Raw genomic sequence first — 72,089 nt, 5'->3', positions numbered from 1 at the left:
ATCTTCGTAAACAACAAACCTGTTTCTCGTTTATTATTTGCATGTATCATTAAACACTTGATATAGATAATTCAGTAAAACGCGGACTGTCACTTACATTGCTAATCACACGTCAAGCTTATAAAACGACAGACTCCTGCGTTGGCTTATGACAAAAGCTAAAACGTCATAATTGTCAGTAGAAATTACTCAACTAAACCGCACTAATGACGAGCAGGAAAAAACAAACAAAATCTCCGCGTCTCACGATGACCACACTGGACAGTTAATGGCGAAGGTCATGAAAAGCATTTGTTTCGAATCTCGTCACGAAAGGCTTTTTACGTCAACGTTAATTGATATGCTGTTGACGTGGATTTGCCGAGGCGTTCACTTAATATAAGATATGCTGCGGTTTTTCGTAAAGTCGTATTTGACCAACAAGTGAACTGTAGGGATATTTTGAGGATTAAACGTTTGTCGTATATGTTTGAATCTTATTGCATTCAATCGAAATGCAGAATTTCTTGAAATATCTGTGGGGAATACAGATATGTTTTCAGATATCAGGTATCGTAATTTATATTTTAAAAGTAATTTTGCTTACATATGAGTTGTTTAAATGTAAACTATCTAAGCTTCTTAGGTCTAGTTTAAAGATGTTAAACCATTATGACGTTTGCCGTTGTTTTTATATACTGTTTTTAAAACCAACGCCTTTTGTATATTTTTTTTTGCTGAAATAAATGATGTCGTTGTTTTTGTTGCAGCTGTTTGTGTTGATGCTGTCTGATAAGAACAACACATTAAAAGAAACAACCATAAGTGGACGGTTTATGTTTGATTATTGAAAGTCATGCCACTATGTTTTACGTGAATTTAAGCAGATGGAATATTATCTTTAAAAACAACATGCACATACGTTTCCGGGTTTGGCCAGGCTAACTGCTACTGCAGACTAAACGCAATTTTGATATAGATTTACATAGATATAATACTTTGGAGTATTATTATCAATCGATACATGACGTTTAAAAATTTTGTAATTACATGTATTATACGAGAACGTTAAACAAGCTTAATTATACAAAATAGAAAATGCCTGAAATATTTTGTAATAGCCTGGTAGTTTTATATTATTCGGTTGAATTTCGAAGCGTTCATTTGCTATTGTTTCCCAAATAATTTTCGGTAATTATAAACATTTAAGATAAAACAGCATTTTTTGTATTGTTAACATTTCTGGCGTACATGTTACTGTATTTCTTTTTTGTTTTAGTATGTGTTTACGCCGCAACGACTAAAAAACCAACTGAATCAGATGCAATGCCTGTTTTGCATTCAAAGTCTGTTGAATCAACCACCGCTTTTGATACTACAAATGGTACATCTCCTCTAAATGACGCAACGACGTCGTTGCAGATGTCTGCTTCATTTACAACAGCGGCTTCACCTGGAGAAACAATCTTCGTTTTAAATTCTCAATCTAATAACACATCGCAAGAATCCAAGAAAACTGCAGTAGTCTCATCAAACACTTCGATCGTAGATGCCACGTCAGTTGTGTCTTCTACCACCATCGAATCCTCTGGCGTAACCATAGCTTCAGAAATTACGTCAAAAACTCCTTCTTCTTTAGTTGCAACATTCTCAACATCAACTGAAGAGTTATCTTCTCCCAATTCTACGTCTGCTCCAGCTACATCGACACTAGCAGACATTCTCAGGGCCTCTTCTGAATCTTCGGTGCTAAAATTGACAACCACATCCTCTTCTGCAGCCATGTCTTCGACAGCAGCCCAAGCAGTAACAGAGACGACTAACGACACTAAAGCGGCTCAGCAAATATCTGCATCTTTGATACCGGCAGAGGCCACTTCAACCGTAAAAGATGCAGGGGTATTGATTTCGCAGGACACGACTTCAAAGAAGACAAAAGATGACAAGTCCAAGGTCAGTAAAAAAAGAAAACATGCTGCAACAGGTTCAACAAAAGACAAAAAGCGAGGAGAGGATATAAAAATGAAAGATACTGAAAAAGCTATTAAAAATTCATCAAATGTCCCCAAATGCAGCGATCTAGAAAAAGCTGGAGTTGATATTGTTAATAATCCAGTCCAGTGCGCAGTCGATATGGAGATGACAGGAACGGGTTCGGAATCTCAAAACAATATTACTACAACAACACAAGAAATAATAACATCATCATCTCAAGCGACAAACGTTGCTAATGGATCTGATATAACTATACTTCAAACAACAGAAATACCACAGCAGACCAGTACCCGAAGCGAGTCGACTAGAAGCCCAGCTGAGTCAACTAGTGCACAGAGCGAGGCGCCTAGAAGTCAAAGTGAGTCGAGCAACACCCAAAGCGAGTCCTCCACAAGCCCACGTGAGTCAACGAATACACAAAGCGAGTCGACCACAAGCTCAACAGAGTCAACAAGTAACCACACAGAGTCGACCACAAGCTCAACAGAGTCAACAACCACACAGTCAAGTAACCACACAGAGTCGACCACAAGCTCAACAGAGTCAACAAGTAACCAAACAGAGTCGACAACAAACCAAATTGAGTCACCAAGTACCCAAAGCGATTCGAACAAAATCCAAAATGAGTCGATGAGTACACACAGAGAGTCGATAAGGAGCCAAAATGAGTCACGAGATATTCAAAAAGAGTTGCCCGGAAGCCAAAATGAATTAATGAGCACCCAGCGACAGTCGATCGGAAGGCCAAGTGAGTCAACAACAACAACAACAACCCAAAGCGTGTCGACTCCAACTGAGACAACGATAAGTCCAATTAAATCGACGAATAACCAAACCGAGTCGCCTCAAGGAGACGAGACTAAGGCAGCTGCTCAGGACAGCCCAGCAACTGCCAGCTGCGGTACTGCTCAGTGTAGCAACGCGTGCGCACATGGACGAATAATGGACGCCAAAGGTTGCGAAACCTGTGAATGTGCCTGTAAGTTTTAGTATTTTTCCTTTCATGTTATCACACACAGTTGTAAGGGCTACACGGGAATAAGATAAGGTTGTCCTTTAGGTCGTCTGCCGTCAGACCGTCGTTTTTGTTGCCTGGTTTAATCTCTACGATTATAATAGGTATCGACATAAAGCTTTAAGTAAATAAATTTCATGGAAAGGATCTTCTGCAGAACAAGATCCAAAACTCTTAGTCTATTATTATTGCACAATAATGACCCTTTGTTTCAATTATAATTTGTTTAAACTTACCGAAAAATAAAAAAAAAATACCTTGAGACTGTATTGGTAAAAGCTCGCATCGACATGAACTGTTGTGCTTCATAACCATCACTCTTGCGTGTATCATTGCAAGGTTGTTGCCCTTAGTTAACTGTAACACATAACTTTGGTAAAGGATTTTATCCTTCTGACTCATACAATATATGGTTCGCACATGTCCACTTTTACTTAAGTTACTAAGACCAGTTCTTTGAAACTGAAGGTGGAAATAAATGTTTATTAATTTTCAAACCCCAGATTTGATAGTCCCTTCTATGATGATATATCGAGCAGTAGATTGTTCGGACGCCATAGAATACTAACGATATAAAATAAATGTAAGACGATTTTTGTCAAGTTAATTGAAGATCAGTACAAAGATTAACTGAAAATCATCAAATTTCACTATAAATTTACATAAAATAGGCAACTGTTATCGATAAACATTGCAATAAACTGCATTGTCTTTCACTTATACAATTTTCAATTTCTATTGACAGACGATTTTCCTGCTGAATGCTTACCGCGAGAAATCTCGGTCAAACCAAATCCTAACAAGCTATATTGTATGAAAAGGCATTTTGTGTCAGACGTCGCATATTTCTATTTTCTATCTATTGCACCAGTTTCGCCGAGCTGTCCCCCCGTTCTACCCATCTCCGTGCTTATCTGCGCCCTCAAGCGCCAGAATTTAAGCGCCTGTGCAACCGATTCCGACTGCAAGTGGAACCGGATATGCTGTCCCGGACATTGCGGCCCAATGTGTCGGCGTCCGCCCAAAACCCGGCAGGCCATGTTGCTGGCCATAGTTGATGAATCTTGAATGTGACGCATAGACGCTCGATTATGCTGCGATGTTTATACGGCTTAGACTTTTGATTATATGCCGTCAAACGACTTGGTCATTTACTCACGAAACACATTGTGACACTTTAATTTTTTTATTATATTGTATATCTTTTTTGTATGTATCTGTGCATATCTAAATTTTGATAAAATAATACATAATGCTTAGATCATAACAACAGTTTGTTCAATATAATGCAATGGTTTTGTCTGTTTCTTATTGCAAATTGTATGCAATCTTTACTTGTATGTTTTTAAAGTAATTGAGATGGCTGCCTTTGTTTGATACAAACTATAAAAAAAACGTAACACATGATTGGTTATATTAGAATAACATGCATTTCAGAATACGAAACTTTCACAACCTGTAATTATCTATTGTGTATTTAAAAATATAATGATGTGTTTTGTTGCAAGTTTGTCTTTGTAAATATATTTTGGTATATATATTCAGTCATGGCAGATTTGGTAGTGATGGCGTTTGATTTTTTAAACATATAAATAATTCTACACTTTCATGAAACAAAAAACGCTATCTTGTTCGAATTTGGATTAACGGACAAAAATATAACGCGTTAACCATTATTTATTTACTTGAATGCACCGAAAGAGCAAAGTGCACATCACACACAGCATGATTGACACATCCTGTCTTACGGAATCCGAATAGAGCCATCTATAATCACGCCCATCTTTCATCAAGGGCGTCACACGACACACAGAGCGATAAACGATATTTTGCGCGACACACGAAGCGAAACACGATATTTTGCGCGAAACACGAAGCGACGCGCAAGAGTGTAACACGAAATATCGCCCTTGTGAAGGTAGTCCAAAAGGCGATATATCGTGGTAAATATCGCGTGTCGCCTCGTGTATCGCGCAAAATATCGTGTATCGCTTTGTCTTGATTTGAAATGACCAATCAATTATTGTTTCATCATTTTCATATGTGTGTATATACAACAGTGATAAAATGCAAACACGAATCTAGGGCACGAGTCTTCTTTGCCCGATTGCGACAGCGCACCGTAATCTCGCAACCTCAAATTCTGTCCTTCGTATTATCACGGTACCTATACCACGTGACTTTTTCGGATCAGTGTTGGGAGAATAGAGCGCGACCCAGTTAACATTTTTAAGGATCTCTTTTTAAATGTTTCATCATTTTTAATGGGATATGGTGGAGAGCCCGCTCATTCGTAAGAGTTTTCTATAGGTATCATGACATTTTTAAACAAATAAGTATTTTTTTCAGTGCAAAAGCGCGTTTGAACGGTTAAAAAATGTCGGATCAGTGCGGTTGCACTTTACTGAAAAAATACTTATTTGTTCAAAACGAATGTGTACGCGTCCGTAACCAAACAATTCGTAGACTAAGTCATCAGACTATTTATAGAACTGGAATATTCATGAGTAAATTTGTGTGAGCCAAACTTAGTATTTTTAATCTTTATCTACGTCATTTTCGTGTAGAACATTTTGAAATGACTTAATCATCAGTGGAGGCCTTTTTATTTTCTGGACTTATTTATCTTATTTCTAAGTATATTTTTTATACTGAAGTCTAAGAAAGAGTAGATAAATACAGGCCCTGGTCGAATGTATAAATATTTGCCATATTATAACACCGTCTGAAATAACCCAGAGCTTAAGGGACGTTGTTTTCGAATCCCGGTTGGAGAAACTTTTTTATTTCTCGATTTGTTTATTTTATTAACTTAAATATTCTTTCATATTTTAATTGGCATGCTTAAATTTGCAAAGAAATGAACTGAACGGCTTTGTAACAACTATACCAAAATATATTAACAAGCCCCTTTAACCGAAATAAAATAGTGCAGGAAACAAATGATACGCAGATAATAACAGCATGTACATATTTACGGTTTAAACGCGACATGCCACGAGATATAAATAATGTTTTATTGCGAGCGTACCTATGGCAAGCGGTTCGACGCATAATCCCAAGAAACTAGGTTTCTCATGAGAACCTAGGTTCTCAGAATGAGAACCTAGGTTCTCATGAGAACCTAGGTTTTCAAATGAGAACCTAGGTTCTCATGAGAACCTAGGTTTTCAAATGAGAACCTAGGTTCTTTTGAAAACCTAGGATACCAAACGAGAACTTAAGTTCTCAGAATGAGAACCTAGGTTCTCATGAGAACCTAGGTTCTCATGAGAACCTAAGTTCTATGTGTCTATGAGAACCTAGGTTCTCATGAAAAACCTAGTTTCTCATGAGAACCTAGGTTCTCAAGCGTAAACCAAGGTTTTCAAATGAGAACCTAGGTTCTCATGAGAAACCTGGTTTCTTGGGATTTCATAAACCTTGGTTTATGGCAAGCGGTTCGACGCATAATCCCAAGAAACTAGGTTTCTCATGAGAACCTAGGTTCTCAGAATGAGAACCTAGGTTCTCAGAATGAGAACCTAGGTTCTCATGAGAACCTAGGTTTTCAAATGAGAACCTAGGTTCTTTTGAAAACCTAGGATACCAAACGAGAACTTAAGTTCTCATACTATGGCAAGCGGTTCGACGCATAATCCCAAGAAACTAGGTTTCTCATGAGAACCTAGGTTCTCAAAATGAGAACCTAGGTTCTCAGAATGAGAACCTAGGTTCTCGCTTGAAGATTGCACATGGCGTCAAGAACCCAAGTTTTCAAATGAGAACCTAGGTTTTCATGAGAACCTAGGTTCTTATTGGAAAACCTAGGTTCTCATGAGAACCTAGGTTCTCATTTGAAAACCTAGGTTTTCATGAGAACCTAGGTTCTCAGAATGAGAACCTAGGTTCTCATGAGAAACCTAGTTTCTTGGGATTATGCGTCGAACTGCTTGTCATATCCGTGGTTTTCATTTGGGAACCATAGGTTCTCTGAGAACCTAGGTTCTCTGAGAACCTAGGTTTTCAGAAAACCTAGGTTCTCATGAGAACCTAGGTTCTCATTATGAGAACCAAGGTTCTCATAGAACCCAGGTTCTCTTGAGAACCTAGGTTCTTTGAAAAACCTAGGTTCTCTGAGAACCTAGGTTCTCTGAAAAAATAGGTTCTCTGAAAACCTAGGTTCTCTGAGAACCTAGGTTCTTAGAGAACCTAGGTTTTCATAATTACGCGTCGGACGGTATGGCAAGCGGTTCGACGCATAATCCCAAGAAACTAGGCTTCTCATGAGAACCTAGGTTCTCAAAATGAGAACCTAGGTTCTCAGAATGAGAACCTAGGTTCTCGCTTGAAGATTGCACATGGCGTCAAGAACCCAAGTTTTCAAATGAGAACCTAGGTTCTCATTTGAAAACCTTGGTTTACGCTTGAGAACCTAGGTTCTCATGAGAAACTAGGTTTTTCATGAGAACCTAGGTTCTCATAGACACATAGAACTTAGGTTCTCATGAGAACCTAGGTTCTCATGAGAACCTAGGTTCTCATTCTGAGAACTTAAGTTCTCGTTTGGTATCCTAGGTTTTCAAAAGAACCTAGGTTCTCATTTGAAAACCTAGGTTCTCATTCAGAGAACCTAGGTTCTCTGAGAAACCTAGTTTCTTGGGATTATGCGTCGAACCGCGTGCCATAATTAACCTCCAGTTGTCTCCCATTGCTTGGTACACGCTGGCGGCATATGTGTAACATGAATAGAAATAGGCGTGAAACCGTGAATGTTTCTCCCCAAGAGCATTTTCTGAACAATGTTCAGACAATGCTCAGTAATATTCTACGAAACTTATCTGTTGAATATTTGTGACCACAGGCATTAGCCGTCAGTGACCGCATAATCCCAAGAAACTAGGTTTCTCAGAGAACCTAGGTTCTCTGAAAACCTAGGTTCTCTGAGAACCTAGGTTCTCAGAGAACCTAGGTTCTCATGAGAACCTAGGTTATTGAAATCCCAAGAAACCAGGTTTCTCACGAGAACTTAGGTTCTCATGAGAACCAAGGTTTATGAAATCCCAAGAAACCAGGTTTCTCATGAGAACCTAGGTTCTCATGAAAACCTAGGTTCTCATGAGAACCTAGGTTTCTCATGAGAACCTAGGTTCTCATTTGAAAACCTTGGTTTACGCTTGAGAACCTAGGTTCTCATGAGAAACTAGGTTTTTCATGAGAACCTAGGTTCTCATAGACACATAGAACTTAGGTTCTCATGAGAACCTAGGTTCTCATGAGAACCTAGGTTCTCATTCTGAGAACTTAAGTTCTCGTTTGGTATCCTAGGTTTTCAAAAGAACCTAGGTTCTCATTTGAAAACCTAGGTTCTCATGAGAACCTAGGTTCTCATTTGAAAACCTAGGTTCTCATGAGAACCTAGGTTCTCATTCTGAGAACCTAGGTTCTCATTCTGAGAACCTAGGTTCTCATGAGAAACCTAGTTTCTTGGGATTATGCGTCGAACCGCTTGCCATAGTAGAACCGCTTGCCATAAAATTGTATTGCTGTTTTCAATCCGCATGTAGTAATGCCTCTTTATATGCTACCACAATATAGATTCGCTTATAAAATGACTTGTAAGAAATACAATATAGATTCGTTTATAAAATGAATTGTTAGAAAGAAATACAATATAGATTCGTTTATAAAATTGAATTGTAAGAAAGAAATACTACAAATCGAAGTTTATTCATTTTCGAATGCATCTTAAAGGGGCCTTTTCACAGATTTTGGCATTTTTTTAACTTATTCATTAAATGCTTTATATTGATAAATGTAAACATTGGATCATAAAAGCTCCAATAAAAAATCAAGAAAAAAATTAAAAAAGGAAAAGAACATTGCCCGGAGCAGGTTTCGAACCAGTGACCCCTAGAGTCCTGCCAGAGTCCTGAAGTAAAAACGCTTTAGCCTACTGAGCTATTCCGCCGAGAACACATTCTTGACGTTTTTTATACGTTATATAAGCAATCTTCATAGTTACACAAAATTTAACGACAAAAACAGAACTCTCCAAATTATTCAATCGTTTCGCGTTGCAACGCTTAACTAGAAATGGCGCGGCAGAGGCCGACGCGTATCCCCACGCCGAATGTTTGACCTAGGTGTGCCCCAGGGTTGGTAATGGGGCCATGCATAGCTGAGATTGACCGTATTGTCATAAGAGAAGTTCATCATCAATTAGAAGTGAATTGGTGTAGAAATGAAGAAGTAATAGTAAAAGGCAATTTTGGGTGGGTGTGACATATGTGGGCAGGGCGCCCCAGGGTTGGTAATTGTGCCATGCATAGTTGAGATTGACCGTATTGTCATAAGAGAAGTTCAGTATCAATTTGAAGTGAATCGGTGTAGAAATGAAGAAATTATAGTAAAAGGCAATTTTGGGCGGGTGTGGTCTATGTGGGCGGGGCCCCAGGGTTGGTAATGGGGCAATGCATAGTTGAGATTGACCCTAATGTCATAAGAGACGTTCAGTATCAATTTGAAGTGAATCCGTGTAGAAATGAAAAAATTATAGTAAATGGAATTTTTGGGTGGGTGTGGCCTATGTGGGCGGGCGCCCCAGGGTTGGGATTGGGGCCTTGCATAGTTGAGATAGACCCTAATGTCATAACAAAAGTTCAGTATCAATTTGAAGTGAATCCGTGTAGAAATGAAAAAATTATAGTAAATGGAAATATTTGATGGGTGTGGCCTATGTGGGCGGGGCGCCCCAGGGTTGGGAATGGGGCCATGCATGGTTGAGATTGACCGTATTGTCATAAGAGAGGTCCAGTATCAATTTGAAGTGAATCGGTGTAGAAATAAAGAAGTCAATGTAAAATAACCTAAAAAAATGAGTGATAATTTCTGACGCGGCCCCACCCCAACCGCTATAACTTTTGACCCAGGGGTCAGATCAAAATTCCAAATAGTGCAGGGTCGCACATATGCTCATAGCTACCATGTGTGTAAGTTTCAAGGTTCTAGTGCTTTTAGTGTAGGAGGAGATAGTGGCCAGGACGGACGGACAGACAGACAGACAGACAGACAGACAGACAGACAGACGGACGGACGGACGGACGGACGGACGGCGGAGATAACCACAATATCCCCACCTTTTTTTCAAAAAGCGTGGGGATAATAATTTTTAGGTTTTAAAATCGTCAAAAGATGCATATAATGGCTATATTAGAGCATGGTTAATGTTCAGTATTACTGTTTCCTCACAAATATCATTACTAAAACGAAAACTTACGAATCTGAAACAACTTTTTTCAATTTTGTCAATTTACCAAAGCGTGAAAAGATCCCTTTAACAGTTCTTATTCTAGTTTAAAAAGAATACAATTATTTAGATGACAGAGACGAAGTTTACAAGTGCATCCGCTTGTATGCTGTATTTCTAGCTATTTAAATGATCCAACAGTGCTGAAATTAATAGGTCATGTAACCTCCGCTTTTCGATGTCAAGCTTTTAATTCGAAATGCGAACTACATACGTACACACGAACACACCTTTTAGAACACAGTGAACATGTAGATTGTATGTGTGTGTTTGGAGAAATCAACGTTAAGAGTTAACAAAAATGTTTTTAGCAAAACATATTCGAGTGCTTGTTTTGAGTTTCAAAAATAACGTATAAATATATTGTTGTTATCGTTTTTAACTGTTTCTTCCTATGTAACAATAAGTCTTATTCTACGAATCGATACAGCTAAAGACCAATCTGTACAGAACATACATATTTGACAAAATGTTGCTTGAAGATACCAACCAGGCTTTAATTGATAAGATAATTACCGTTTTGTAATTTTGGACATGGAATAACAATTACTGTCCCATAGTTTACATATTCAAGTATATGCAAACCATTGTCACAAAAACGCAGGCAAATAGACACTTTAATTACTTAATGACACACGTTACGCTTTTTTTTCTTACCTTAGACTGAGTCACACGTTTCATCACTAATTATTAGTAAATAACCCGTTGCATTACACATTTTATTTTATTATGTGTCGATGTGTAATGAAATTCAATTAAATAATGAAATTACAATGACAATCAATAAAATATAATACAAGTCTGCAGTGCCTTTCTTTCTTTAGGGTTAGCTAAAGCTGCTCATCTGGATTCGGCAAACTAAATTGTGTAACGTAGTTGTGTTAATTAAATGGAAAAGTTTTATGCGCAGACGTCAATTTTTTTTACATGCACGCGGTTATTACGCGCCTGAGAGTGCATTTCGCAAGCGTCTAGAATACCCATCCAAGTCACTGGAGAATCACGAATTTTGAACGAGAGCTGCAATTTCCCGACGTGATTTCTTCATAGAACGTATCATATGGTGTGTGTTATGGAAAGGCACCAAAGTATCGGAGGAAACGACATCTATTCGGCACGCTGATCATTACCTCACATAGACCAGGAGTAATAATGTTACGCCCAACATATAAGAAAGAAAAATTATGTTTAAAGCATATCTATATAAATAGAATTTTTGTTCAATAATCCAATTTGAAATCCTATGTTGAAATTTGATACGCGAGCTTTTTAGTCTGGTTTACTCTGTCATAAATATGATGCGACCCACAGTATCTTATTTGATCGGAGCCCGTCCGTCGGCCATTAGCCTGAATACATGATAATTGGATTATTGCATCAGATCGTCAATACTTTGAACAGAAATAAAGTCTTTTAAAAATCACCACACATTTTCAGGCAAAATTTATGCTCGCGTCTTGTTTGTGTCATGAATCAGTTTTGACACCGACCGGACATCACATGTTTGTTGTTATACAAGACAGTGGTATTATGTTACTGCACATCATCGGTTTCCCTAAGACGACATCCTTCTCGTTCAATATCAAGCGGTTTTCATAATGCAGTAACCACATATTATCTACATTTATAATTTTTTTCTGCAATCAACGTGTTTTGTCATGAGCTTTCGTTATGTTTTCCCGTGTGATACCCACTTTTTATAACGCGCTTTCTCTGTGTATTCAAATGTGGTCCGCACTCTTTGCCCTGCGATTTCGCTATGTTATGCCCTATGTCGCATTTGCCATGCGCTTTCTTTATTCATCCCTCCCCCTGTGATTCCCTCTTTTTGCCATGCGCTTCATTCTCCCTGTGATCCTCTTTTTGCCCTGCGCTTTCTTTATGCATCCCCCCCCCGCGAGTTCCTCTTTTTTGACATGCGCTTTCTGTATGCATTACCCCCTGTGATTCCCTCTTTTTGCCATGTGCTTTCTTTATGCACCCCCCCCCCACCCCACTGCGATTCCCTCTTTTTGACATTCGCTTTCTTTATGCATTCCCCCTATGGTTTACTCTTTTTGCCCTGCGTTTCCTTTATGCTTTCACCCCTGCGATTCCCTCTATTTGATATGCGCTTTCTTTATGCATTTCCCCCTGCGATTCCCTCTTTTTGCCCTGAGCTTTCTTTATACATCCCCCCTGCGATTCCCTCTATTTGATATGCGCTTTCTTTATGCATTTCCCACTGCGATTCCCTCTTTTTGCCCTGAGCTTTCTTTATACATTCCCCCCCCCCCTGCGAATCCCTCTTTTTGACATGCGCTTTCTTTATGCATCCATTCCCCCTGTGATTCCCTCTTTTTGCCATGCGCTTTCTTTATGAATCCCCCCTGCGATTCCCTCTTTTTGACATGCGCTTTCTTTATGCATTCCCCCCCCCCTGCGATTCCCTCTTTTAGCCATGCGCGTTCATTATGCATTTCCCCTGCGATTCCCTCTGTTTTGCCAAGCGCTTTCTTTATGGATCCCCCCCCCCCTGTGATTAATTATTTTTGACATGCGCTTTCTTTATACATTCCTCCCGCGATTCCCTCTTTTTGACATGCGCTTTCTTTATGCATTCCCCTGCCCTCCCCCCCTGCGATTCCCATTTTGGACATGTGCTTTAGCTAAGCTTAAAAAGATGGCAAATCTTGGCCCTGATTTCTCAAACATTCGCAGGCCAGATCTAAAATGATTTTTGTGTTGAATCTTATCATATTAATGTGTTTTGCACCGAAGTTCAAAGCCCAAAGAACTATTCTATTGAATGCAACAAAGATAACATAATCGTGAAGTGCGAGAATAAAGGAGTGCATTATCTGTCTGCTATTGTGATATATGTACTTCTACGCCTGAGTCAGCGTCATAAGAGGACACGTCAGCATTCCAAGCCTTCTAAAACACACAGTATGATGATTCAATCGATACTGCATAATTCTGTAATAAATCTCATAAATGATCATTTGTTTTTTTTCTCTAGCAAATCTGTTTCTTCCATTTTTTAATAGTACTTTTTAATATGTCCGATTCATAAAGGTGAAAAATCATTTAGTTCGTCGGATCTCTATTATAGCATTTGATTTCTCCAGCCGTTTTGTTTTAATATATCTTAAATATCTATTATAAATATTATGTGCTTAATTGTATTTGATGAACATATTTTTTCCGGCCGCTTAGAAAAAAGACATATCGATCAAGATGGGTGACCACCAAATCGCCCGTGTTACTAAGATTAAGTATGTCATAGATAATTTCCTCTCTTTTAATTAAGAAAAATAAATACAAAAAAATATTTGGTGATTTTTTTTTCCAACTATAAATAAGTGCAAGGAAACCTGCAGCAAAGATTGGAAAGCTTCAAGTATCGACTGGCGCTATAATCGATCACATTTATGATTTTAAAAATGAAAAGTGAACGATCTCGTGAGATGCCCGTACATTTCTGATCGTAAAAGTCACTTCATGCAACTGCAGACACGGAAGGAGTATTAACCCCGTAATAGCAACAGCATGTTAATCGGCACATGAAACGATATAAACGTCAACTACAGTAAATCTGACTTGTTACATTTTATAAATGAGATTCACACAGACCTAAATAGCACAAATAAATTGAAATAATCAAGATTTATCCACATATGTCTGTCGGCGCAGGGATTATCGTTATGATATGTGAAGCCTTCTTCAACTCCACAACTAGAATCATCATGCCATTTTCAAAACATTATTTTTGTTGTGTATTTTGCAATGATCAAATGAATTTTGAAACTGGAATATTGTTTCTCAAAAAAGAATAATAGTTTATGAAAAAATATATTTAAAAAAATCCATATACATGTATTTGTTCGTATAAACGAATTTAAACATCATGCATACGTTCGCTTAAACGCTTAATAAATTCACATAAACCTAATATGTTTCTACAAAGCGGTATCGGGTATATCATAATATGTTTTCTTATTTATAACTAGTTTTTACAAGTTTTACATTTATAAAGCTGATATCATTTCGTTAAAGTTCATTTTATCATGATGATTAAATATTTTTTTAAATACGAAATGCCATTGAAAATTTAAAAAGAAATCTAATAACAGTTTTTATGAAATGTTAATACGGTATTTTACGACATGGAACATATGCGTGTCATGTCTGTTTAGAGACATTTGTCTATGATACCACACATAAAAGTATTAATAAATTCAAAAACCGTGTTTTTCCCTTTAATCAAGAAGATAAACAAAGTAGGTGCGTACATTTTATTGAATGAACACTTAAAAAGTCTTTCTGAAAATTCACCTAGAACCGTACAACAAGTGGGTTTGGAACAAGAAGCGCAACTGGGTTCATAACGAGCATGCTGACTAATATACCGAGACTTAAGCAGATAGTATGAAAACAGCGCCAGAAATCTGTGTGAATGCTACAGCTCTTTGATTCCCTTTTATAATTTAATAGCAACATTGAATCTTCAGATTAAATTTTAAAATTGGCCTAGTATCGCGAAAACGCATGAGGATATATTCTGATTCAATTTGTATTTGTATTTCTAAACTGTTAAGATAACTTCGACTATAATGCTCAATTTGATGTTCAAAGATGTGTTTTTACGATTTGAGTCTTATTCGATCATTAGTTTGAGAAAGCACGCATGATTTGTGAATTTATGTAAGCTCACCGACATTCTAACTACTCAGCTGATTGGAAACTCAAGACTTAAGAATGTTCATGATCCTGGACCGTGTTGTACTAAACTTGTTTTTTTTAAAAATATTTGTAATAAAAGGAAAGAAGAACAATGTTTGCAGTGCATTATGCAGTAAGGAACATGCCGACATCATCCTAAACAGTAAGTGGTTGAATAATCTATTACAGGACAAAAACAAGCTCCAAATGAGTAATTGAACTAGACATTCACATCACTACATTTCATTCCGCCAGATGAAATTACTCATCACCCTTAGAGAGCTATTTGCACTCGGAAGTTAATGAGAATCTGTTGTAAAACGACCACCATTACAAACAGCGTGAATGATTTCTTTTCTACTTCACTGGTTCCTTTTTATGGAGGATTGGAAACATGTCGTGTACAATAAGCGAATGACATTTTTTTTTAATATTCATAACGTTTGAAAAGATAATGAACTAGAACGTCATTTTGTCTAATAAGTCACATATAATAAGTTTGTTAGAGACGAATAATACCATAAACACCCGTTCATTAGTCACTAAATAAGTGAGAACGAAAAATTAAAGATTAATTACCCAGCATAAATTGCAAGTAACTGACTTTTATTAAATAACGTAGAACTCACATTGGTCATTGCAGGTATGAGTGAAAATACACGAGGGACAATTAAAATTCCCCAACAAAAAGGATGAAACTTGCAAAAATATTTACTTTTGAAATTTTGAGGAACAGTTATACAATGCCGAATTCAAGTTATTCTGAAGATAACAGAAAAGTGTTAACTATGGATATAAAAAGAAACACAACCTTTTTTCAATTTTGAAACAGACTGCAATTTCTGAATCTGATTTTTTAATTGCTGAATTTATAATATATTTCAAACTCAAATGCTGTACGAATTATTTCAAAGACGAACCAAGCGGCGTCTCATCGGGTCTACGCTGTTTGCCAAGGCCTTTTTTCTAGACGCTAGGCATAAATGGGTAAATATATAATATTTTCAGTAAAAATGTATCAGATAACATTTATTAATGCGATATATCCGAGGTATACGGAACTGTTGCTAAGATAAAGAATGACAAAATGTCGCATACATATATGAAGATAAAACTTAATAGTTAACATATGTCAATACATCTCATATGACTCCGCTGAATGTGGATTTTTACTATGTTCCAATAGCAAACAACGTAATACGTTTTTGTCTCCGTCATTTGCGGACATGCATATGCTAGTAGTTTGTATGAAAGATGTTGATGGGCCATTCTGCAGAAGGTAGACATTACGTAGGTTGGCTACTTGATGGGCCATTCAGAAGGTAGACATTACGTAGGTTGGCTACTTGATGGGCCATTCAGAAGGTAGACATTACGTAGGTTGGCTACTTGATGGGCCATTCAGAAGGTAGACATTACGTAGGTTGGCTACTTGATGGGCCATTCAGAAGGTAGACATTACGTAGGTTGGCTACTTGATGGGCCATTCAGAAGGTAGACATTACGTAGGTTGGCTACTTGATGGGCCATTCAGAAGGTAGACATTACGTAGGTTGGCTACTTGATGGGCCATTCAGAAGGTAGACATTACGTAGGTTGGCTACTTGATGGGCCATTCAGAAGGTAGACATTACGTAGGTTGGCTACTTGATGGGCCATTCAGAAGGTAGACATTACGTAGGTTGGCTACTTGATGGGCCATTCAGAAGGTAGACATTACGTAGGTTGGCTATTGCAATCTTTACAATAAAACTTACGAATGATCTTTGGATCGGCCAAAGCCAATCAACATTGTTTAGTAAGATACGTTCTTTACATGTGCATGTCCACAAAATATCACTTAATGGCGTGAACAATCATTTCGTTTACAGCATGTATTTTAATGGTATTTTCATTAGTTTTTGTGTCTTAACACAAATCAAAACGTATCCACCATCTTAATAATATTATTTGCAAACTATTTGAAATCAATTCCATAAGATAAAACAAATTGAAAAGTAAATGTGAATCAAATGTTCATAGATCGGGAAAATCAAGTATGAAAACACGCCACAAAATGCATTCGAGTAAAATATTAGCATTCTTTCAAACTTCCACCAAGAGTATCGTATGCAGTAAATTATATAACAAAGCATCGGTCACAAGCCTCTGTGTCAGACGCAGACTCATGATTTTGTGTCAGACGCAGACCGAGTACTATACTCGTGATTTTGTGATGATGTTGTGTCAAACGCAAACCGAAAATTAGATTCATGATTTTGTGTCAAATGCAGACCGAATACTAGACTCATGATTTTGTGTCAGACGCAGACCGGGTACTAGACTCATGAGTTTCTGTAAGACGCAGACCGAGTACTAGACTCATGATTTTGTGTCAGACGCAGACCGAGTACTAGACTCATGATGTTGTGTAAGACGCAGACCGAGTACTAGACTCATGATTTTGTGTCAGACGCAGACCGAGTACTAGACTCATGATTTTGTATAAGACGCAGACCGAGTACTACACTCACGATTTTGTGTAAGACGCAGACCGACGCTAGACTCATGATTTTTTGTCAGACGCAGACCGAGTACTACACTCATGATTTTGTGTAAGACGCAGACCGAGTACTAGACTCATGATTTTGTGTCAGAAGAAGACCGAGTACTAGACTCATGATATTTTGTCAGACGCAGACCGAGTACCAGACTCAGATTTTTATGGCAGACGCAGACCGAGTACTAGACACATGATTTTCTGTAAGACGCAGACCGAGTATTAGACTCATGATTTTGTGTAATTCGCAGACCGAGTACTAGACTCACGATTTTGTGTAAGACGCAGACCGAGTACTAGATTCATGATTTTAAGACAGACACAGACCGAGTACTAGACTCATGATTTTGTGTCAGAAGAAGACCGATTACTAGACTCATGATTTATTGTCAGACGCAGACCGAGTACTAGACTCATGATGTTGTGTCAGACACAGTCCGAGTACTAGTCTAATTATTTCGTGTCAGACACGGACCGAGTACTAGACTCATGATTTCGTGTCAGACGTAGACCGAGTACTAGACTCGTCCTGATATTATATTTGTTTGCCTCTTTTGCCGCAGACGTATGGGTGATGTAAAACTATAGAAAGAAGCTTACCTACTTATAAAATTAGTGTCACATTTTCATCTTAAGTCGATATTTATATTGCATATTAATGTTTTATTTATAGGCTGTTTAACTAGGTTTTACATATGTTTGAAAGTCATATGAGAAATGAGGTTTTTATTTTTCAAAAACAATTCCAAACTAGTTTCTGAAAAACGTATTTTACTTTTTTCTTGCAAACAAATCAGTGCAATACAAATTCATAACTCCGTTCCGTATATATTTGCACTATCGGATCACATCGGATGCGGCAATCGAACGTGTCTTAAAAACTCAAAATGATAAATGCAGGTCGCAATGCTTGAATATCTGTGGTACGCAAACACAATTGCAAACAGCGTTGATCATACTTATATGTTTCTCTTTTGTTTTTCGGCGTAGCTCGTTAAAGGGGCCTTTTCATAGATTTGGGCATGTTTTGAAGTTTGTCATTAAATGCTTTATATTGATAAATGTAAACATTAAATTTTAAAAGCTCCAGTAATAAAAATAAAATTTAAAAAAGGAAAAAAATGTAGCCCGCAGCAGGGTTCGAACCAGTGACCCCCGCAATCCTGAAGTAAAAACGCATTAGCCAACTTAGCTATCCTGCCAAGCATACATAAAAAGCGTATGTTATACGTTATATAAGCAATCTTTGTAGTTTCACAAATTTTAACGACAACAACAGAACTCTCCAAATTATTAAATCGTTTCGCGTTGCAACGCTTTATAATTTTTAGGTTTTCAAATCGTAAAAAGATGCATATAATGGCTATATTAGACCATGGCAAATGTTCAGTTATACTGTTTCCTCACAAATATCATAAATAAACCGAAAATTTGCGAATCTGAAACAACTTTTTATTTTTATAGTGAATAATGTTGCAACGTTTTCAGCTGATAGTTTCAGACATCGCCAGTTACTGACTTTGCGGTTATAACCATGGAAGCTTCCACAAATTAAAATGCAGTAATTGTTCTTTTTGCTGTACAAGTGTTTCGAATTTGTAATACTTTGTGATTCTACATAATAATAATAACTTTATTTCACGAAGATAACACATTAAGAAATAGCATATCTTTTTTACAATGTGGTCATTAAAAAACACAGTATATGTAAATGTAACTCAACAATGTCTAGCATACTGCAATCAGCCTTAAAAAAAAAAAATTACAAAAGCATCATATAATGAAAATAATAATACTTATACAAATAATATTAATAATATAAAATAATATTTATAAAATTACAATAATAATAATAATAATAATAATAATAAAATAATAATAATTATAATAATAATAATAACAATAATAATAATAACAATAATAATAATAATAATAATAATAATGGTTATTTCATTCTTTCATAACAACAGACAATCACAAAGCAAAAAGAAGAAGAATAAAATACCCAAAGACGGTATTTTAATCCATACAACCCACAATATCAAAAAAGGTTTTGCGTTTGTACCAAGGTGCCGTTTAAAGGAAATAATTGTAGGTGCTTGTCTTATATTATTTGGAATAAGGTTCCATATATTTCTCGCACAAAAGGAAAAAGTACCTTTTCCGTAATTCGTTTTAAATGCAACATATGATAAATCGTTGTGGGTGGTGGACCTAAGAAAGTATGTATTGTTATTTGATACAAAAATAACGTCATCAAAATAAGGAGGCATTGAGCCATCTAAAACTTTGTACACTATAGTCCCAACAAGAAATTTACACCTATTTTCAAATGACAACCAGCCCAGTTCATTGAAAATCGGAATTGAAGGAGAGGAAAACGGCTTATTCATTATTATTTTTGCAGCACGTTTCTGTATCGAAATTACCTTCTTTAAATTTGATCTTGTGGCTGAGCACCATATTGTACAACAATAGTCCATATGTGGTAAGATGTATGAATTATAAAACAACTTCATTGTTTCATAATTTAGATAGGGTTTAATGCGTTAAATGATGTTATGATATATCAACAAATTCATTAATAAAAACTACTTATAAGTTATATAAATTGCGACTTAACTGAGGAGAGTAACGTTCTTTATACTTTTAAATGGGGATCTTCCCCAGACACCCATAGTGTTTGCATAAGCAATTGATGTAATAACAAAGGAAAACATGCAGTCGATTAACTACTTTATTGCATTTGGAAGGCATTATTGAATTGGAATACCTGATAGTAGTTTTCTCTCAACACTGGGTTGAAAATAATAAATGATAAATTTCCATCTGTTTGCATTTAGTTTGCATTACTGATTACACGAATACTATTATAATTAGTTATCAAAAAATCATAATTACAGAAAATTAACTACAAATCAAACAGACATGATAAAGACGGATTGCGATCAAGGCTTATAATACAAGCTCCAGTCCGAAAAACACGAAAGGGGCAATCAAGAAAATACGGACCGATCGCTGTTTTCCACAGACTGCTTCCGCTAACGACTATACGCACTCAATTTCAACCGAATAAAATTATCTCTGTAGTTTATAAAAAGGCAGTTTTTACTTAACTACACCGATTGTTTAAATAATATTTTATATTAAACTTTTCACATTTAACACACAACATCTCTATTTAGTCATTATTGATCCGGTTTTGTCCCCCGAATCAGGATTGTGCACTGTGTTGGTGTATCACCTGGATAGTTTGCCAAGGGGAAGTATTTACGCCGAGATGAAAGAGTTCACCGGATTATATCTTTGACACGGGTGAGTGTAACGCAATTACCCAAGATGGCAACTTGGGTAAATAATAACTTTTTCGACGTAGAGAGAAGTTTGTCCTCATGCTTAGACAGAAAGCAGATGCTGGTGAGTGCACATGACATTTCAATGAAGCGACGCAACCACGTTTTTATATGGTCCTTATAATGAGTGCACATAGCAATCACGTAATAAAAAGTAATATAACTTATTATTCTAAACTGCAAAATTGTGTAAAATGTACAAAACGCATTGTATTTTATTACATATGTGTCTTGATATATTTTGTATAAATTTTAAGAAAATTAATCATTTTAAATCGAATTGATTTAAGGATCGTTAATACATGTATATTTCTAACAGATGTGAAAGTTTTTATGATGTATATCATCGTTGAACAATTTTAGAATTTTAAGAACAATCGTTTCTCGTTACTCTTTAAGAGTGTTTTTTTTTTTCTGACATATAAATAATGATTTTGTACTTTTGTACTTTTTAAATGTACAACAGTGAGACGTTACTAAATTATTCTGTCCGTCTACATCATTGGTCAAAGTGCATATGTTCAGATTAAAACTTATTTGAAGTTATATACATTTTGCCAATATTTGCGTTTCTAAAAACTTTACGTTATTTACGGTTTGATACTTAGGATACTTCCGTACAATCAAAACAAAAAAACAACAAACAAAACAAAAAAACAACAACACTAAAACACTTTTGGCTTTATTGCGTAATAGTGACCGGCAAGCCCGGACGATTGCCTTAATGTTATATTGTTTTAAATTATATTATAGGTCCCAAAAAATGTGCCTAGCTGTTGCAGTTACACATTATCCTCGGTTTTCTTAGATAATATTTGCGTGCGAAGGTGAACGTGAATTGGCTTAACTCAACAACTGTTACTAACATAGCGAATAATAAATTACTATTCCTATTTAGTGTTCTATATTGGTAATATCATAGGCGTATGTATAATATGATTAATATGAGCAACGATATTTTACTCTAATTAAGAACAAATTGCTTTAACGTTTTATCGTTAACACATTAAATATGAGATAATACCGATAATAGCATAATAAAAGTTTTGCCGATTACAGCAATGCACGCGATTTCGTTGATACATTTAGATGCAAAGGTTCTCGTCTTAATGTGTTACTCGTCGAGTGCATGAGTTGATGCATACAATCGCATCTGGAGATATTGTGTCTTGGCAGAACTACCGGCGACATTCTGTCCTGATAAGTGTGTTAGATAACATGTTATAAATTAGTTCTGATTGTGTATGTTACGTACGCATACTGGTTCAAGATATGCATCATGTCATAAATGTAATCGTAATTTATCAAAAATAATGTTATAAAAATTATTATAAATTCTAAATTGTAAAGTTAATATCAACGCATTAACCAAAATAAGTTTAAAAAAAAACGAAAAAAATACTATCAAAATGTCAAATTAATATGTGTATCTAAAAACATATCATTTGTAGGCAATTAGCTAACTGAACTGTTGCCAAAGGCTTTTATACTTCACAAACATAAACTATACGAATGAAACCTTTCTTTTTTTGTTCTAATAAATATTAAGTGGTTGGAGTGTGGATATTTCAGGTTGTTTGTTGATTCATTGTTGACTTTTGGCTGCTTTCAAAAGTATTCCACTTAGTTCACAGTGTCAGTTTCAGCGAGTTAACCTGTTTTGTTTCAAAATGATTACGTAAATAAATCTGAAGTAGGGGCTTAATGGCCTTAGATTAATTTCAATATCTTCATACAAGTTATGTTGCCGGTTCAGGACTCTAACCACACGATCCTCGCCCGTGTAAGTCCAACGATCTTCCAATCTTCCGATCTTATGTGGCGCATGTTTGATAGCGTTCACGTTGTGTTTTTTTCTGTAAGCGGTATAACTGTATCGTAAAAATAAGTGTCAAATAAGGGCCAATAAGTAACGTAATTACTTTATTGTAATATTGACGGGTTACTATCGCATGTTGTAGACCTAGAGTCGTCGTTGTTATTGTAATATTTTCATTACAATCAATAAGAGAATAGAACCAATAATACGCGTTGTACACACTCTCCAAGTTCAACTACCTTCATTTATCACAAACCCACGATTTTCATTTTATTCAAAAAAATAGCTGCAAGAAAAAATAAACTTGTTATATTTTGTATTGTAAATGTATATTCCAAATATAATTTTATTAAGTTAGATATGTATATAAAAAACACGGAAATGTAATATAATAGATGGGACTTGTAAGTTGTAATGATTTACGTTGGCGGGTAATTAACAACAAAATACTTGTTCAGGTATTGCTGCAGGCTACTTTTTTTCCTTTTAAAAATTTTATTTTTGATTTTGCTGGAGCTTTTAAAATTTCATGTTTACATTTATCAATATAAAGCATTTAATGACAAACTTCAAAACATGCCAAAATCTTTTAAAAGGCCCCTTTAAATCGTAGCGGCTAAATTATTGGGAACAAAAAAATGAGAGGATGTGTGCAATTCTAAGAAACTATATGCGATTAACTTACAGCCGAAATTGGAAAAACAATTTTGTTGATAAAGAGTCCGAAATACTGACATTGATCGTTGCGCGCAAGCAAGCTAAATCTCGAGGAAAATAATAGTACATTTATGGTAATCAACCGATAAAAAAACACAATCTGATATAAATATAAAATAGATTTCCATTTCCCTTGTGAGAACAACTCATCGGATTTGTTTTCATGCTTTATACCATTTTAGGAACGGTAAAACCGATAGAAATTTGATATCAAATGATGAATATATTCATGTCAAAATGCATTTTCAATAGTATACATGTATTTGATTTGTTTCCATGCTTTATACCATTTTATGAACAGTAAAACAGACGGAAAATTTAAATCAGATGATGAATATATTCATTTCAAAATGCATTTTCAATAGTATTCATGTATAAATGAGAAACGGTATCGCAAACAAACTTAACATACATGTTATGTCTACGGTGATTGGTTTGATACATGTTATGTCTACGGTGATTGGTGTGATCATTAACAGACATCAGACAAACATTAAAACATTAAAACAAAACATCAACGATCTAAACAAGTGCGTATGTTTGAGACGTCTGGTTATTCGTTTGAAATATCTTAAAAGACCATTAAGATCCCAGACAAAACGTCGGCGGGCCATTATAATCTTCACAATAAAAGGCGCAAAGAATACTTTGATGTAAACAATAATGTATTTCTATTATTACTACAGATGTGCAGTTTTAAAATAGTCAACACAAGATGAGGCTTCATTGAATAGAAAGTCATTTGTTTATGACGTGATTTTTTGCGAAGTTTTAATGGTTTAAACAGGTATTGCTTTTATATAAAAGCTGTATTATTATTATTATTATTATTATTATTATCATTATTATTATTATTATTATTATTATTATTATTATTATTATTATTATTATTATACCGGATTTATATAGCGCCATTTTCATGCAGGTTCAAATGTATACCATTTAAGTTATCTATAATATGTGTGTCCGATTTTTTTTTACAGTAATTAAGTTTTAAACGACATTAGTTTTACAGTGGATATTATTGGTCTATTAAACTCACAGGCATACCGTCACATTTCATCTGATGTCTTCCTTCTGAAAGGTTAATTGTATGTTTTCGGATTTTAAAACTGACGTCCACATTTATGAAATAAATATAACAAAAATTCAAGGAAATTTAAAAATTCTGCAAAAAGAAAACACACATTCACAAATTAAACATATACATCTAGTCTCCGCCATTAAATCAATGCCGATGTACGAATGGTTCGGATATTCGGAGCTCCTGCTAGTGACTGACATGTGACTAACATGTTATACACAAGTTCAACAAGTCAATGTCTGAAATGCGAATTATAAGCACGCATTGACTTCTTGAACTGAATTTATGTGACGTGTCTGGAGCCTGCATTCCTGAAGATTCGTCTGCGATATAAAACGAACAATCTCTTGACAAAAGACTTTACACCGAACATTCATCGCATGCTTTTGGTCTCCGCAAATTCATAGCTACCTGCTATAGCGGAATTCTGTTTGGGATACAAATAGTGGATCAGTTTGACAGGGAATAGAATTGTATTTCATTTAATTGGTGGACGACTAATATAAGTATGGCAAGTGCAATCGGTAAATGGAAGATTGAACATTCTGTGAATTTTGAAGAGTATATGAAAGCTATAGGTAAGGCGACTATTAATTCAAATGTTTGTTTGAGGACTACAGATATAAGATAAAAACGTAATGATGTTTTACTATTGTATTATTATTGATTGTTGTTCTTTTCAGATATATAAGTTATGCTCTCTGACATAACGAAATACATAAAGTCGAAATAAAAACAAATGTACAGTTTGTCTCGAGTTGTTGAATTTCACTTTCTTTATTGTGTCTGGGTTATATAGTTACTGGCTTGATTGTCTTATATTCTTCTTCTTACTTTGTCGTAAAGAATAAGTATATATCAAAAAGGCAAGTACATATTTATACATGTATTGTGCAGCAAAACGTTTACTATATAATATAAAATATCATTTGAATTCGATATATCATAATACATGATACATTATATACATTTACCAGTATATGAGCATGTTAAGAATTAACAGCGTCATGCAATGGGTATACCATAATTCAACCGTATGAGTGTTGTATGAAAACACGTCTGTTCGTGTTTATTTCCCAAGCTCTTGGCACTTTCGCTCACTAAGTGGCAAACGGCTTCATAACTAGTTGTTTAGTATCTTACTGTATACTTTTGAATTTTGTATTAGCATTTCAAGCAAACATTTACAAATACGAATAGCGGCAATCATTATTGTCTAGGTGAAATGAATATGATATATAATTTGTAAACTCTTTTTAGATACTTAACGAAATACACGCATATTCACACACGAGCATATGCATCAAATAGAACATAGTACCTAAGCTTACGATTAATACTAAATATTATAAACTACGCTTACGATCATGTATTTATTAGATCAAAGTTACTACGCTTACGATCAATTCTCTGATCAATTTAAGATCAATGTAACTTCGCTTACGATCAATGCTTTGTTGGAATTGGAAGAATGTACAGCTTCATTATGATGTTTTGGATCAACTTAAGTATAACATTACTCCATTTTACCATACAGATGATTTTTTTCTTTGGAGCCATGAAAGGAAATAAAATAAACACTCTCTCACTAGACTAATAAAACCGGCGAACTAATACATGCTGTTCATGTTGCGAAATTGATGAAACATTTAACTTTTATGAATTATTCGAACAACAGTCGATTTTATTTAAAGTATTACATTAACGCACTTTTTCTTTTTTATGGCCACATAGTTTTTAACAAATATAAATATAGCAAGCGTGTGCTGCGGTAAATCACGTAATTCATAGTCAAGGCTTGATCCATCGTTTTAACCTGAGAATAATAAAAACTCAAAACTCAAAGCAAGTCAGACATACTTCAGTAAACAAAGCGTTTCTATGGCAAGCGGTTCGACGCATAATCGCAAGAAACTAGGTTTTTCATGAGAACCTAGGTTCTCATTTAGAGAACATAGGTTCTCAGAATGAGAACCTAGGTTCTCGCTTGAAGATTGCACATGGCTTCCAGAACCCAAGTTTTTATTCGATATCCTAGGTTTTCACCAGAACCCAAGTTTTTATGAAATGTGCATCAAACGGCGATAGCCTAGGTTCTTATTTGAAAACCAAGGTTCTGGTAAGAACCTATGTTCTCAGAATGAAAACCTAGGTTCTCATGAAAAACCTAGTTTCTTAGGATTATGCGTCGAACCGCTTTCCATAACCGTGGTTTTCATTTGAGAACCATAGTTTTCATAAGAACCTAGGTTCCCAGAATTACATTGTGAAAACAAAAGTTCTCATGACCAGAACTTAAGTTCTCATTTGTAATACTAAATCCGTGGTTTTCATTTGGGAACCATAGTTCTTATGAGAACCTAGGTCCCCAGAATTACGCGTCGGACGGCGTAACATGCTCGGTTGGAATGCGGGACATGGGGTTCACATATGATTACACACGGGCTGAACAGAATGAAAACACACCGTTAAGAACTTTATTTTTGCAGATAATGCAAGTTATTGAAATATGTTTGCAAAGTCTTAAGTGCATAAGTTTTTCTTGCAGTGTGGGCCGATATCTTAAGATTGAATAATACATTGTTACAAATTATCAATAGAGATAAAATTTCTATTTATACCATAATGATTGCTTAAATATATAACAGCCATACTTAAAATAGAAAATAAATTAAATAAAAATAGCCCAATACTGTACCGTACAGTCGTATGAGGCCCCGAACAAGGAAACTTAATATCTTAAACTCATTTAATGCTGTAACAATGAATTATGTAACGATTGATCTGATTTTTTCAATTTTTAGTTTCAAAATAATATTTACAATTAAAGATGTATTTCATAAACAGTTTAAGTTTTAATTAATGTGTTTAGACCAATGTCTACTGAGTTCTTTACTAATTTCATTCCTCAAGAACACCCATGCAGGGAAAACGTCGAACATATGAACAAGAGGCGATCACCGACGGCTAATGCCTTTTGTATAATCCCAAGAAACCAGGTTTTTCCTGAGAATCTTTGTTCTCATGAAAAACTAGTTTTTTCATGAGAACCTAGGTTCTCATGAGAAACTAGGTTTATGAAATCCCAAGAAACCAGGTTTTTAATGAGAACCTAGGCTCTCATGAGAAACTAGGTTAATGAAATCCCAAGAAACCAGGTTTTTCATGAGAACTTAGGTTTTCATTTGAAAACCTTAGTTTACGCTCGAGAACCCATGTTCTCGGCGAGACGATACACATAGACACATAGAACGTAGGTTCTCATGAGAACTTAAGCTTTCATTTCAGAACCCCGGTTTTCAGCGCGGTTCGCCGCATAATCCCAAGAAACTAGGTTTTTCATGAGAACCTAGGTTCTCATTCTGAGAACCACAGTTCTCGTTTGATATCCAAGGTTTTCACAAGAACCTAGGGTCTCGACAGCTTTTCGCGCCTTTCTCTCGGATACCCTACGTACGTTTTCATGAGAACACACGTTTTCATTAGGGATCATAAGTTCTGGTAAGAACCTAGGTTCTCAGAATGAAAACCTAGATTCTCATAATGAGAACCTAGGTTCTTATGACAAACTTAGTTTCTTGAGATTATGCGTCGAACCGCTTGCCATACATTTTTTGTCACCAGTTTACTCCTGCACATTTACATTTTACTAAGGGTGTCACGATAGGCTCATCTTACGATACGATACGTATCGCGGTAAAATGTGTACGATACAATACGTATTGTCAGATGGAAACAACATACAAACCATTTTAAACCAGTTTTCAATTTTATTTAAAGACCTCCACAAATGTGTCATACAATATACAAAAAAACATATAATGTCATGAAAGTGCACTAATTGACAATCAGTTATTATTATTTACAACTCTAAAACTTTGATTAAACATGAACACGAAACTATGAATATGTTTAAAAAATACGGACTGCTTTATGTTTCTTTTACTTTGATAGATTATTTAACTTAAAAAGAAAACGTGTTTACCACATTGTCGAAATGGCTATCTTTGCTTGTGCCGTAAAAAACTTCAAGCGCAATTCTTAGAACCAGTCAAATACTGCACCTTGTTTTGTGACGTAGGCGACACAGCACATTTTTGAGTGATTGAAATTTAATTTTAATGGTTTCAAAGAAATTGCGAAATTCTCAGCAGAATCACAAAATTACAGCTCCTGCTTTGGAAATTCGTAGCGATAAAAGTCGTGATATAAAGCAAATGTTAATACGAAATAAACGCCTACCACTTTTCTTACTGATAACACAAAACGCTTCCATATTTTTTATTTGAAGCTCGCTGGAGGTGATTTCAATTCAACTTCCGCCATTTTTTGGGGCGAATTACAGTTACTTCCCTTGAAATGCGTCATGGAAAATGCCGTACCGTACCGTACCGTACGGACTCGGAGGCGTGTCGTGAACCGTACCGAGGGAGTTTATTACGATATACCGTCCCACGGAGTACCGTTACACCCTTACATTTTACTGACATAAGAAATTGATCTTCCTGATCGTCTTTCTTAATGTCTTTTCATATTTAAGCGAGTGCTCTGGTTACATAATTTCTCACAATGTTGCATTGGGATTAATAATAAATTAAAATTTGTTTACATCAGGTAAATTACCGTGGTTTAATATGTTTATACCATGGTCAGCACAATAAAAAACAATAGACAAGAATAGATCTTGTTGGCGAACTGTACATACAGTGTGCCATATAAACGTACACATATTAATATGAATAACCTCGGTAGGTTTACCATTACTCATTTTCACCATAGTCTTTTCGACATGATATTGAGGTAATACTCTCGTTATAATAGGATGACAAAAATACAATCCTTTCGTTTAATTATTGCAAATATTGACTCGCCTATTTAGGTGGGTTCCCACTGCCGATCCGATCAACTCGATCGGGATCCCGATCACCGAAATTTCCCGACCAAACCCGACCAAGCTCGACTAAAAAGGGTATACACGACTTCTTCTCGACCTCTTGTCGAAAACACACGACCCCTACACGACTCATTCACGACGTCCACTCAACCATCCTTCCGATTTCCGCTCGATCATCTCGACCTATACGCGAGCCCTATACGATCTCAGCTCGACGAAGTGGACCTCAGCTCGATCGCCATCAGATCTTCACACGACCAGATCGTGATGGCCGTACTACAGTCGTACAAAGCGATCTAAAAAAAAACTCGGGTAGAGGTCTAGCGGATCGGTTACAGAGCTCGTGTATGGTCGAATAGCAATCGGGAAGTGATCGTGTACGTTCGAGTAGCCGTCGGGTGGCAGTCTAGTAAATCTGTACATCAAATCGTCTAGAGGTCGAGTGGATCGTGTTGCGATCTAAAATAACTCGGGTAGAGGTCGAGCGGATCGGGTACAGATCGTGTAAAAGATATCAATCCGATCGCCACACGATTGCTTCACGATCAACTCGATCTTCTACTCGACTAATACACGACCACTTTATGAGCGCTTCTCGATTCATTTCCTACTCGACCGCTACTCGATATTTTTTGACATGTCCAAAAATATCGGGTAGGAAGCCCGACCGATGCCGACCTACCCGACCGCCCCCGACCACTCATGCCGACCGAACCAGACCAGTACCCGACCGCTATGTCGGGCTTGATCGAGTTGATCTGATCGGCAGTGGGAACCCAGCTTTTTATAGACATGGGCAGGCAATAAAGTTCATGTGCACGTATAGTCCTTACCATAAAAAGAGTAATCCGTGTAAAGCGCTGAATCGTTTGACGTGTTACCTTTCCACTCACTTATAAAGTTCCTTCAATTCATCAGAAATACTCACGCGCTCTTTGGAAAATCAGAAACAAAATACTTGGTTATTAAATAGTGCAATTACTAAGCGCATGATATGCAAGTGTGTTCCTTTGACAATATCGCTGATGACTATGACGTGCAATTATAACAACGTTCTACTTTTGGTCGAATGCTTTTTTTGCAGGCGTTTCTGATGAGAAGCGATTAGATGCTCACAAATTCCTCTCAGACGGCTCCAACATGACACAGGAGATATCAGACAATGGAGGATCATGGTCCATCAAGACAACGACGGCCGCCGGCGAAAAGACGATAACGTTTAAACTGGGAGAGGAACTAGATACTATGACACTAGACGGAAGAAATATCAAGGTACATATTGTGTGTGGTAATTACATCTGCAGAGATACGTTGACACTTGAAACCCAGGAAAATACCCTTAAAGGGAATATATGCTGTCATCTTTCGTAAACCTTTTTATTTAAGGCAGGTATCACAGTACCTAAACAAAACGGCAAAGTAAATGCGATGATAAACTCACACACATATTACATACTAGTATTAGGAAACATGATTGGAAAGTCAGTTCAATTTAATTGGAATTATACAGACCTCAAGGGATATATTATTACTTTTATTATTGTTGTTTCTTATATATTTATAATTACATAGTTCTGCATTAAAAAACGTAATTGGTGCGAATAAAACAATTATACTATTTAAGCCAACAATAGCTTAATCATACGCAATAAAATATACAGATGGTGATGTATAAAAAGCAACAAGATAGAATACGTTAATCAAAAGAATTGTTTCACTAACTGGGTTATGCTTTCAAAAACGCATACACATGTTAGCAAGTAAAACGTAACCTCACAAATACGATTTATTATATATTTTTTTAACAAGACAACTGAATGTTTTGAGCTCGATAACACCTTCATGAATTATACTAGCTCATCAGAATAACTGTCATAAAAATTATTAATATCACAAAAACATGGTCATGTTGTTTCTAAACAATCGAAATTACTGTTTGCAGGTATTGTTCTCAGCAGACGGAGACAAGCTTGTAGAGAACCAAACAGGGAACGGGTTCCAGTGTAAACACGTTAGACACGGGGACGGAAACACGCTGACAATGGTGGGTGGATGTGTAGTGATTGTTGATTTCGGTCGTCCTTATTGGTTGTCGATGTTTTGACTCTAACTTTTAAATAAAAAAAAATGGTGAATTTTAACAAGAAAAACGCTGTTTTGTTTAAGGCACTCCACTATGTAGATTCCATATGTTATTTTGAGAGCATGGTTTCCCTATGTCTTTATGAACAAAACATACTGGTCAAGACATTTCAGCCGTTAAATTTCCACAAATGAACCAATGTTCTTTACTTGTGCTATTAAAAAGAACGGCTGATAACGCCACGAAAAGTTTGAACAATACAATGATGTAGTTGGGGGAATTCGCGAATTATGACATTTATTTTGAATATTTTGTTCGGTTTTAGATTTTATGCTTTCTCAATAAAAGAATTTCTTTATTGACAAAAAATCAATGAAAGCATTTTAAAAGTTTGGCGGTTATGATATAAATGTGCTCGAAATCGAAATTGAATGTTAACCACTTGTCTAGAAGTGTGTTGTAAAAAGAACAACAAAAGTAACATACTTGCTATGCGGAAGCAGCTGTATTACTGTTATCACCACCATGAAATAATTAATCATTATTAAGATACATCCTTTTCGTATCGAGGGTCTTAGATTTGGCTCTTATTTCCTTGATTGTCCGTTATACCTGTTGATATACATGCTTGATATATCATGTGCACTATAGTCTTGACATTTCCTTTATCATGTACTTACACTATAAAGTTCCCGTCATTGATCACAACGGATACTTATTTGATATTGATAAAGAAGAATTGAAATAACAAATTTGTTTTTAAATACTTTATCAGACTTGTGTACAACTACATCAATAGTATTTTTCTCAAACATTGCATCAAGTTTTCTCTGAGCGCTATGCATCACAGACAGCAACACAATAAAAATCGCAATAAAGCCTATGCTGAGCTTAATGGCAATCGCAATAAAGCCTATGCTGAGCTTAATGCAATCGCAATAAAGCCTATGCTGAGCTTAATGGCAATCGCAATAAAGCCTATGATGAGCTTAATGGCAATCGCAATAAAGCCTATGATGAGCTTAATGGCAATGTGCGTTTAGTTACCTTCTTGAGACGTTTGCTACTGTGTATGTTGGTGTTTTTCAGATTCTGACCGGAGGTGGTCAAACATGTATAAGAACGTACGTGAAATGCTGAACATCGTCGCCATTCCATCGTCATTTTCTATAAAACATTGTGAACTGTGTATTCTGATTTAGTGCAATAAAACAAAACGCACATAACGTGATGATTATCTTATGTTTATTGTTTTGTTTATATTTTTTACGATCGTTTTACAATTAAATGTAGATTAATGTAAATTAATTCCTATGTTCTGTCTTTTAGTGAGAACCCATCGAAAGTAGTGTTTATGTTAAATGTTATCGTTAGGTTTGTATGTAAAATAAGGTTAAACATTGGTATGTTATGTTTATACACATAATTAATAAACACGTGAACAGTATTGTGTTCCTTCTGATATAAAGCTTTTTGGAAAAAAAATGTTAAAGCTAATTGTTGCCTCACTTTTAAAATGATAATCACTTGCAATATTAATGGATCCCTTTTTTACAAACAAAGTTTATGAATAGAAATGTTACTGGTTAATTGATTAGGAATTTCTGTTTCATAAATGAATAAAATAATAAAACTACACACCCAAGTCTAATTGCTAGCTAAATTATGTCTCTGTTTTGCATCTGTCTTACAACAGCTTATATTGAACAAATTACACTCTAGCTGCATAAGCCGGATAAACATCCCAAATAGAGCCAAGTGACCATTTACTAAAGCCACATCTTAAATGTGTACATTCCCCCAAAATATGATGCATGAACTGCTTTTTACGTACAAGAAAACCAATGACTCGAAGCATCAATGCGAGAATATGTTATACATGTACAAAAGTAAAGCAAATAATGCGTTGGCATTACTTCTCGACACAGCAAGTGTTCTGTTACTCGTGTTATATGTGAACATGAAACTAATATACTTTATATAAGTTAACCAATCAAACTATCTAGACTCGAGTTATATTTTATCTTAACCAAATATACTCGTGCTTAATGACGAACTTTCTCTTATACTAAATAACTGTTTTGACTTAAGCAAACAAGAGCTTTTGTTGGGCGCCGAAATGAAAATAGTGAATGATATATATTATTTTGGCATAGGTTATTAAACGTATTATTAAAAATGTGTGTTTTTTAGGTATATGTGTATATTTACAATTAAGTAATATATGTACTTGATGCAAATCATTTTCATAAAATTCAATATTTTGCAAGCGTCTAAATGCTCATATTGCCAATGTATTGATGATCGCAGAAGAATAGGTCGAGCTTATTATTTTTAACACGTTGCAAACAGTGCCAGAGACCGTTCAAGAACAATACCTTGCTGGGCTAAAACGTGGATTATTATTTAGCCTATAAAATATATTCTTTGTACTTAAAATCAGTGATATGTTTCAGACACACTAATTTAACTGCTATGTTTCTGCATAGGTCCTTAGTTTTTTCATTACATTTAATAAAAACATGTTGAAAGAAATATATAAACCTTCAATAATTTTGCCTTGAGTTGGCTCCATGAGCAACGGCATGGTTGTCTGTGTACGGCCATAAATGAAGAGTATGTATGCTGCGTTGGCTCAATGGATTTTGCTGAAATTGATTTGTGATAGTGCATATCAACAAAGTCTGGCAATATACAATACATAAATGTTTCATTTTAATTGTTGTTATTATTTGAATCGAACGTCCTCTTGTATTGTTAAACTCAATAAATCGTGCACAAAGTGGAAGCCGGGCATGAACATCATTTTTTATTCGAACACAGTACAACTTGTGAGTCTCTTAATGATCGATTAAAACGTTGTCTACGTAAGGTTTGTATTTTAGCCGTCCGTATACCTGTCCATCCGAAAGTACATGTCAATGCTATACTCAGTACTGAATTATGACCTTGCCTTATGTGTGTATTTTTTTATGTTTTGTCTGAATTACTAAATACGGAAACAACAGATTAACGAGATCCAGACTTTGAAAAAAGAGAGAATCCCTTGCGTAATCGACTTGCAAAAACAATACGGCATTAATTTGCCATACGATAACCACTTACGTTTAACAATAATTATCACATTCACTACTTCAGTATCATGTTTTTGATAGTGTATCTTGTCAGTGTTTTCTCAAATCCTGCCTAAAAGTCCCCCACATTGACACGGTGATTTCAGCGAACAACAGCTTGACCTTTATTGGTAACATGAATATAAACGTGTTACATAAACGTGAGTTAACTATCGCGAATTCTAACACGGCACGTGCCAAATTTCATATAAACAAAGAAGAAAATCGTCCATGGGTTATTCTGCAACAAATTATGGGCGGAGCTTATACACTGAAAGCACGTGCTGTAGCTAAACAAAACATGCCGATACATTTTCCACCAGCAGAAATGAAATAGGTTTTTTTCCATCTAGTTGGGCTGTTATTGATGGCGGAGATCTGATCGACAGAACAGCCGAAAGCTATTTTTATGGGCGGAGCTTCACATAAAATAGTATGCAAGAAAAATAAGATACATTCTATAAATCTTTAGTAAAAATCGTGTTAGAATCGAAATAATTCGTGTACGTTATAGTTTGTTTTCGAATAACCCACGGCCGGAAGTTTAGATGCGTGGTTTCAAATCACTCGTGCTTCGCACTCGTGATTTAATCCCTACGCATCTAAACTTCCGGCCGTGGGTTATTCGACAACAAACTATAACGTACACGAATTATTTCTTAAATATATCCCGTTTAAAAATAATTCGGAAGATCTCGCGCACGAATTAAGCAGTATCAGGAATATTATCATGGCCAGATAAAACATATCGTATTATATATTTGGTAACATGATTTTCTTCGCAAACGCTTATAAGTGAGCGCGATTGTTATTAAGAACCCTAACGGGTTACATAGATTGAATCATGTTAATATTTAGACGACCTATTGTAGACAACTTCGAGAAAACTTATCTGATAACAGCAACATTTACGTGCTATGATTCACGTACACTTAATATTAAGTAGTAACAGGAACATTATTGAAAACCTGCTATCACTGTTAAGGATACATTTATTCTCAATCCTGATGAAACATGGTCATAATATTTATGTTGACGATATCGAGGCCATGTTTGTATCTGTATCACATGTATTTACAAACTAGTTTATTATGAAAATTGTATAAAACTGTGTAAGCACTTAAGAGGCCACATCTATTTTTATAATGTTCATCCTTACACTATCAATGCTAAGTTTTAACCTGGCTCTCGTGCGTCAAACACTAAGTTATCAGGTCAAATATATTTAAACCCCTTGTTTTTTTATATTTATGACACAATCTGAGTGTTTATTATTACAATATCTTCGCCGAGTTTGAATCTTGACGATGTGCATCTAAAAAGTACGTCAAACGGTTGAATCTTAGAAATGAAAATCACGTAAGAAGCTTATTGGGTAACTCAATCTCAATAAATCTTGCTCAGGATGTTTTTCTTGACAATATATAAGCCGATTTTGATTCTGCGTTAATTACGTTAAAACATGTATGACTCTACTTTGATTATGCTCACCCACGATGTTATGCGTAACTTTATCTTGATAAAACTTTGAAAAATTGTTGTTTGTTTGATAAAACTTTGAAACATTGAAATTTTAGACAATGCCTTGGTAGATACGTGTGCTCGCGAAAAGAATGTCACGTGACAACTGCTGGTTTACCTCGAAATAAGGCGAGCGTTTCTATGCAATCACGGCGCTTTTGTTCGAACAGTTGGTATCTAGTTCTCTACTTCAGCTGTATGTTACTTAAGTTACAAGTAAAATTAGCGGGTAGGATAACAGGTTCATTGTATATTAAAGAAATCGAGACATGTAAACTACAAAGTAATACATTACAAATAAACGATAATGTGACCTACGACAGAAAACATAACGTACAGTACATTTCCATTGATTAATATGTATGCGCTTATTTTGCTTTTATTAGTTATTTGTTAGTTTGTTCGCATAGATTTCCCACATATCACTTTAATAAACTTTGATATTCCCGGATACGGTATAACTTTCACCGAGTAGTCTCATTCGTCGGCTGGCGATAACCATCGTCAACGAGGGAAAATCGAGCGATTTTGTAACATGCACACTGATCAAAACAATATTTAAAAAATGTTTTTCTTAACAAGTTTAGTTTCATTTTTCATTCGCCCAATATGCTCCTTCACGAAAGCATCCTTATTTATAGCGATCGATAAATATCATGAGCAGTAAAGATTGCAAACAGTAGGAGATTAGACGTGTCAACGCCGAGCATTCACATAAGAAATGCACATTAGACATGGAATGTTCCGTAAACGTCCCTATTACACGAAAACACAATGTTTATAAAACAGTCTTCCATGTGGCGAATTGTGCCGGAAAAATCTATTGACTGCAGATACATGAAATAGAGGACTATTTGAAAATCTACTAGCGAAGTACGCAATGTCTTACATATTTCGTAAAAACTGTAATCACGTTTTCTGCGAAGATTATGTATTCGGGTCGCAAATAACGTGACAATAGTATGCCTGAAAACAAAGATAGTAATAATGCGCGTACATTAATTTATTACATAAACATTAACTGTAAAGAAGTTTAGTATTATTTTGAAACGAAAGTAAATCATATGTCCTATGCTTTTTTGTGCTATTGGTATTGAAATGAGAATCATTAAAACTAATAAAAATAAACCGGCGATTTTTTTTATTGATTGTGCGTGCGTGCGTGCGTGCGTGCGTGTGTGCGTGTGTGTGTGTGTGTTTGTCGACAAGAAAACACTGATACTGCGATGTTTTTGATAAAGTTTTACACCAAGTCGTCATCGGTTGCAGCATCAGACTAATTTCTTATTTCTTTAAAAACAATACCATTAAACGTGTCGTATGCACTGTCACAATTCAATGGCGTAAATCTTCGCTTCTTTGAGCTTCCATGCCGCACACACAGGCTATCGATATTTTGCAAACCATTTGCAATATTTATCTATTATTAGTCACGATTTATTGGCTTTGCCACAAGTCGACTTATTGGTAATTGTTTTATAGAAACGTTTAAACTCACAAATTAAGGGCCTTTCAACCCTTTTCGTCATAGAGAATGTTAGACTTGCTTTTTTGTACTTGCTCTTTGCGATATGACCATGTATTTTCAATGAAAATGCTTATATAAAAAATGTTTAAGGTAGCGCACCCCTCATGGGCACATATCCCAATATAATCTAAATAATTATTTTCTTAATCAGCATCATTTCACTGAACTACATGCAAATTTGTAGATAGGCTTTCCATGCTTTAAAAAAAAATATACCGATTTTTTCAAAACCACCCCCCACGCTCGGCTTTTATCCAGTTTATTTTCACCCCTGGGGTATATAAAAGTTCCATAATTCATTCAAATTTCCAAATATGGGCTTGTAATTGGTGTGTACAGATGCAGTAAAGGTGTTTAAAGTTTAAACAAGATGAAATAAGTATTCTTTTACAGACATTTATTTTTTACAAATTTTTATTTATGGAAGAGCGCCATGAAATGTTAGTGATTTCAGCCAAGTAAAAATTGGGTCGGTTAAAAACAAAGTGTAATAAAATTCAAACTAGTAACATTTAAAATATATTTTAAACTTAGTTTTTATAGAAACACTATATACAGCAAAAATACCAAGAAATAGACAGATTTACCGTTTACTTTTTGAAATATTAATGCCGCATGCATCATTCGTATTTTCAGCTGTAAATCACCCAATTTAGCCATAACGTTGTTTTAATTTTAAAAATTGAAGGATGTGCATACAAATTTCAACATATTACAATAAACATAGCTTATATGCTATATTAAATCAAATTACGTTAGAAAAGAAATAAAACGCGTCGCAAAAAGTATGCGATGTCGGCAGGATTCGAACCTGCGCGGGAAGATCCCAAAAGATTTCTAGTCCATCGCCTTTACCACTCGGCGACGACAATTTCTCATTAGTGCCAGCTTAAATTATATATCCATAAGTAAACAAGCATAGAGTTACACCAATCATACCGTATTCAATGCGTATATGCACAAACTAAAGATAATACCACCAAAAACTATTCTAAAATATTTCAAAAAATGACTTACAGAAATAGTTATATTATTGTTGGAGATTTCAACTTAAAACACCCCTGTTGGAACCCTGAGGGCGACCCACGATGTGACGATCATGCCGAAAATCTCTTGAAATTTCTTAATGATAACAGCATTAACTTCATTAACGACGGCCAAGTAACGAGACTGGCTGACCGCGAAGATCACCGTGATAGCGCGATCGACCTTGCCCTTATTTCATCCCACCTCCAACCAGTAAGCGAATTCAACGTAATTGATAATTCCTTTGGCAGTGACCATCTTCCGATAATAATAAACCTTAAGCTTAAAATACAAAATACCCTTCCGTCCACACAACACAAATGGAAAATTAACAGGGCCTCACCTGAGCAATGGAATAACTTTAAAACTCAGTGTGATAACGAATTCACCCACAATCAAGATAACACTGATATCAATACCCACTTTAAAACTTATGTGACCAAACTTAAGACAGCGCTTGATAATTCCATCCCTGTAGTAAACAACAAACCCCATAAAATTAAACGCTCAGTTCCATGGTGGAATAAGGAATGCGATGACGCCATTAGATATCGCGAAAAATGTAGGAAAAAATGTATCCGAATCAAAACAGGACCTAAATATGAAAAATTAAGAGAAGCCCGCATAAGAGTCAAACAGGTAATTAAAAGGCAAAAACAGATAGTTGGAATGAATTTTGTAATAACCTTTCATATAAAACAACTAGTAAAGAACTATGGGATCATGTAAGTCGTATGCCAGGCAGACCTCCAACTATAACACCTATTTTCCGCGTAAATAACCAAATTCTTGTTACTAATGCAGATAAAGCCTCGGCGCTGGTCCAGCATTATCAAAACATAAGCAGTGACGAAGGTTACTCTGAAATTTTTATAGCAAGAAAACAAGTTCTTAAAAATGAATTCCCTGACTGGCTACAATCTACCGACCAGGGCAAAATCCACAAATACAATGCTCCATTTAGTCTGTTTGAACTCGAAGCGGCTCTCCTAACTTGCAAAAATGGCGCACCGGGCGACGATAACATTAATTACAAAATTCTAAAACAATTGCCGATATCCGCGAAACAAGAACTAATTACTCTCTTCAATAAATCTTGGGCCGAAGGTACTCTTCCCGATCAATGGAACGAGGACATAATTATTCCAATCATAAAAGCAAATAAACCAAAAGACTCCCCAGCCTCATATCGACCCATCTCACTTACCTCTACCTTTACAAAACCTATGCAGAAAATGATAAAACCGAGACTCTGCGCGTACTTAAAAAAACACAACAAAATTGCTCAAGTTCATTCAGGCTGCAGATCAAACCATTCTTGCGAAGATCATAAAGTCCGCTTAGAAGCCGATATAAAAAAAGCACAACTTCTCGGTCAGACAGTGGTAGCCGTTTTTTTGGATCTCACCTCTGCCTTTGATAAATTATGGAATGAGCATGCCATTCAGCTTCCTTATGAATTAGAAATAGATGGCACCATGCTTAAATGGCTAGCAGCGTTCCTTAAAACCCGTAAAATTAAGGTGAGATTAAACGGTGAAACCTCCGAGACTGTGGAAACTGTTAATGGTTGCCCCCAAGGTAGTGTACTGTCGCCGATAATTTTTTCAATTGCTATGAACACGCTTGAAACAGCAATAAAGGAGCAAAACACTAAAAACTGTAACGACCAAATACAATCATCACTCTTCGTAGATGACAGCGCGATATGGGCCGCATCTAAATCGCCGACTTCGGCCATTCAGAAAATACAAGCGGCCCTAACTGCGATTGAAAACTGGAGCAAAAATTGTGGTTTTCTTATAAATCCAACAAAAACTCAAGCCATTTTATTCCCTGCTAGTACACGCAAATCTAAAATATATAACGAAATCCCGCAACTCACGCTATGCGACTTACCACTTACGTTCCTCGATAACATTACGTTCCTAGGAATGACATTCGATAAACAACTAACATGGAAAGACCACATATTTAACTTAATTACTAGATGTCAAAAGGACCTAAATTTTCTAAAAGCAATCCAAAGACACAACTGGGGAACTGACAAAAAAAACTCATGCGCATATATAAAGCCACTATCTGGGCAAAAATAAACTACGGTAGCATCGCATACCACTCTGCTAGCGACTCACTATTAAACAAACTGAAAGTTATCCAAAACACAGCACTCAAAATTATTACCGGTACACGAAAAACAACAAGCACCATAGCACTACATATCGAATGTGGAATGCTCGAACTTAATCAACAAAGAGATATTAACCAATTGAAATATCGCGCGCGAACGACCTCTATGGGAAGCAACCTTCCAATAAATGAGAGTGTTACGGATGATCCAGCTTATTTTAAAACAAAACATAAAAAGCGATTTGGACTTCCGTATGCACAGAAAGTGCGTACGTTAGGCAGTTACTATAAAACTGACAAAATTATAACACAAGCACCCACTTACTTTAGCCTTAGCTCACTCTTCAGACCTGACATCGACTTGCAACTAACAACTCTGATAAAAAAATCCGACAACGACCCCGAAAACGGTTCTATAGCCCAAACTCACATAACAAATAACTACTCTAATTACATCCAAATATATACCGATGGAAGCAAAAACTCAAAATGCTGTCATCCATCACAGTGAAGTAAAATACACAAAACACCTGACTATATTTACATGTGAATAAGCCATAATAAACAGCGCGCTAACTTGGCTGAACGAATTAGAAACGCATGAACTATTTAATTACGTAATTATATCTGATTCACTCAGCGCTATGCAAGCGTTAAAAGCAGGTACATCCAGAACGCGACCAGACTTAATATATTCAGTGTTAAAGAAAATTACTAAATTAACAACTAAAAACATCTCAATTAAATTTCTTTGGATTCCGAGTCACGTAGGTATTTTGGGAAACGAGCATGCTGACCAACTCGCTAAGGTAGGATCACATGAGGGTCTACTTTCAAACCTACTCTCTAGCGCACGCGAACTGATCGCAATCATTAATCAGAAAGCTTATAACGTACAAGACCACCGATGGTAAATTTACTGTGCAGATCATGATTTTCCGCTATTTAATAACCCTAGTCATAAGATCAACATCTAAAGCCCCATTAAACAGGAAGATAGAGCATACTCACGCCTGAGGCTGCGGGTGTCAAGACTGCATGGGGACTATTACAAACCTGTCAACTGCCCGCAATGTAACATTCCAAATACGTTCGAACATCTCTTTTTTGTATGTCCGGCATATACTGTACAACGCCTAGAATTAAGTGCAGGGGTACTAGCAGCGTACAAAAAAAATTACTGTGATTGATCGCGGTCTACTGCTAATGCCGCCGAGCGGGATCGGCTCTATTGTAAGACAACATGTTTTCAAATTTTTGCGAGACACGGGGTACCTCGATAAAATATAAATATACTAATTAAATCACGTACATCGAAACACATCGCGTTTACTGACGTAGGCATTTACAGCAATGAATACAATACCAGGGACTATGGCCTTGAAGGGTGTCCCCGGGCTGGCACGGACGACGGGCCATTCAACGAGTGTTAACTGTCCTCTCTTCCGGGCCAGCTCGGACTGCACCTGGCCTTTGTCACCCCCTCACAGGGTGTAACCGACGGGCCACAGCGACGAGTGTCATGGGGGCCCCTTGGGCTGCGCCCTTTAAGACGCCGTGGACGGGAACGGGCAGCCACGCTAAAAAACAGTAGAACAACAACAACAACAATCTATAATACAACGACGGAAGGGTACCTTTTTTCACACGTTTACCATACAAAGCGTGGTTAGAAACAGCGTGCCTGTGCCCGTGCCACTAGTTCTCAAATGACCTACCAAATAAAACTCAAACTATCTAGACACACCTCGACTAACTACAACCCCAGTAAATAGGTAATCAGGATGAATATACATGTAGGGACAAAACAGTCATAGACTAATATAACCTGTATATTGTCTAATCATAACCCAGAACCATACTATTAAATGTCTGGAATAAATTTTTGTGAGAATTACGATATCACATTGTGATCATCAGGCTACAGTATATTGGCTGAAATAAACTCAAATGAGAATTGGAATCTCAGTACAGCACCAACAACACACAATGCTAAAACGACGGAAGGGTACGTATTCCCCAACACGCAGGTCACTCAGCCTTTCTACGACGGGAGGGTACATTCCCCTTAATACATATGACACTCGGCTTTTCTCGACCACTATGAATAAGCTCTAATCCTTCTTTTAAATCCAAATATCGCTCTAGATAACACAATCCAGGGTTCCGCGAGACCCTCTTTTTCCTTCTCTCAAGCTGTAAAGAGCCACCGACCACGAAGGCAGGGGAAAGCACACAGACAACATACGTCCACGCAGTATCGGAAGATATTAAGTGCGCACGTGGGCAAATCGCATTTACTCACAGTGCAACCCCTATAGTTGTAAATATTGTTGTAAATAAATATGACAATTAAATTTTTCCCATATCCACACTATCACAACATGTTGGGTGGAGCTTGTCGGCAGGGTTAGTAGGGCGCGCCTGGCGAAATACCAACTTGTCCGTGCACTCTGGCTCTGTTGAAATGACCCACCCATCATAACCAAAAAAAGAATGGTGACGGTTTTTATTGTCGTTTTCCCTACTGTAGTGTAGATGATGCTTTCCCGTAGTGTAGTTTAAACAGAGCCCGTTATATGACAGGAGTGTTAAATGAATAAGTTAGGAAATTCTAATTCACCCATGAATGCAAACCAAACCAAACCAACGATGGCGTTTTTTCTCTTGTTTATCGCATGCTCTCTTATAATCTTCATATTATCTGGTTTATAGTGCATGATATTTGATATATATGGGCGACGAGGAAACAGTCTAAATTAGGCAAGAAGCTGTATACCTACTCTGCAATATGCTAGATTTTCACTCACTGGTCATATATCTGGTTATTAGTGTGTGCGTGTTTAAATTGTTTAACTGATACTGTTAATCCTAACCTAACTGACTAACATGTCTTCCGCGAGGGACGTTAAACGGGGGTGCAGTGTATCGGTGCTCTACACCGGGCACTTTAAAGAACCAGGAACGCCTCTGGAAGTGGGGCGTTTCCTGTATCCCGCTCGAACCCCCACTAATACCTCTCCTGGGGCGGAGAGCTCTATAAAATCACACTCAATTTCGTAAACAAACTATAAACAAAAAATCATAAATAATAATAATTATAATAATGATAATAATAATGGTTATGATGAGAACAGTGTGTGTTTTTCACTTATAGGGGAATGGTGGCGGGGCCCGTCCAAAGGGGAAAAAATGCGTCGTTTTTTAGGAAAAGGGGAACATTAAATATTCACTCTTTTATATGTAATGATATTTATTATATGAATACACATGTTTGTATGAATATAATATTCACAGCAGAATGCCGCTGTCCTTTTTCTGAAATATATATCAATGATTTTTTCAACATTAGTTTCAGACAGTTCAGCCTTCATGCACAGTCTCAGTTTTCTTAGCCATTTTGAGTCGAATTAAGATTTTTTAAATCGATTAAATGGCAAATTTGAGCACTTTTTATCAATAAAATGGACCAAATTGGAATGTTTTTATCAACAAATATTGACACAATATAGATACATCAGGCCTTTTTCTAGCCATTTTGGGAGAAAAATGCAATTCATGAGAAAAGTCCATTGATTTGGAAAAAAACTTATCTAATTTAATATGACACTTTATAATAATTAAAAATCATATAAATTATAGTTATATACTTTGTTAGTTATTTATGAAATAAATTTGAGATATATTTGTCATGATTATGAAACAGTTCTTTCTAAAAAAAAATAAAAAATATATTTTTTTTTACTTCTGGAGGGGATAAATTTTTTTTACAAAATGGGGGAAAATATATACTCTTTTTTGAGGGGAATGGTGCCGAATATCGGCCCCGAAATTGCCATAAAAAACACTGGAGAATGATGGTTATGTTAATGTTAGTGATGATTATGAAGTTGGGGTTAATGATGATGATGATAACAATACTAATTATGGTTATAATAGGACAATATTTGCACACTTAACGAAAGATATTCCTAATCATTTATCTATTTTATATTATAACGGGTCTACAATGATTAACGTTTTTTATAATTGCAATATAATTCTCCTCCTGTTTTATTTATTTATTTATTTTATCTTTCTTTTTTTAATTTATTTAATACCAGTGAACGATAAGGTCTCATTGGCCACTGTGCACTGGTGTATTTGTATTAAAAATAGTAATAATAATAATAATAATAAACCTTTGGCGAAAACCCGAGTAAATTTGACCTACTTAGGTTCAAAATAAAAATATTTTCCCCTGACAGGTCACAGGGGCAGGTCCGCGCATAAGGCTGTCGTGAAGACGAAGCGAGACCTGTAAATAAACTCTTACATTTACACACAGAGTTACACAGTAGTGGCGCAGAGATGTATTTAGTATTCAGTTGTTTGTGTTAACTTATATGTGAAATGGTTTAGCTCATCCATCTAATGTTTATACAAGGGATTATAAAATATGTGCGCAAAGGGACACCTGTATATGAGAGAAGAGATAGAATGCAGTCAAGCATAAAAAGCATGAGAAACTCATGGAATAGAGCCTCAAGAATCTATAAAAGGGCTGAAACTTTCAATTTGTGCAATTACAATTTTAGACTCATTACTGAAAATCTGTCAAAATGTTCAAGTGGGAAAAATGTGAGAACCAATTTAAAGCACGATGGACTGTGAACGGCACATCAAAGACAGACAGGAAATTCAACATATTCATTGTTGTGTACAAGATTGCGATAGAAAATTTCTGAGACGCTACTATTTAGTCAACCATTTAACCTCAAAACATAACCTTTCCAAAACAGAAGCAAGAAGATTGGCTATAAGAGAGCATGATCAGCCATCTCATAAGTCATACCAATTAGGATGGCATGTACATAATTGACTACAGTGAAGTTGATTCATTATTTGATTTGTTAGGAGAGCAGGATGAGGAGGAGGAGAAATTAGGGTATAGATTTTCACTCATTTTTTAGGTTATTTTACATGAACTTCTTCATTTCTACATGAATCACATTTATACTGAACATCTCTTATGACAATACGGTCAATCTCAACTATGCATGGCCCCATTACCAACCCTGGGGCGCCCTTGTGTCGAACATGCGGCGTTGGGATACGAGTCGGCCTCTGCCGCGCCATTTCTAGTTATACATATATCTCAATATAAATTAAAATAATAATAAAGAAGAACATTTGTCGAAATAAGCCAGGTATATAATTCTGAAATCGAAAATGTCTGTACAGTTGAATTCGCCAGCATGTACATCATGCATGCACGATGTAAATCTTAATTTAGTTTTACGGATCATTTTAATTTCCTGCAACGATATATATTTATACGACACACGAACCGTTATCTCAGATCCTAATAAAAAGACAAATGCTTCGGTTATTGTTGGAAAATATGTACGAAATATCATCGTCACAATCGGCTCGGGGTGCTTATTTGTCTTTGCTGCATTTTATGAAATTCGTCTTCAATTTATAATTTGTCTTGCCTATTTTGTGTTATTGTAACATATGCTATCAATATATTACAATTTAACAGAAATAAAAAAATCGTATAATCTCGCTTAAAATATCAAAAATAAAGGAACCGTGTAAGCACGTTAATACATTGAAGATTTAAAAATGTAAATTTGTATATTAAACATTTTGGCTCTTTTACAAAAAGACGTTTGTCTTCACTATCCCTTACGTTGATGGAGAGCTAACGTACATTAGGAAAGTAATGTAAATGGTCCGAGATTGATACAAAGCGATGATTTTATTGTTTCTGTGATGTTTTTTCAGACTGTTTCCGCTTATCTTTCAGCCCATTTCCGGAGGTGGTCGAACGTCTATAGTAAAGTACATGAAAGGCTTTGCATGTCATCGTTTGATCGCTTCTTAAAATGTGTCAATATCATTAGTATGCTTTACCTAGTGTTTCATCGAATTAACACATTTATGCCTAGTGGACTCTCATCTTTCTAAATCGGATCAATTTATTTTCAAAATTAGGGATGTCTAGTATATTTATTTCTATATTTAGAATATTTCTAACAGAATTTCATGTAAGCAAACAGCGCAGACCTTGATGCGGCGTCTCATCTGGGTCTACGCTGTTTGCCAAGGCCCCTTTTCTACACACTAGGCATAAATGGGTTAATATCCATTTCAACGTACTGACATGCATATAACTTAAACAAGTGAGAAATAACTTTTATTCGATATGTTCACTAACTTGCATGTGTTGAATAGAGTTTGAAATGTTATGTTATATAAAAGACCAATAAGTAATAAATTGTTGTACAATTGTGCGTTTGGTTTTCGCACGTATTTAAATTGTATTTATTTACTTATTTATTTATTTATTTATATTTAATTAATTAATATATATTTAATCATTCAATTTTTTATTCATTAAAGGGGCCTTTTCACAGATTTTGGCATATTTTGAAGTTTGTCATTAAATGCTTTATATTGATAAATGTAAACATTGGATCGTAAAAGCTCCAGTAAAAAATCAAGAATAAAATTAACAAAAGGAAAAAAAAGTAGCCCGGAGTCCTGGTTAGTCTGAAGAAAAAAAACGCATAAGCCCTCTCGGCTATTCCGCCGAGTATACACAATTAAAGTATTTTATACCTTATATAAGCAATCTTCGTAGTTTCGTTAATTTAAACGACAGCAACAGAACTTTCCAAATTATTCAATCGTTTCGCGTTGCAACGCTTTATAATTTTTAGGTTTTCAAATCGTCAAAAGATACATATAATGGCTATATTGGACTATGGTCAATGTTCAGTAATACTGTTTCCTCACAAATATCATAACTAAAACGAAAATTTGCGAATCTGAAACATCTTTTTTCAATTTTGTCAATTTACCAAACCGTGAAAAGATCCCTTTAACTCATTAATTAGTCATTCATTTATTCATTATTTCACTGAGTGTTTTTTATCTATTTGTTTAATTGTGTATACGTTTTTGACTTGAGACTGTCGTGTTTCTTCCTGAGCAAAAATGAAGCATGAATTGCAAAACAACCCTGCTAATGCATCCAAATGCCACCAAAAACCATTGCAAGCATAACTCTGCTGATAATAATCCGTGTAGGATCTTATTCTTGGTTAGAAACACATTCGTTTCTTTTTGTTCTGAATCATTGTTAGATAAATGCTAACGCTGATATGCAATAAATTTATTTTGAAGTATCTTTATGGATTATGAAGATGAAACAATTGTGTGAGGGTAATGTCAGTAATCAGTGTCTTTCAAATTCTGATTTATAATTGAAATTGAAGAGAACAATGCGAAACAGGTGTACTTAGTATGTTGTTCAGGCCGATACGTTTATGCATGAAGAAGTGTTTTTATTATGTGTGCAAAAACACTAATCATTCCAACAACTCTCATTTTAACGATTGTAAAACAGTATGCCAGTTATGTTTCACCGTACGCAAATACGGTATACTCTCTGCCAGGTTTTCCCATACGCCTATGATACATTACAAATAGACAGCACTCTACATACCTTAGTTACATTGCGTGCATTTTTTTCATTGAAACATCCACAGCTGCCAGCAACCAGCGGAACTATTTGGAGACCGCTGTTGTTATTTAGTAGCCGGATATATACATATAAACATACATATTTTAGATAGTGCACTTTGATTTATTTTGATCGATATTAATATGGCAAGTGCAATCGGAAAATGGAAGATATTTCAGTCTGAAAATTTTGACGAGTACATGAAAGCTATAGGTAAGATATTGTATAACGTTTGTAGTGTGTGTTTTCGCTCGTATAATTTGTTTAAGCTTTTATTTGTAAATTAACTACAATTATATGATACTAATACGACAATTATATTTTTACAAAATTTACATTCAGTGCACGTGTATATAAGTGTAAATATAAAATTCCATTGACTATTATTTACTGTTGTCGACGTTTTTTTAAATAGTTATATAAACATATTTTTCTAGACAATATTCTTTTGATTTCATTCGGGGATATTTTAATTTGAGATACGCTGGATTAAAGATTTCGGGGAAATACTGTCATTATAAAACTTGAAAGCTTGAAAGTTAGTAGATTACTGTTAAACGTAGCCTTTAGACAACATAACGACTGTATTTCTAATAAGTTTATTAATTTAATACAATATATGGCAAATCTTCCCGTTTTATATAAGATTTTATAAATGATTTTCGGATTTCACCCTCACTTATTTACACAACGTTAATGTCATAAACGAAACCTAACACCGAACAAATAAATGTGCTGCGTTCAAATTTCGAGTTAATGCACATTAAACAATGTGCCCTTTAATACAAATCCTTGTAAACGCTGAGGAAATGAACATTTAAACTCTGGCATGACTCAGTTTCGTTAAATCGTGTATAATGTTTCTTATCAGATACACCGACTTGTGTCAAGTCAAATATCACATATGATTCGAAATACTTGGACGTTTATCAAAATTGCAGGACGCATTAAAAGACGTTATTAAAGCATGCGCAAACACGATTCATAAACAACCCTAATAAAATGCTTTTTTACGGACAACGTCGGTATATTATTAAGCAAAACATACCACTAAAATAACTTTTAATAAAAATAAAGAAAAACGCTATAATCATAAATATCCAGGGAAATTTCGGAGATATAATAATACATTTATGGTAATGAAAAGTCTGGAAATTAAAATATAAGATTTTATAGATAATTTCGTAAATACTAAATACGTATACAACTCATCCGCGCTCATTCACTTTTGATAAGAACGGCGAATAAAATAAAACTTTTCACATTGCTAAATAAGACCGCCTTTTTTGTTGTTTAGAATACGAAAACAATCGTATACAAAATAAAAACACAACACATGTCTAATAATTTTTCAGCTTTTTAAATGGATTTTCGATAATTTTCTTCTTGATAATTAAACATTCATGGTGTCAGAATGACAAGATATTTAACGCTTCACAGTGTTCAATTGGAAATAATCGAAGGCTATTTTGAATGTATTTGTTTATCACAAACAGTGCTTGAGAAAATGATTGTTTACACATCGAAATTATACAGTTTTTTTATTGATTATGACAAGGCATTAAACATAATGATTTATTCATAATTATTAATAAATTTCGTACAAATGTGTATTTTACTGGAACTTTTTTTTTAAGGAAGCCAAATACTCACGACGCCCCCTAGACGAATAAGCTTTTAAAGCATGTAATCATCCATCGTCTATCTTTAGTAGAGTAAAGCTCAGTACAACACATGCTGTTATTTATAGTTCTTAGTCGTTTCAATTATTTTGGATGGCTCTGGACAAACATGTATAACATAACTGAAGCATTTTGAATTAAACTACATGTACATAAGTGATACACCAGCAAACTTCTAGTGTAGCTGTTTGGGGTAAACTGTGTTGATTTCCCATAAATTATATTCAAACCACATGCTCTAAAAAAGTGTGTAGAATTAAGTTGAACCCCAAGTCTCTCTTGCACATGGTATTTTATGATCAGTGTCACTTTTTACCATATTAATAAGTCTCATACATGTGTTTTGTAATATGACTATTTTCTGTGTTATCTTCAAACGTTTATTTGATTTCAAACAAAAATTTAATCAATTTAATCAACTGTACGGAACCGTTGTGTCAAGACAACATCATGTTCGACAATCTGTTAATTTTCTATGAACAATACTTGAAGTGTTTCCTATTGCTTTCGCAGGAAACTGATTGGTAACCATTTACGTTTTTGTAAACTCGATGACAGACATCACACGAAATTTCTTTAGGATTAATAGGCTGAATGCCAAGGGTCTTATCAATTTTCACTTTTTCCTCTTATGTTTTTCTTCTAGTTAAATTAAGCATTCTGCTTTCCATCAACTTAGCATTCACATCCTTGGATTTTTCGATAATTAATTGTGATTATACAGCCATTAATTTAATGCTGATTTACAGTGTTTCATCTTTTACTATTGTGAAATGCTCTTTTCGATTTCAACTTATAATGCCTTCTTCTAGCCCCTTTATGTAAAATAAAACACGATGGAATTTATTTAAAGACAATAGATCTTCCGAAACTATTCAAATTTCAATAAAATATACAGGTAAATAGTATGTAGGTGGATAATTGATATATCTTAAAAATATTATGGTTATTTGTCAAAACGTGGATCTACTAAATGGTTATAGAAAAAACGTAAAATACATTTAACACGCACAATCGAAACATATACGAACATTTTGTTTTTCGTCTATATATATAATGTTTTGCAAAAAGCTTTAATAAAAACAAAATTATCAAATATTTTTCTTAATTATTGTTATCTTCACATTACTTGATGTTTAAATAGGATTCATATCAAGTAGGTAATACACGCTGTTTACTGGATTCTTTTAACCTTATTTTGGCTTAGGCTAGAAATTGTTAATTGCTTAATATATCCTCTTATAATCCAGGAAATCTTTAAAGTTATTTTATATAAAATTTAGGAGTTGCAGATGAGAAGCGAGCCGAGGCTCACAAATTTCTGTCCGACGGCTCGAACATGACCCAGGAAATATCCGACAACGCCGGAACTTGGTCCATCAAGACAACGACAGTGGCCGGTGAAAAAACGTTAACGTTTAAATTAGGGGAGGGGCTTGATACGATGACGCTAGACGGGAGAAAGATAAAGGTAAGGTTTATTTGTTGAATGTATATATGAGCCACGCGTTTCGCTTCTCATGCTTATTGTCATATGCAGACACGGGTGAAAAAACTTGAACTTATGCAGCACAAATTAAACGTGTAGTGATAAAATAGTTATTTAAAATCGGCAATAGAAAATTACTGCACGACAACCAACTTTGATCGTGTGTATAAAGCGTGGTTAGATGACAAATCGCATATATTGCGTTGAATTAAAATCAATTCTATGACTTTATTACACAGAGATAGACAAGCAGCCGATTTATAAATAAAACAGTGTTTTCTTCAGTGTACTATAAGTTAAATTATCCATTAATATACATTTCTTGCTTAGTTTATATGAAATTCTTTAAATTAGTCCACGTTTTTTTTTCCACAAATTGTCAAATATTTTCAAAAAATGTCACTTTCATTCAGCAATAATTAAAAAATGCGAAAATGCTATATACGCAATACTGTTTTATCTTCCTCAGGTGGTGTTTTCGGTGGATGGAGACAAGCTTGTGGAGACGCAAACAGGAGACGGGTTTCAGTGTACGCACGTTCGACACGGGGACGTGAACACACTGACAATTGTAGGTGACCTGTCCATGGTTGTTCTGTTGTAAACCCCATTTTTAAACGACTGTAAAAAGCTTAATGTGAATGCGTCTTAAGTTGAAACAAAATCCGTCTTAAATGTATGTAGTCACAATTATATCAAGAAATTTTCATTCACTTATATTAGTTTAGTCATGTCGGTTAACATATCGACTTAAAAATGAACAGGCTACCATATATTTAATATGAATTACTTCACATTCCCAATTATTCGCAATAATGAATCTTCTTAAAGTTAACAGTAGACCGCTTTTATTAATAATTCATTTGCACGTTTTCACTTTTGAAGATCATTCTTGCAATAACAATAATAAGCCATCCACAACTTAAAGTAATACAAATGATATACAGGTGAATGAATTAAAAACAGGAATGATTAAATTGTTGTTTTTTCTCAAGTAAATATTTATGCTTCAAACAAATATAATCAACCACCTGCATAGCTTCACCAACACTTAACACGTTTTACTCCAATATCGTAGTTATGCATAATAAATTATTCTGTTAATGAATCTTAAGTAAAATTAAAAAATATATAAACATGGATACCTGTTGTTTTTGAGGTTTTATTACAGATTCTCTTTTGAAGTTGTGTATTTATATACATATTAAATGAACACGTTTTGAGTGTTTTCGATTTCTTTTCAGACCCTGACCGGAGGTGGTCAAACGTGTACAAGAAAGTACATAAAATGCTGAATTCTAAACCATTCGTCAGATAGCTTGTGATAGTTTGTTCTGTATAGAGCCCGTGGTGTAAGCAAAAACAAAACGTATATTTAGCCTTTTGACTCCAACGAGCATGTATCCTTGAGAACGGATGAATTGAAACAGTTGAGACAAAGTTTGAAGCTACATTATTGACAATAGTTTCGATATAGTTTTAGCTTTTTATCACCATTTGAAATTTTCCGTTTAAGCTTCATTCGTTGCTTTCCGAATGTAAGAAGCTATGTGCCTTCGTTCTAATATTTCAATGTGTGTGTGCACTGTTGCAGTTTTTATCAGTTTTTTTCGAGTATGTTTGTGTGCTTCTTTTAATATGTTGTGTTGTTAATGTTGCGTACAATATACATGCATTTAATGAAACCAAATTTCTTCATGTTGCTATTGGTTTAGTGATTTTTTAGTTGACATGTATGCGACAAGTCGTCGTATATGTGTGCATTTTTGATTTTGTCACTATAAATATTTAAAAAAAACAACAATTACCAATTTTATTGACATATGCTATTTAATACAATAAAAATACAAAGTGCAATTGTATGCTTAAATTATTTGTCTGTTTCTCATGTTCCGTATCCTGCAAACTGTATTCAACTCGTTTCGTTAATACAACATGCACTGTACACATAACATACGAGACTAGAAGCTGGCTCTCTTGACTAGCCCCGTAACATTGACAGGCTGATCGTTATAATTCATTATTTAGGACACGTGTTTAATTGTACGGGACTTGTCATGAAAACCAGCCACCAGATTTTCACCCGTAAAACCGTTTTATTTACTTTATTTACAGAACTGGACTATATTGCAGTCAACCCAATAATTTTCCAGTACTGAACTGTCCCGTAAAACATATTTTATAACAATTTTCACAGAAATATTTAACAAAAATAACTAAAAAAACATTTGTTCATATATTTTCGAATGTCAGTTTTGCTTACGCAAAACATTTTAATTATAAGATATATACATTACAATGTATAATAGTAATTATAGATGCGCATTTACATGTGAAATATTGTATGATTGTATGATTTCTAAGGTTGTATACCATATTTATTTAACACTGGAAGTTCATGAAGATTTTCATTCTCGATATATAGCACATTTACTAAATATTTTTCTTGACATAGCCATTTCATATCACTTTATAAGAACTAGATAAACAAGAAATATTTATATAAAAAGGGTATACGGCGTTGATTGTGGTTGGAGTTGGTGAAAGGTAAAGAGTTCAATGAATGAGATCAAAGATAGCGAATGTCTTTTTCTGAGCAGTTCTTAGCTGCATCACACGCAGTACGGGATGTTACGCGGAGCTTTCGCGGCTTATTTTACATTATTACATATTGCTGGTCATAAACAGAAACAGAAAACAAAAAGAAGAATGGAAGTGAAATTAAAACATATGAGTTAACCGGCCACACGCGAAGTATCCGTACATATTTTAAATATTTATACGCGCGTTCTTGTTTTAGTGGTTTGTCGGGCATTGCTATTTGAGTCGATTATTAACAGTATCGAGAATCATCGCGCTCATGCTTAATACATTAGTCAATATGGGGGAATAATTCTTGTTAAATTTATCAAAAATTATATTAATCATGGAATTGTTGAAAACACATTAAGAATCAATTATTGACATACCATAATTATATCGCTGAATATCTTCATTTAACATATTTCTGGTCTAAAAAAAATTCCAGATCACCTAGTTCACGCGATAGCGTCTATATTATATAACGATTATTTTACTGGCCGCGAACTGACCCTGATACCTTGCGGGTTGGAATGCAATGCATTAAAGTGAGGCCACGCTTCCACTGCTGAAACGACGGCTTGTTTAAAACTTTATACTTTTACATGTTAAATGTTCAATTTCGAAAACAATTTAAAATGGTTTGGCAAAAACGAATATCAGGATAGGGAAAAACGATACTTTTATGAACTAAAATAATCTAGTACACACACAGGAATATGGAAGTAATTACTAAATATGAGAACATAGCCTTTAAGTACAAACGCTCTGGTGCTGGTAATCCTCTGAAAATAAAAGGTGAACGCACAAACTGTATTGATGTCGAGAGTTGAGTTTAAAACTGTTCTATCTAGCAATCCTCTTCATTAGAGATAAAATTATTTCATGCTGAGTACGCAGTAAAACATTGTTAAAAAGACGCGGTCATGTTTCCAATGTTCTGGTGATATGCTCAAATCAGCCAATGGAATAAATGAAGTGTATTAATTCGTGTCTAGCCGCGGGAAATTTTATTTGTATTTTATTGGACACTTACAAAGGTCAGGTATAGTCAAGGCCAAGAAAAACAGGAGTTGATGCGGGAATCGGTTGCGGAACGATTGGGTAAATCGGTTGCGATCAAGGAAGAACGTACGCAGTTGGAATTGGAAAAGAAGCTTGCGGTACTAGAGGAAGAAATAAATCGTACCAGGGCGCAGTATAATAACTTGTTTACATCATCTCCTGTTCGTAACACAGGCATTCCACATGGACGGCAAGATGTTTCAAGGATCATAGAAACTGGCAACCATAACGAGACACCAGTTGGGGCGGCTATGGGGCAGGACAGATTTGTCACACACCGACGGCATAAAAACAAACCGATAGATATGCCCGAAAAAGACTTCCTAATTGAAAGAAAGCGAAGCTACAATTCCATAAAACCAGCCACATATGATGGAAGTGGTTCATGGCATGATTACAGGGCACATTTCGAGGCTTGTGCCAAAATAAATGATTGGACAGAAGAGCAGAAGGGATTGTATCTGTCGGTCTCTCTACGAGGACAGGCTCAAGGCGTAAATGGCTAGGAAAGTCAAAAACCAGTGTGTTTAAATACATGCGGGACGCATGTTCCCGGAGGCGTGGGTAATGTAGCGAAAACGCTGCCAGTCACTTAACTGTTTTCTTGGTGGCTTGTAACCCCAAATCCGGAAATTGATTGTCGTAAACCATTGTCGTAAATCCATTATATAAGTTATAACTGACATAGAATTCGGACGAAATAGAGATTTTTCTTGCAAATAAAACATACTTTAGATGGACCTAGGGGCAAAGAATCTAGTCCAAAGTGTTAATTATTCATATTTTATTATCATCATAACCATTCTGTACGATTCGTCCGGTGAGCTAGCTGTTGTTGTATATATATATAAGGGACGGATCGTTACATCAGTTACCTTGCCGTAGATATATAAGAGACGAAAATAAAATTGCTAATTCTACTTTATTTTAATCGTATACTTGTTTTATCTATAAATATTAAGTATTATAAGTATTACAAGTATTAATGAAAATGTCATTATCATAAAACATATTGTACAATTGTTTTCTGAAAAAAAAATGATGCGAATTAACAATTCTTAAACGCCATCTGTAGTTCGGGTGAAAACGCTTACTCGAAAGATTAAAATGAAACAAATATCCCCCTACACATATTTATTAAAACAGGATACAGTATGTTCAATGACGGAAAGCATGTGTATGATTGAATATCAACATCAATTTTCATTTGTTTTTTTGAAGAAAAACACGTATTTTGTAAATAAAGTAATTGCATAAGCGAAGCGCGTATCCACTAACATAGTTATTTCTTAAGCATCTTCGCAGCTATAACTCATTTTGTATTTTGTTTAATGAATACTCTTGCATTAACATATAAACCTGTAATTGAGTCCATTCACCATGAATGTTTTCATATATATTTGGTTTGATAAATAGTGGGTAAACTAAGTCGAGCTGAATAAATAGTCCAAAGTTTAAACATGCACTGAATACTCGCGTATAAGATATATTTTTCACATTTTAAGCAGCTTTCATTCGAGTTAATACAAAACATATTTCAACGTTTAAATTCGATAGTGCATATAGCACAATAGATTTACACTTAAATGTTCAAACATAACATATTGCAATACTATGGAATTAAACTAATGGTATAGGTGAGCAACGACAATCATCTATGAAAAACGTTATATGACGGTTTATAATATAATCACTATAATCCTTAAAGTCTCTACAACGCTCAAAATCAACGAACGTTTCGTTAAGAATTTCGAAAAATAAAGTAAACACCTTATTAATCAGTGTTCCTTATAGCAATAGCCAAAATTTCAACGCTAGATGTGGTATGATTACATTGATTTTTGAGGATACAAAATGCTCGTTTTTATTTATTTGTGGCCACAATTAATTCCATTTTCATTTACCGCGAATATATCTATTCATACGACACACGAACACCATGTTAGTGTTCATGAGTCGTATGAATAGATATTCAAAACAATAATAAAAGCGAGCATTTTGTACCCACAAATATCTATTTTACCAGACCACATCTGGTGTTAAAATTTCGGCAATTGCCATAAGGAACAATGATTTTTATTTGTTAAGCTTTATTTTAAAAGGTCAAAAGAATTAAAAGGTCAAAATAATTAGTTTAAATGTGGTTACTGACCAATTATCTGTAACTCATCTTGCTACCAGTTGTTTATAAAAGTATATATTATATTCGATATTTTACATGTCTCACCCAGTCCTCTAAGCCGAAATGATCCGTAAAACAACATAGTACATCTTGATAGTACTTGTCCTTTGCGCCAGAGAGCACAGCCGTGCAGCTATCTCTGACACCTTTGTAAACTGCCTTAATTATTCCAGATTTATCGTTCGGATAAAGATGTTCAATCTTTCGTTTGTATTGCTTGAGAATTCTAAGATATGGGGAATACCAAGGAACAGTCGGTCTTCTGATATGATTCTTCACAACAACAGGGGCATTTTTGTCTATTATCTGTGTTGTTGTGTCTGAGAATGATACAACTAAGTCATCAACGCTCGAAGAATAAGCTGAGAGTCTGTTCAACTGTGCAAGATCATGCTGTAGTGCATTTTTATCCACAGCTTTCCAATTACGGTAGCTCACGGACTTTCGAATTAATGGAGGACGAAGCTGTTCAATAAGGCAGCTTACAAAGCAATGGTCAGGTAAGTAATAGGTAGTCAAAGGCCCTGTCACACTGGTATGTTTATCACCCTTTCTAGTGATTATCAAGTCAAGAATGTGTCCGCCATTGTGGTTTGGCGTAGTGACATTTTGCATAAGATCAACGGTTTTTCAAACACTGCAGGAATCCTTTAGTGTAGGTATCATTATGATTGTCAATATGGATATTAAAATCTCTCATGATGACAAATGGTATTGACTATAGGCAGATTTTTTCTGCGAAATCTGTGAACTCTTCAATAAAAGTTGATAAAATCACTGGGTGCTTTTCGGAATATGGAGGACGATAGATCCCAAAGACAGAGAATTTTAATGTTTGACAGCATATATTCCACTCAGCACACTCGAATGACCGATACCCATGCTTTGAGCCTTTAAACATGTCAAGGTTGTCACGATACAAAAGAGCCAATCCACCACCTCCGCGGTATCAACCGTACTTTCGTTTGACAACTGGCCATGCATGTACGATGTGAACCTAAATTTAGTTTTAGTGCAGATTCGTTCATACGACACAAAGACACAATTTTGTTTTATGGATCATTTCGGCTTGGGGGACTAGGTGGGTCACGTAAGATATCGAATATAAAATATATTTTTATAAACAACTGGTAGCAAGATAAGTTGCAGATAGTTGGTCAGTAACCATATTTTAACTAACTCTTTTGACCTGTTAATTCTGTTCAGCTCATTTCAACAGTGAAAAATGCCCATACTATCACTTTAAGAGTTGCAAACTAAAAAGTAAACATTAAACTTTCAAGCTAATAAAGGACGACATTTTACATCAGCGAACACGTACAGTGCCTTCAGCGCTTTGATAATGTTTATATTGTAGGTCTCTGTTGTACAAATATACACGCAAAGCTCGATTTTTAACAACAACAAAGTCGTATCCGTGGACATTGCAGTTGATGTTCGTCTGCAACTCTTATATATTTTAACCAATAATTCTGAGTAATCGAACAATCATTTTAAAAATGATACTGCTTTGTTATACTTGGACAATTGAGGCAATTATCCATTTTCGTGATTGCAATTTTTTTTAAAGTTATTGAATAATGTTGTAGATTTTTAATTTTGCGTATGTCTACTTCGTTATAAACGTAAGACTGCAGAAACAAAACAGTTTGCTCGATATGTAATGACAAATATTTAACACGTTACACACTATCATCATCTCAATCAAGCTTTTACTATAAGATGCTACCCTTAAACAAAAATGGTTAAGTTATTCAAAGGAAAAATCATTCACCTTCTTATAAAAACATACGACTGCATGAGTACATTCACTCTACAAAAGGTCCAATATCGGAATAGATTTTCAAATAATAAAGTTTTCTTCGTAATGCGCTTGCAATCAGTTGAACGATTCAAAATATATAGACCCTCTTACGTAAGCTAAGCATCTTGACAAAGACCTTATGGATATATTTTTACATACTGTGAAACCATTATTAGTAGTCAGGTTACACTCAGGTAGTAATTTTCATTTTTTTCGTCAGTGGACCGAGTGACGAACTTAAGATCCTATCAATAATTATGTCCAATGTTTAAATAAAATTAAGACTGATTTACCGTAGGCATGAGACATTAAAATCCAATGTAATCCACGCATACATATTTCGTCTGTTGTCAAGATAAATGCGGTTTTGACACAAGAAGGTGTACATTACATAGTGAACTTATATGTAACTGACAAGTAGCATTGCTGGAAAACGCGGATGCAGTTAATGCGTGTGTATCGAATGCGTTGACTTCGTTTATGTAGGATTGTAATGATAAGCATAAAATGTTAACAATTTTATTACCAATAATGTGTATTGTATTTGTCGAGGGTGTTGACTAATTAGCAAAAGGCTTCGTGGTTTCAAACAATCGTTAACGGTTATTTGGTCCCGCTAATCCACTAATCATAACAATGAACTTGTCAATGGTATACACAAATTTGGCCCATCAATTGGCATGTGACAAACATGTATCCCAAGTGTCCTTCTTTTTCTCCGACACGATTTGTCGAAACCGCGATTTATATACTGCGTTCTGAAGGAAAAGTAGCCAGTCTGTTTTTGTATTGACACAGTCATTTTAACTCACGATGTACACAATCCATGGTTTTATACGTGTTTATGTAATTTCTGAATATGCAACTAGTCGCTTGTTTATTGACATCATAATAGGCCGTGCTGTCATATTTTCGGCACATTTGGCACTCATTCTCTGTCTTTTCGGCCACGTCCATTGGCAACTTGTTTGGCCATCGGCCACGGCATTCGGCCACCCTTAAGTATATCAGTAAGGCTCTCATTCGGCCTGGGGACTCAACAATTCTATAACTGACGAAAGATCATAGACGTTATTTAAATGGCAAATTTCTGATAAGATGGTTCGCATTAAAAGTTTTATTAAATTAACTTTAACGCTTGAGCTTTAAAATAAAACGGACACTTCTTTAACTCGGAGTTTGAGTAGTACAGTGAAGAGATATTCATTTTTAAAGACTTAACTATTATTAATGTTCATGATTTATAGGTTGATATAGCAACCATGATGCCTGTTGTTGACATTCTAACTCTTACATAGATTAATAGGGAAAATAAATGAAAATAATTCTCATCTCTCAGCGGTTATTTTGTTAATATGCTGTTGAACTTGTCTGTTCAGTGAAATGTTAAACGTTCAGCAATAAACTGTAAAACCGTTCTTTCGTTTTCTTGAACAAAAGGAAAGACCTGAGTCGTAACATAAGTTTGGTGGCAGCGGTGGGATCTGTTTTCATAACAGAACCAGTGATCGAACTTCTTTCCGAAGAGACTTTTGTTGTCGCGGTTTTGAACACATTCGATATTAAATCACGATACTATGGCCACTTTGCATCGAGTAGACAGTGAGGCGGTTATCTCGTTTAGAAGCCCGTACAAAAGGGGCCAGTCCCTTGAAAACGGCGATGCCGTATCCGACCACTCCTCTCTCTCATGTAGCGCTACCGGAAGTCGATCCCATTCGTCATTCGCGTAGATGTTAGCAAAAATTGAGGGCATGTTTCGGGACATTAAACAATTAACATTGGTCGTTGGGTAACTTCAGAATAGGCTTGTTTCAAATGAAACATCGATGAGTACGGGAGATCAGCACGTACCTCCGGATATAAATGACAATGTCCTGGCTAGACAGGTGTTTGGCAGCAGCGGAGGCGATACTGCACAAGGGCATGACCGCTAAATATTAGGTCAACCATGTAGGTCATCGGGCAGACAAATAATGGGTCAAGGTTGGACAAGTCACGCCTTAAACCCCGCTTCAGGTTACCGCAGTAGAAATGATAAGTTTATCAACGGTATGCAAAACAGGTCCGACTACTCGTGTGGCGGGCGGGAACCAGGCATGCACGCCGAGGTATGTAACACGGGATATAACCAATGGGAGGAGCGGAACGGAAGTAGGGACGAAACGTCAGCATGTCCTGCGCCAATGGATGAGAATCACACTAATGAGGCGAATGCCGCTGAACATAGGCGGCGTCTCCCCACCTCGGAAACACAGTGGGAGGGGGCGTGGCGTCAGACCCCATGATCACCCCTGATGTTTGGACGCGTAGAGGTGGGTAATTCCATAAGAAAACTTGGCACGGATGAGGAATTGGTGGCAAGGGCAACCAATACCTTGCCCGAGGGAGCATCGCATTAGCGGACAACCACGGGCACACAACTCTGCCGGCCGCAGTGTAGAATGAGAACATGCATTGAATTTCCGCTTCGAGGGGAATGCATAGTGCGACAAGAGGTTAGAGCCAGATAAAGATCCCGCTTCACAGGTAAGGAAAACTGGGCAGTGTGGTCTGCCAAATTTGACGTTATTGCGTCACGCTACAGATGGTCAGACGATTAGAGACTGGGCAACGTGTTCCCTTGGATAGAAAGCCAAGCTAGTGAGTTCGTTTTGACCCAGTTGCCGAAGCGAGTTCTCACGAGTTTTCGCGATTTTTATTGGCTGACTTCCAGGTACCGGGCTATTGAAACCCCTAAAGCTTTCGCGGCAAAGATCAGTAAACGTAACCAGAGGCAAGGGCAGACAGCTGAAGAATATGCCGCTGAACTGAAGCGTTTATATGATGAGGCTCAACCAGATCGTGCACGTGGGATTCGAAACTAAAAGTTGGTTTGGAAGTTCTTGGATGGTGTAAGAATTAAATTTTTTGTAAATTCTTATTTTTTAAATTGTTAAAATGTTAACTTGATATTTAGCGCGCTTTTATTTTCGGCGCTAAAAAGTATGGCGTCAAGTTAATGTCGCCGCCTTTTTTACGTCGACTTCACATACCAAATTACAGCCAGTAGAAAAACAAAGTTGACGGCAACGGCCGATTGATAAGACAAACACATAATTATTCAGGATTTGAAGCTAAATATATTATATCACACCAAATTTCGGTAAGAGTTTTTATATATTTTTTATTATACACGCATATTTTATTTTGTTTTAAGTAATAATTAATATTCTAACACGGCACGTGACTTGTTTTCTATAGACAATGAAGGAAATCAAGCGTGGGTTATTCTGCAATAACTTATGGGCGGAGCTTAATGTTTCGAAAATAGTTCCGAATAAATAAAGAAAATATTGCAGTAAAATGCACGTGCTAAAACCCGCTCTAAAAGAAATGTAATAAATGTAGCATGTATAGAAGTGTAATGAAACAACTAATTGTATATTTGGTGATTATTGGCATAACCACGCCTACAAAGAATGTTATTTGTTAGGAAACGTAATTCGGAAAACATTTATAGCATGTCAGCTTTTCAGTAGCATCAATAAACGTGACGTCATTAAGTTTCTACGATTGTTGTTTTCAATGAAAGTGACGTCATTTGCAAAATATTTGTTAATGAAAACGACGTCATATGTTTGTACAATTCAATGACGTCACTAAATAGTGAACTTTGTACTAAGAAGGGCGGAGTATTGAAAAATATAGTTCACGTCCTAAAACTTGAACCAAATCAATTAGAATCGTGTTAGAATCGAAATAATATTTTTCTATGATGGTTAGTTGTCGAATAACCCACAGTAAGTTGTATAGATGCGTGTTATCAAATCACTCGTGCTTCGCACTCGTGATTTAATTCCTACGCATCTATACTCCTTACTGTGGGTTATTCGACAACAAACCATGATAGAAAAATATTATTTCTTAAACATACGATAGTCTAGTTTTAATGTACTATAGGATATTAGATCTACATGATTTGAAAGAGTAAACATTTTTTAACATATTATCTTTGTTTATGTTTATCTATGTTTATGTATTAGCAATTGTAATTTGATAACGATTTGAAACTGGTATTTATTATTTTTATCTCTGTTTGTAGAGAATCGCCATGTAACGCCATGTAACGCCACGAATAAATGTATGGCCATGATAAATAAAACAGTTGAAAAGGGCGCATCTCTCGAGTGTTGTAATTTAATAGATTGACGATCCCAAATCCCGAACAATTCTCGAACTGTCAACGAAACTAAAAGTATAAAATCTACAAAATGGTCGTTACAACAGCGAAGAAAAGTCGAGCCGCTCATCTTGGACAGTTAACAGTAGATATTATAGAAAATGCTATTGCTGTGCAAGTGCATGTACTGACCTAGCGTCTTATGATACGTTTATAAGTATGTCTTTAGAAGATGGAAAGAAGTATGTCGCAAAATGCAAACTATGTTTTAATTGCCTTAAACGCAATCATATCTCAAGAAAATGTAGACGTGACAAAATGTGTACTGTATATGATTGTACAAGCAAATATCATTCATTGTTGCATAGTTGGGTCAAACCAGAAATTGTTGTTTCGCAGCCTTCTGTTAATTGTGCAGCTGTAAATAGGTCATTTGTTAAGAAACGCGCACCATACTGAAATCCCTTGCCAATGAACAGCTATTAACAGGCGAGAAATTATTAACATTGATTGTCGAGACCGAAAGGATTATAAATCACAGACCTATCACCCCCGTTAGCAACGATCCAAAAGACATCTCAGCATTAAAAACCAAGCATGCTACTATTAATAAAGAGTAATCTCAGTATACCAAGAGTCCAGATGGATTGCTTGATTCCGACGTTAGGTTCAACGTCGAAAATCACAAAAAAACAACGAACTAGAGGAAGCAGTGTTCCAGGTAGTGAACCTAGTTCAGGTAAAGAACGGGTGTTAGCAGGACCGTTCTCACAGGTCTCACGTCAGACGTACAGTGGACGACGGTACTTACGAACAGGTTGAACAAGTAAACAGAGTGCCGGAAAGGAAACCATTTCAACGCATGGATGATCCAAAATGAAGACTAAATGCATCAGGTGATTAGAACGAGCTGCTCAACCAGATACTTGTAGAAGAAGCTAGAGGATATAGATGCAGCCGGCCCGTTTAGAAAAGGGGTTAGACTGAACGTGGAATGTTATAAATGTTATAACAAGGGTCATTACGCTCGGAAATGCGTATCCAGGAATGTGAGTGAGGAGAAACAGCAATGTTCAACTAAAGGCAAGGACGAAGTGAAGCATTTAAACGGGCAAGTACCTTCGCTTGCGGCCGAGGAGAGGTCTATTTAGACACGTTAGTTACAGGAAATGAGGGCCAATCAGATAATCATTACTGTGACAAGACGACTAAACTTGGGCATAGTGATTTTTACCATGAATTGGGTAGCGGGGTGTACTTGCGGGGTTCTGTAGAAGGGGTGCCGATAGCCTTCACGGCTGACACAGGCTCATCAAGGACGATAATCGCACATAGTTTATACAGCCAAATACCGCAGTGCAAGAGACCTGTATTGAATGGGAGCGCTCCGTTGATGAGAGCTTTGGGCTCACCCATCCGTGAGAGGGAACCGCACGGTTAAATCTTTGCTTGAGCAACGTGGAGCTGCAGTGCGATGCTGTAGTTGACGAGATAGAGGACCAGGCTTGCTTAGGTACGATGTCCTAGTGGGCAGTGAACATGGACCAGCCGACTAACTGTTAAGTAAGCGTGTTGTTGTCCTTAGTGGGGTAGAAATGCAATGCTTTAAGAAGGCAATTGAGTCTCGTTACAGAAAGGTTATAGTCGCAGAAGAGGTCATCGTACCGGCCAAGTCTGAGGCTTAGCTTGATGTTTTTGTAGGTCGCAGAGAAAGTGATGACGATGATAGCCGAGCTGAGTACTTAATAGAAGCAACCGAAGGCTTTAAAGACAGGTATCATTTCATGAGGCCAAACAAAATAAATTGTATGGTTCGGGTAAACCGACCCTACTTTGTTTTCGTCTTCAATGTAAAAATCGGAACAAATCCAGGGTACAGTCCGAAAGTGCCGGAAAAAACCGCGCATTTGCCACTTCCGCTTTCGTTATAAATCATCCGATTTTACGTGTTTTTTCCAGTTCTACGCTTAAATAATGGATTCTGTCAGCGTTTTGATGAATCGAGGGCTGAACGGAAAACTGTCGTATCTCCTTGTTTATTCAATATGAGCTAGAACAGTCTTAAAATCACTCCTCTGAATATCTTCTGCGAAATGTTCCTGCGAAATACAGCTTCTACAACTCATTGATGACCTGGCACAAAATATATCATCTGGAAAACAAACAGATCTATAACTTCTCAAGTTTGCTTATTTGCAGATGACACTGCCGTATACATAACAATCAACAATATGCATGACTGCCATACTCTACAGGAAGACCTAGATAAACTAATGAAATGGGAACATCTTTGAGCATGGAGTTCAACACAAGTAAATGCCAAGTTTTAAACATAACCAGAAGTAAATCAAAATTCTCTTTTAATTACAGACTTCATGGACAAATATCAGAAACTGTTGACAATGCAAAAAACGTAGGTGTGGACATTTCAAAAGACCTTTCCTGGAACACTCATGTAAATAGAATTACAAATAACGCTAATAAATCTCTTGGTTTTCTCCGCAGGAACATACAGACAAGAAATTCCAACATTCGCGAGCTGGTTAACAAGACCATAATTAGACCACAGGTTGAATATGCTTCTTCCGTATGGGGTCCTCACACATTACAAAATATCCAAAAAAAATGTATAGCGTCGAGCAGTCCGCTGGGTCAGGCATAACTATTCCCCGTACGACAGTGTCATCTCCATGCAGCAGATTCTTGATTGACAAACCCTACAAGACAGACGAAATGACACTAAAATAATATATGTTTTTCAAAATTGTAAAAGGTTTAGTTGCTGTGCCCCTGCCATCATATATCGAGCGACCCACCAGATTCACTCGTCACATGCACCCCATCTCTTACAGACAGATCCATACCACTGCAAATTATTATAAATTTTCATTTTTTCCCAAGCGCTATTGTGATGTGGAACAACCTCCCTGCCACTACAGTTTTACATCCTGATCTTGAAGGGTTTAATCAGTCCCTGCTTTCCCCTTTAACCTTGAACTCCCCTTGAACTCCGAGAGACACGTTTTTATCAGTTTTTAACCTTTAATCACTTCACCTTATAATAAATCTAACATACTTTTATCTTTAACACTGTTTCACTGTTAACACTTTTTATCTTCACTGACTGCGCACCTGTCAATAATACCCGCAAGGGGAGTTAGATAGATAGATAGATAGATAGATAGATGGATGGATGGATGGATGGATGGATGGATGGATGGATGGATGGATGGATGGATGGATGGATGGATGGATGGATGGATGGATGGATGGTTGGATGGATGGATTGATGGAAGAATGCGGATGTTATGTTTCCCAAAGCGATCGAAGCAGAGGTCCCTGTCCATCTGACTGGGTTGTATACCAGATTTACGCTGGGTAAAACGGACGCCGAAAAGAGCATGGTGGCTGGCTTATTGGCCAAGTCAAGTGACAGACACCTTTTCGAAAGATGATTGGGATCTGGGTCTTACGCATTTGACTGAACACCCTGTTAACACCGGGTGCGCCGATCCGGTTGAGCAGCGCCTTTGTCGGGGTCCGTTGGCCTACGACGACGAGAAGAAAAATGTCATCGAAGACTTCATGCGAAAAGGGGTCATTAGAAAAAATACCTCACCTTGGGCAAGCCCGATCGTGTTGGTTGTTTAAAAAACAGTGCGGTACGCCCATGCATTGAGTACAGACGCGTAAATGCCCTCGTAAAACCCCATGGTTTTCGTTTGCCCAGGGCTCATGACTGCATTGACGCGGCTCCAGTACTTTGGCAGGTTAACCTAACTTCCGGGTACTTTCAGATACCGCTCAAGAAAGAAGACATCACGAAAAGCGCGTTCGTGTGCAAGTTTCGACAGCATGAGTTTACACGCATGCCGATCGGTCTCAATAACGCAGCTAGCACGTTTCAACGGACGATGGAGCTTGCTCTTCGGGGATTGCAGTTGGAAACTTGTCTAATCTACGTTTATTACATCATCGTGTTTGGTGTAGAATTGGCTCAGCATATGATCAGGGTGGACGAAGTGTTGAGTCGTTTTAAAGATTCAGGCTTGACATGTTGCCTAAATAAGTGTAACGTTTTGCAAACGGAGGTATAATTGCTCGGACTCGTCGTGCCCGCCGAAGGCATAAAGCCTGACCCTAATAATGTAGTCAAGGTGATAAACTTGCAAGTCCTCCATACATCAAAGCAGGTAAAGAAATGTGTTGTATCCGCGTCATACTACCGTCGTTTTATTAGGGACTTTGCAAAGATTACAAAGCCCCCGGTGGCCCTGACGGCAAAAGGTGCAAAGTTCGTATGGAACGATATTTGTCAAACTGCGTTAAATTATCTGAATCAAGCGCTGGTGAGCTCTTCGGTAGTTGGTTACCCCTTTAACGGTGGTGGTACGTTTTACTTGGACGTGGATGCCCCTGGTATTGGTATTGGCGCGGTGTTGGCTCAGATACAGGATGGACGAAAAACGCGTCATAGGGTAGGTCTCTCAATAAGGCTGAGCGAAAATATTGTTTAACTGAAAGAGATTTGCTCGCTGCAGTATTCTTTACACGATACTTTAGACAGTTTTACTGGGACATTACTTAATTGTTCGTAGTGACCATAAGTCGCTTGCTTGGCTATTAAGCCTCAATAAGCCGAACGGCAAGATAGCGCGATGGCTTGAGATACTAGCTCCATTTGACTTTGCCATCGAGCATCGCATGAGTTCCAAGCACTCCCACTGTGATGCATTTAGTCGGTTGTGCGTCTCCCTCGCGATTGCACGTGCAGCGAAGTAGACGCCAACAAACCCCTGAAAAGTGGCCCGTGTCGTCAATGTCGGCGGCTGGCAGAGTGCATGGAACTGGTGTGGCCAGGTATATTCCCGGAAAAAAATGGGTATATAGGAATCTGGAAACCGTTCAATTGGAATCGCCTGAAGATCTGACCACTGTAAGGACAGTTACCTAGGTTGAAGCCGGAATCTCCGCTAAAACGAGACCTAAAATACAGGATCCTTGGCTCCGTTTGTACACACCTGAGCATATTGCTTAACTGCAGCTACAGGACCCAGGTATCAGCGTCATTTACGTGACGGCGTAAAACCGTCTAGCGACGAGATGCAAACTAAGAGTCCAGAAACTCGCCACTTTTGGATCATAAGGGATACTCTCTGCATAAAGGAAAAAGTGCTTTATAAGCAGTACAAAAGTGCAGATGGTACGCAAGACCGACTTCGGCTTATTGTCCCTCAAGCTAACGGAAAGAGGTGTTGCTACTCGTGCATGATGCATTGCCGGTCAGTCATTTTTTTGTGATCTAAAAGACTAAGGCCCTTCGAGGTCAGAGTTTTTACTGGTATGAGGCAAAACTCGATGTCAGGCTTCATGCCCTTGGCTGCGCCAAATGCCAATCTGATGAGAAGCCGACAAAGACGCAAGGCTCCCTTGGACATTTAAAGGCTGGTGCTGCCTGGGAAATCGTGGCAATTGATTTTACACGGGCCTTTTCCGATATTTCAACGCGGTACTCGGTATATCTTAGTAGCGACGGACATTTTCTCAAAGTACGTTGAGGTTATTACTGTTGCCACTCAGACCGCCGAGGAGTGTGCAAACCAACTATTGAATCACGTTTTCTCAAGGTGGAGCGCCCAATTGCCTATCCACTCCGACCAGGGTGCGACGTTTGAAAGTAGAGTTTTGAAGGAAGTTTGCGCTCTTTTGAAAATACGAAAAACGCATACAAGTGCCCGCAAACCACAAGACAATGGCCAAGTACAGTGATTTATGCGAATATGTATGCGTATGGTTCGTGCCTTCCTGGTAGGAGAGCAAGACGCCTGCGACGAAAACCGTGGCTGCCTGGCCGATGCATACCGATGCACCATCCAGGAGTCAACTCGCCTCACGCCCAACATGCTGGTTCTAGGTAGAAAAGTACAAATGCCGGCTGAGGTAATATTTGGTAGTGCGAGTTCAGTAACATCGAAACAGTAAGTCCCACTGACTACGCGGAGCTATTGCGTTTAAGGCTCGAGCAGGCACACGAGGTCGCACGTAAGCACCTTCATAGAACTGCAAGCTCGAGTACGGAGATAAACGATGCAAGAATGAATTTCCACCAGTATCAAATCGATGATATGGTGTTGTGTCTTCATGAGAAGCGTTCGATTGGTGTGTGCCCAAAGCTGGAAAGAGCATATGACGGTCCATACTTGATCGTGAAAAGACATTCGCCTATTAACTTTGAGTTACAAATCAACGGAGAGGGCTTAAAACGCGTCGTACACCATAATTAAATTAAGCCATACTCCGGTCGTTAGCCGCCGAACTGGGTACTGCGAGCTCAGAAACGTTAAGCCCACATGTAACTGCATCCTTCTTGGTGCACGCAGTCCAACCTTTAATGGGGTCGTGATGTTTTCACCTTCGTTTATTTTGACATTAAACTATTGATTGCTATTTCAGGACAATGATCAGCCACTGGATCGACATGTGTACCGGTGTCGAAGATGTCCTCGTTATGGACGTAGGAACATAATCGTTCCTCACGTAATGCGTGATCATATACCGGCCGACAGAGTTCCGTTTTACTGCACCCTATGCAACTGCAGATGTCAGGAAGCTGCAACGCATAAAAGCCACATTCAGAGGTTTACGTGCCACCAGAGGGAGGAGGTCATGGCAGATGAGAAGCACTATTTGACCTGGCTTAAAAAAACTGAGTATCCCATTTTCGTTTGTGAACAACACGTGCAAGCCTCACCAAGTGTATCATCCATGTGGTATCGCAGCGACCGCCCAACGGCACGTTCATGCCGATTACAACACCCACGACCTTACCGAAGCAACTAATTTACCAAGCAAACGCGAATTGTTGCACCAGCAATTTAGACAACGATTCCGATACACCATCCGTTGGGCCGCGTGCCTGCTGCCTACGTGCCATTGGCGGTTCATTCGGTGGTTGTGTTCGGACGAAGCCAGTCGATATCGACCACACAGCCTGTTGATAAGCTAACCCTTGGTAGGCTTGGACTCTAGGCAGATTACTTTGACAAGTCGCCATCTTGATCCCTTGACTCTCCGTTAGCCGCGGCCACACCGGCGGTCCATCGAACTACCGAAGCTTTTGTAAGAACAAGCCTTTCACTGCCAGAGTCTACATCTGCATCAACCGGTGCAGCACATACCTTGTCGAGAGCCTCCTTGGACGGTGCTTGCGTGGCACCGTAGTCTCCCCTGCAACCTGGTGGATACGTGTTTCCATAATCGCCAACTATGCCGAGTGACATTCCCACCTTGGATCTGTTGGTTTCGGAAACTGATGTGCGTTTCTCATCAGTGTCACTCTCCTTTTCGGCTTTTTCTGCGATAATGCTGTAAGCTTTGTAGTATACAATGAACACGTCCTCCATACGGTTTTCATTCCTGCCTGAATTGGCCTTGCCCCAAACGTCAATCCTAAAACCCGCCTTGAAGATGACACCTGAGAAATAGTCGGTGTTATCCACTCCCCTGCTGGACGAGCACGTCAAAGTTTTTGCCGAATGTTTTGGACATGTGTGATCCACTTTTTTTCGGGGACCTTCGTGGACAATCCTGAGTCTCGGTAAGTGCATCAGGGAACTCAGACGGATTTGCCGTCAATGACGGAAGACCTCAAGAGGATGCTGAGAACCATGGAAGAGCATCTGAGCGCTGCAGTCAGGACTGAGCAAAAGGTGCCCAGCGTTTTTGGGGAGGTCAGACGCATCGAGCGTAAGCTAGACAATGCCACGGCGCAAGAGCAGTCGTCTGGTAGGAATAAAAGCAGCATGCGGCGGCGCAGCAATGACGGCGAGAATCGATCGACATTGAACAGCGTTGTGCGGAAAGCGGAGAGAGCGGAACCCTTAGCGCAAGACTTCAGCAATGACGAAGATAATTCGGAAAACTGAATTGCCATTAGACATACATTATGATCTATCAGTGACCGTGTGTTTGTGTGTGCGCAAAATGACGTTTTTTTAGTAAATTTTTAAAACATTTACGTTGGGAAAAGTAGAGTGGACTTAGCCTTTCAAGTTTAAATAATTGTTTAACTTCTCTGCGTTTAGTGTTTCGGAGTTTGAGTAGTAAAGTGAAAGGATTTTCATTGTAAACGACTTAACTATTATTAATGTTCATGATTGATAGGCTGATATAGCAACCATGATGCCTAATGTTGACATTCTAACTCTAACATTGATTAATAGGTAAAATAGGGAACATCAATGAAAATAATGCTCATCTCTCAGCGGTTATTTCGTTGATGCGCTGTTGCACTTTTTAATACGTTCAGCAATTAACTGTAAAACATTACCGTTCGTTCGTTTCCTTAAACAAACGGAAAGACCTGAGTCGTTACAATATAAGAAGACTAGTTTCTTTAATACAATAAGAAGTACACTGATCTACCGCGACAATTTCTTATTGTAATTATCTTAGCAGAAAGTAAGACTTAAACTGGATTTTTACCAGTCACTTATAATTTTTTACGATTATTGGCGTCTGCTTCATTTGGTGTCTGGATGTTGAAGATGTAGTATTACGATGTAGTTTACTGAAATGCACTCGAGAAGCTAAATGGCCAACCTAATCAACGTTTATTTAATACAATAAACCTTTTTTAACCTTGATAATGTGACGACACTGACTTTTGTGAAAATAAAATACCTTCGGAGGCGGTAGCGAATCGTGTCATTTTAAAAATAAATTTCTTTTTTATTATTTCTTTCAGTTGAGGAGTGAAAAATAAACACATTATGTACATTTTGTCAAATATATTATTTATTATTTTCATCAAATCACACAT

General features: G+C 36.5%; 3 protein-coding genes across 3 annotated transcripts; all 3 read left to right on the top strand.

The window, feature by feature from the left end:
- The first annotated feature begins 1,277 nt into the window (after positions 1 to 1,277).
- LOC127866767 (uncharacterized) lies at positions 1,278 to 4,379 on the top strand. The gene is made up of 2 exons (XM_052407559.1): positions 1,278 to 2,953; positions 3,861 to 4,379. The coding sequence occupies exons 1-2, from the start codon at positions 1,306 to 1,308 to the stop codon at positions 4,055 to 4,057; spliced, it is 1,845 nt and encodes a 614-aa protein (XP_052263519.1). The 5' UTR covers positions 1,278 to 1,305; the 3' UTR covers positions 4,058 to 4,379.
- A 20,492-nt stretch (positions 4,380 to 24,871) lies between these two features.
- LOC127866758 (sodium/calcium exchanger regulatory protein 1-like) lies at positions 24,872 to 32,917 on the top strand. The gene is made up of 4 exons (XM_052407548.1): positions 24,872 to 25,071; positions 30,472 to 30,659; positions 31,330 to 31,431; positions 32,560 to 32,917. The coding sequence occupies exons 1-4, from the start codon at positions 25,002 to 25,004 to the stop codon at positions 32,608 to 32,610; spliced, it is 411 nt and encodes a 136-aa protein (XP_052263508.1). The 5' UTR covers positions 24,872 to 25,001; the 3' UTR covers positions 32,611 to 32,917.
- Positions 32,918 to 48,252: 15,335 nt separating this feature from the next.
- On the top strand, positions 48,253 to 53,332 carry LOC127866752 (fatty acid-binding protein, heart-like). The gene is made up of 4 exons (XM_052407538.1): positions 48,253 to 48,517; positions 51,270 to 51,457; positions 51,945 to 52,046; positions 52,720 to 53,332. The coding sequence occupies exons 1-4, from the start codon at positions 48,448 to 48,450 to the stop codon at positions 52,768 to 52,770; spliced, it is 411 nt and encodes a 136-aa protein (XP_052263498.1). The 5' UTR covers positions 48,253 to 48,447; the 3' UTR covers positions 52,771 to 53,332.
- Positions 53,333 to 72,089: the final 18,757 nt, after the last annotated feature.

This window comes from Dreissena polymorpha, chromosome 1, assembly GCF_020536995.1.
Source record: "Dreissena polymorpha isolate Duluth1 chromosome 1, UMN_Dpol_1.0, whole genome shotgun sequence".
NCBI lineage: Eukaryota > Metazoa > Mollusca > Bivalvia > Myida > Dreissenidae > Dreissena > Dreissena polymorpha.
Note: the sequence above shows the minus strand (reverse complement) of the source record. Positions and strands in the feature narration are given on the sequence as shown.

Coding starts and splice junctions, on each gene's coding strand:
- LOC127866767 (XM_052407559.1), top strand. CDS start 1,306: ATGCCTGTTTTGCATTCAAAGTCTGTTGAATCAACCACCGCTTTTGAT. Junction 2,954..3,860: donor CGAAACCTGTGAATGTGCCT/GTAAGTTTTAGT, acceptor CTATTGCACCAG/TTTCGCCGAGCTGTCCCCCC.
- LOC127866758 (XM_052407548.1), top strand. CDS start 25,002: ATGGCAAGTGCAATCGGTAAATGGAAGATTGAACATTCTGTGAATTTT. Junction 25,072..30,471: donor AGAGTATATGAAAGCTATAG/GTAAGGCGACTA, acceptor CTTTTTTTGCAG/GCGTTTCTGATGAGAAGCGA. Junction 30,660..31,329: donor TAGACGGAAGAAATATCAAG/GTACATATTGTG, acceptor TACTGTTTGCAG/GTATTGTTCTCAGCAGACGG.
- LOC127866752 (XM_052407538.1), top strand. CDS start 48,448: ATGGCAAGTGCAATCGGAAAATGGAAGATATTTCAGTCTGAAAATTTT. Junction 48,518..51,269: donor CGAGTACATGAAAGCTATAG/GTAAGATATTGT, acceptor TATAAAATTTAG/GAGTTGCAGATGAGAAGCGA. Junction 52,047..52,719: donor ACGTGAACACACTGACAATT/GTAGGTGACCTG, acceptor ATTTCTTTTCAG/ACCCTGACCGGAGGTGGTCA.